Consider the following 72,089-nt stretch of genomic DNA (forward strand, 5'->3'; position numbering starts at 1 on the left):
GAAGAAGCTGCAATGACGACGGCTACTTGATAATGATGGCGTCATATGGCGTTACAACGTTAGCATGACGAGAATCGAACGACAAAGCTGAAATGCCGATGATGGAATCAAGATGACGGGATCACGAAGACGGTACGGCAACGAATGCATGGCGACGCAATGACGACAATGTCGCCACAACGTTGTGATAATCATGACGATTATGATGGAACGACGAAGAAGGAACACGACGTCAATTGAACAAGGGCGGACGCAAACGGTGGGCTTTGCCGCTGTTATGCGCAGAGGGCAACACTATCTGGCGGTGCTCCATAGAACAAGGGAGAAGAGCTTCGCGTCGCCGTGCCCAAACTTTCCTGTCCCATTGGTAAAACCACACGCGAATACAAGCACCTTCTGTCTTGTTGCCAATGTCTCCGCTAAAATGATTCCAAAGTAATTTAGTTCTCTCCCATCTCGCTCGTAGCGGACACTGCAAAGCTGCGTAATGAGCTAAAAATTTTTGGATGTCGCTTAAGCTTTGCCTTTAAGAGTGGAACGCGATAGCATTCCGCGATAGCACAACCACCCCCACCCCGCGGAGGGCCTTCGTGCTGCGGGTGGTTCGGGATGGTGTTCTTGCCACCGCTGAGGCCGAACCCCACTGCCGGCGCCGGATTTCCTGCGACACAGGGCTTTTAACGCTATGGCGTTAAAAAGCTAGGCTAGGGCTTTAAAACTTCTTTGAAATAATTATCTTCCTTACCGTACCGATTCGCACAGCTTTCCAATCCTTTAAATTATCGCCACTTAGGCGGAAAATTAATATAGAAAAATTATACTGATTGCGGATGAGGACTGACGAACCAACAACTTAGGTCTGATAACTGTACGTTCTACCAAATTTTTAACAGCTTGGCTACTGTTAGCAGGATTACCTTGTTTGTGTAGCTCGTACGGCAAAAGGACGGCCACTCAAATGACCACTCAGAAGTTGGCTCCGTAGCGACGACTTCTAAGAAGAAAAAAATCGATTTGTTCCTCAGCTCCGTCGTGTGCTGTATTCGGCATGGCAGAAAAAAAAACATTTTGTGAAATAATGGGAGATAGAGGGCTATCCTTCTCGTTGTGCTCCTACTCCTTGTAGAAGAAAGGACAATGGAAGGGATGAAAATTCGGTTTGGTTTGGTGCCTATGGGTGCAGCTCATTGCACTACGGGGGATCGGCCATGAATCGGGCGGCGGTAGGTAAAAAGGGAAGAATCAGTTATTGGATTTTTTTGAAATAGGATTGCCATAATAAATTAATATCAATCGTTAATATTAATTGTTAGGTGAGTTCGTGCAAATTACTGTCATTTTTCTCGTCATAGTCTGCTGGCACGCGTGCATCCAGCAACTAAAAATTGTCATAGTAATACAGCGAAAGCTCAAACCAGTTGAAATTTTTTTATCAGTGGTTCGTTCAATTATGTAGAGTGGCCATGCTTTAACTCATCTTACACTTTCTTACAGTTGCTTCTTTTCTATGCCAGTCTCCGTCTACTGAGTAAGAAGAAGCTGCACGCACGAAGAAGAAGCAGAAGAACAATCCTCGGTGATGGCGAAGCCCCCTGCAGCTCTTCCCGGGTCAGTTTCCCGATCAACCAAGAGTATCAAACCTGCCGCCAAAAGTGATGTGCCCAAGTCATCGCAGCCAGAATCGGAAGGGCGGAGCCACATGCCGGGCAGTGCCGGTTCCGTCATCACGTCGTCCCGTCTGACTGCGACACGGCTTGCGGACGACACCGGCAACCCGACGCCATCAGAGACCCCGGTGGAGAGCAAGTCCGCGTTTGGGCACGGCCGATTCCAGAAGACTATGCTCCTCTGCGCGCAGGTGAGGCTGGAAGAACGTATTCGAATCTTCCAGAGTAAGTAGGTGTAGGTAGCGGGCACTTGCATTCGCTCCGAAAAAAGCACACGTATATACAAAAACTATTTCCCTTGACCTACCGCATTCAACTGCTAGTCAGGGTATTTGAAATTGAGTCCACTGTTGGGAACGGTTTTCGGCATACGCTGCCCATGTAAGCACAGATGTGTGCTTTCTATGGTGTTTCATATGATCGGCACTCAGCAGGATGCCATGTCTAACCATAAAGGTTTGCTAGCAATGTGCAAATAGTAATTTTCTAGACTGACCTGAATACAAATAAATTATTGCCAGAAGTGCAGCAAATAAAGATATACAGGGTATGCCCGAAAAGTAATGTCAGTGGGTAGATTAAAATAACATTATTGATCATATCGGTACAACACCATAAAAGGTTTCAAAATAGGCTCCTCCTGTGGCGCTACATTGCTTCTAGCGAGATTTTCAAGCATCGAAGGAGTCACGGTAGTCCTCCTTAAGAATGTCATTTAGAGCCTTGGTGCAAGCTTCTATGAATTTGTCATTTGTCCGGAAATGAAGTCCTTTCGTGGAAATTTTCAAGCGTTGAAACAAAACGGAAGCTATGAGAGACACGTCAGGACTGTAGGGTGGCTGTGGAACGGTTGGCACCATTTATTGGACCAGGGCCGGTATTTTGTAGCGATGCATTTAATGTCATAATGCCTTTTCGCGCTTATCGCGCTCTATCAGTGGTCAGAGCGATGGTCCGCTCGCGTTATGAACGTTGATATCGTGAGCGGACCGTCGCTCTGACCACTGACAAAGTGCGATAAGCGCGAACAGGCATTATTACTTTAAAGGCATCGCTACAAAATAGCGGCCCGGGAAGTGGGTCAGGAGGAAGGCGGGGGGGGGGGGGGGGGTGCTGGCTCTAAACGCTAGTGGGTCGAGCGCTCTCGCTCAGCAACGGTTCTCGTGCTTGGAAGCTGTGACTGCCCTGCCCGTCGACGATGCGCTCCTCCGAGCTCTGCCAAATAAACACCCTCAGAATTGGTGGAGGTGCGGGGTAGCGCAACGTCGATGGGCAGGGCAGTCACAGTCACAATTGTCACCAAAGGCCGTCTTTATCACAGGAAAAGATTACACTGCTGTCTTGCCGAGTTTCACACCAAACTCGATGACAATCCTTTATTCCTACGAGCGCTGCATTACGGCTTGCACCGGAAATGAAAACAAAGTTCATGGAGAAGCCTGTCCTTACGTCCAGATGATCGTGGACGACTGAGCGACCGCGCATGGTGTAAGCTAACTACCCTCTCCACCAATTCCAACCGGTCCTAGCGCGCTGTCACGTATAGTCGCTCTACAATATAGTCACTGACATTAATTTTCGGACAGACCCTGTAAATGTGCTTGTTAATAAATAGATATGCTTACCTACTTAACCTTACGAGACGTTTCCTACTAATGGGTCACAGTAAAATGGGCAGACAAAGCACATGTCACATTCACTGTCACAAGTGTTCTTTGTTTTCAGATACTTTCTTAACAAAACGTATTTTCTTTACAATGGAGCATAAAAGTAACTGGAACGCCCAATGCATTTCTACGCAAACTTTCGGAATCGATATACCTTGCGATCTTTACGGTTGCAAGTTTGACATGGGCCATAAGGTAATTAGTTTAAAAATTGTCCCAGTTTCACCAGAAAGGCGAAGCATCAATTGCGTTAGCAAATTAGTAGAGAGCTATACGGAGTAAGGATAGTAGTTTTAACAGCTGCATAAACTTGGATATGTAGCAGAACTGTTGTGGACGCCGTCGGCATTTTTCCCACGTTCGCACCGAACGCACGCGGCTTTGGTGACTGTTGCCGGTGCCTCTGGCGGTGGCTCGGATGTTTTTGACGACATCAGAACGGGACGCTCGCCGAGCAGCGTCGGAAGTCTGTACCACCTACTCGCTTCCGCAACGTTTTTATTTTACATAAAAGCGTTACGCATTTGGTGCTGCAGCTAAACTTCGCGTCCCCTCCTTCCCACCGGTCCCGCCAGGGCCTTTTGCGCGACAAAAGAAGTCGCGTTTCTTCTCCGCCATGTGTTCCCTCCCCGTGAGAGCGCACGTCCCTCGTGCGCTTTCACTCGCACATAGAGCATACGGTGCATGGCGACGATTTCATCGCCATTGGACTTTATACGGAACCTCACGGCGACGCCGACGGCAGAAGTCCGCTTGGAGTGTCCATATAATTGCTATCGCCATAAAGCCTAATTAGTGAAATAATAAAACATATTTTCAATTTTTTGTGCAAGTAATGTCTGCCTTGAGTTGACCAGCTCATGAACTAGAATTTTGCCACCCGCCACAGGCAACCTTTAAAAAGCTTGAGTGTTTGCTGAAACACCCTTCGAATGCACCAATTGCCGCGCACAATACATCGGACCAACCGGAACTCCTTTTAGGCTACGCTTTAATCACCACAAATCAAATGTGAAATCTATACCGCTGCTTTCCCCCTTCGAAACATGTGAACGCGCCAAGCCACTCGTTTGAAAAATGTAAGGCCACCATTTTAACATTAGGATTCTCCACAAGCTATACGCCAGAGAAGCTTTAGAGTAATTTCTAATAAAAGTTGTCGCAGTTTCACCCGAAAGGCGAAGCATCAATTGCGATAGCAAATTAGTAGAGAGCTATACGGAGTAAGGCTAGTAGTTTTATCAGCTGCATAAACATTGGACATGCAGCAGCACCAGGAACGCGCAGAACTGTTGTCGACGCCGTCGGTGTTTTGCCCGCGTTCGCACCGAAGGCGCGCGGCGTTGATGACTGTTGCCGGTGCCTCTGGGGGCGGCTCGGAGGTTTTCGACGAGATCAGAATGGGACACTCGTCGAGCAGCGTCGGAAAAGTTATCCACCTTGTCGCCGCGGAAGGTTTTTATGTAAATACGCATTTGGTGCCGCAGCTAAACGTCGCCTCTCCTCCCTCCCGTCCCCCCCCCCCCCCCCAGGCCTTTCGCGCGATGGAAGAAGTCGCGTTCGCTCTTTATATATGCTGATTTTAAAGGGGGAAAGAGACGCTTAATTCTGCAGCTCTTCAGGGAGCACAGCGCAGAACGCTCGTTTGGTCTCCGACATGCGTTCGCTCCCCGTGAAAGCGCGTGTCCCTCGCGCCCTTTCACTCGCACATACAGCGTCCGCAGCGCGGCGATGATTTCATCGCCGTTGACATCATACGGAACCTCACGGCGACGGCGACGACGACGGCAGAAATACGCTTTGGAGTGTCCATATAATTGCTATCACAATAAAAAAATTCAACACACCTTCCTATAGGGAGTTATTCAGAGCATAGGTTGACTGACGTGCACACCGAACTCGCAAGAAACATTTTTGCAAATTTGTCTGCATGTTAGGCGAACTAATCAATATTTTTTCGAACATTTTTAGGTTTAATTGCGGTTATAGATAGTATATTATGTATACCACGTTTACAATGTGATATTTTTGTTTTCAACATGATTTATTCGATTCTTCTCGGCGTTGTGTTACGTTGTTGTTTAATACTTCACCCTGTTATTTATTTATTTACTTATTTATTTATAATATTTATTTTGTAAAGATACATACATAGACTTTGTATAAAAAGCAGTTTGCCCACAATCACAAAACTCATCTGTCCAACCCACTTGTGCAAAGAATGGAATGGAAAGCATTTGGCGGAACTAGGAGGCGAGCGATGGTCACAGTATGGGTGTGATGTAATGAAGCGGGGGTGTATGACCATCAGCGTGGCCTCTCAAAAGTTTCTGTAACTCCAAACAAAGAAAAACAGAAATGTCCGTCAGGCATGCGCGGCCCTCCCCATGCCCAATGCTAATATGTACCCCCTATCCGCAGCATTCCACAACGTGCCTTTCCATCATATCTCTCGCACCTCTTTCTCTATGTGGGTGTGACTGAGTGCACTCGTGCTTGTGTTCATGCACCGCCAACTTTTTTTTAAAGTATGAATAAGGGGACACATTTGGCCTTTGTGTAGGGAGTTGTAGGAAACTGGTAGTAGCTCCCTATATGTTTTCTGTCCACTTTCTCTTGAAATTTGCGTTGGGGAATGCGTTGGGGAATAGGCATGTTTGTAAGGCGCTGAAATTCTTTGTCACCTAAACAATTTCTGAAATGAAACGCGTTTCCTAAAGAGGTGGTCGCCTTCGATCGCTATTTTCATTGCAGTAGCTGCAGTAGCAGACTGCAGTAGCTGCAATTGAAGTGTATTGTTTGTGAGGTGCGCCTCCGAAATGTGACTTTTACCTGCTTGGTGCATGAAAACCACGCGTACCTTTCGCAACATTAGGGACTTTGCGGCGTGTCTGTGTCTAACCTTCCTTCACCCAGTGACCCATTCTCTCAACTAACTTGTGCTGCTAGGTATGTGCTGGCTGGTGTCGGGCATGGTAGGACAATTCGGGTCACTGCGTAGGTGCCACTGAGTATGTCACTAAACTGGTAAATTCGGTAATCCATACGTGAAATTGGTGTGTGCCCATTTCTGGCCAATTCGCTAGAATTGATTTGGAAAGTTACACAAGGAGTATGTCGCTGAATTATGGTGAAGTGATAGCACGGCATCCACAATAGACAACACTGTGTCCAGTGCGGCCGCTTGATGATAAACTATTGCATCGAAGTTGCAGCTAGGATATTAGAAATGCTATGGAGTTTCAAATAGGGAGCCGTGATTGCAATAATATATACTCTGTCGTGTTATTTGCCATTGCGGGGCGCAGCGAGATTCTCACATCGCGCGTTAGCGGCGGCGATACGGTGTGTTACTACATGCTATAATGCTTATCTAACTAATGAGATGGGTGCTAATGGGACTTATAATAACCTGTTCTGGCCATCGCAGTCTTTCTGTTAGCTCAGGAGCACTACCAAGAAGTATTGCTAAGGATTCATGTATTCTTACTCGGCGGTATGTAGTAGGCAGATTTCTGTCGCTCCTATGTGACGCATCTTCAATAAAAAAAAAAGCTGCGTATCCAACGGTACAATTTGAACATGAGTTCCCCAGCGCATTAGCCTATTGCTCTATCCATTAGCAAACGGACATATCCGTGGCGCAAGTCCATACCAACCAATACACTTTCTTTCGCTTGTTCAAGCCAGTTACCGGAGACGGTCAGCGCGTGTGTCACGTTTCACAGCAACAATTTGCCTAAACAGTGACAATGCGATGGCGCGAGAGTTTCTCCATCCTTCTTGTGTGGCCTTTAATACTGTATGTGGCACCGTATCGCCTTAGAAGTTAGCCCCGTTTATCCAATTCTCAATCTCCGAAATCGGTTCACGTCGTAACGGATCAGCTTGTAATACTTAAAAATAGCATTTCTAAATAAAAGAACGGTTTCTCCGGATCCGACATGCCGTCAGTGGTGTTGACCACGGATTGAGGCGTGACATGCGTTAATTAGTCGCTTATTATCAAAATTTAATAACTTTTGAACTTTTAGTGTCAGCGGGCTCATCACCAGTGTGAAATGGAAGCCAGCTTTCCTATGCAAGCCATATCAACTTTTGGAACCAGTTGAACGGTGGCACGCCGAAATTAGGCTATCAGACGGCGCCAAAGCGAAGCTCTAAGGCAGCCGCTGTCGCATTACCGCGCCCCTCGATACGACATATATTGAAGTCGCCCAGCAACGTGCAGCCAGCGTGCTGCGACAGCGAGGAGTAGGGAGCCGCAGTTTACTGGTTGCCCGCTGCCCGGTGCTTGGTGACGTAAGCAGAGCGTCAGCTCGAAGGGCGTGGCTCCAGTCCTCTGCGACTTCCCAGTTTTGGTTTCGCGCTGTGTGATAGCCGAAATTAGTTGGCACAGATTAAGCGGATGACCATACCCCCCCCCTTCCCCCCCCCCTCCCCCCCCCCCCCCCCAAAAAAAAATAAGCATGCCTAACAACGCTGAGGCTCATAACATTGCAATATTCTCATGCTTCAAGCTTACCACGTGTGCTGCGATTCTCATTTCTTTCTCTGCAACGCAGCTGGCAACCATGCTCGCCTACTCCTACAGCTTCACACTATTCATCGATTTCGAGCCTGCAGAGCACTGGTGCGCGCCTCCGGAGCAGTTCGCCAACGTATCTGAGGAGCAGTGGAAGAACGCCGCCATACCACGTGACACAAAAGGCGGCTTCAAACAGTGCCAGCGTTACGACCCACTTGTTGCGCCTGTTTCCCAACTAGCGACAACGCCGTTTCACTCTGGAAACCACAGTGGGGGACCACCTCGAAGCCAGCGCGCAGCCCCCCGTGGCGGCAGACAGAACCAACGCCAGCGAGGTGCCTTGCGAGAGTTTCGTCTACGCACTTGGCACACCGGGAAGGAACGCTGTGGCCCGCTGGGACATCGTCTGCAACAAGTCGGGCTACAGGGATCTGGTGAAAGCAGCCTACACGGGAGGTGCGCTTCCTTTTATTTACATTCGCTCAGATCTAGTAACATTTTCGGGCCATGTTGAATGGCACACGATGCGTTTTCTAGGGTGAAGGCGACGCAAACTACAACAATTCAGAGGAAGGCGATGCGATTGGCAAGGAAATAATTATAATGCGATGTGCAACTGCGCGTTTACCATTCAGGAAATGGCAGGGAGTGTGCGTCAGGGAGACGAAAAAAATTATGGGGCGTGTGTTTACAAATACACACAGTGGTTTATAAGAGGCTACATGACTGGAGCTTTCGGTATAAACGTCAACGTACAAAAAAAAAAAGCACGGGACACTGGTGTTCTTGCCTTTCGTTCTACTGTTGCCTGTTGTGATGCCGCCTATATTCAGACTCACCAAAACAGCGTACATAAGTGGCGCCTGGCCTGGCACTTGGGTCACAAGGTTTTGAACCGCAAGATATTGGGTTTGATTTGAAGCTAGTAATGATCGAAAAATTAAATTGCCTGAAACGCACGAGACCGAAAGGAAACATGCACAGCACGAGCGCGAACTTACAAATAAAATTACAAGAAAGATAGTCCGCCCCCTCAGCATACCGTTGCGCATGCGCGAGAAACCGTGATTACTGTATTTTTGTTTTCACCGTAGATGCAGACAAAACACGAGCCTACAATAACAATAATAATGACAATGACCGGGGTAAAGTAAACATAGAAAGAACCGCGAACGTACAGAAGGATCGCTTTTGGGCGATTAACCCCTTGCTTCGCCCAAGACCATAAAAGCCTATCTGAAAAAGGCTATAAGTTAACGATCGTGTTGCCGAGGTCTTCTTTTCATCCCTTATGTTTCGTATTAGTTGAGCATTTTAATGATGTAAGAACTAGCCTGTGCATGTCACCTTTCTAAACATAATATTTTATATGCTGTGGAAGTTGTTATCCGTTTGAGTCAGTTTCATTATATGTATCAAAAAGCTTATAATAATTTTTATTAAACGCGCTTTATTAGACTAGTTCTTCTTTCTGGGATTTTATGTGCCCCAGTCACTTCTGATTATGAGGCACGCCGTAATGGAGGGCTCCGGATAAATTTCGACCACCTGGGCTTCGACCACACAGGCGTTTTTGCATTTCGCCGCCATCAAATTTATTGGACAAGTTAACTGCAGTGGCACACTATGGCTCTAGAGAGGAAGCTTCTCTCAACACTCAATTTTGAGAATAGGCTGCTGTACACAAGTTGCGGTCGTCTAAACCTACAGTACACATCCTGAATGTAGGGCTCTCGTTCTCATGTTTAAACTGCTCCTTGTTAACCTTTTCAAGCTCATACCGTAATGCAATTTTTGATCAAATTACTTACTTCACTAAATATTGATACGTTGCATTAAATCTACCCTGGGGTATTCACTAACGATAAAAATACGTCCAGCGAAGTGTGCGCTCAAGAATCAAGTCCATCCGTTGTTTGTTGTCTTCACTTTGGCGCCATAGCACAGATACCACCGTGTTGCGAATCCGAGGTAGCCAAAATGAAAAGGACAGCATAAATTGCTCTCGTGACTACTAACGCTCCTGTCGTAAGACAGAATTTTTTTTTGTTGCGACAGACAAATCTAGCTTTACGACAGAAGCCGTGATGCCGCGGCAGAAGCATTTCTTGTAGAGGCCTTTGAAATCGCCATTTTATGACCCGACGAAAACAGTTAGTGATATCGAAACGGAAGGTTTCTGTCGCGTCAATAAAGAATACTGCCGTTGCGTCAAAAGGTTTCTGCCGTGACGTTTCTGTCGGGACGCCGAGCAGACAAGGTGCAGTGGGTACTTTAACAATGAAGCGTGAATATACGCGTATGTCTACATCGAGTATGTGTGTAAGTATCGGCACTTCGACGAGAAATTGATACTCTCTCTAAATAAACACTCATGCACACATGTTCGCGTTGCGAGATTGTCTGGGGCACACAAATGACAGGCGTGGTCATGGTTGAAAATATCAAGATACATGTATGAAAATTGGTATAACCACCCGTGGAATGTCCGCGGTCACCATTGTCGGATGTCTAGGATTTCTTACTGAAATAGATATTTTAAATAAAATCAACTTTCCACCGCTTCACAGACTACATTTCGATGATAACAGCATGCTTACTGTTCCAAAGAGGCGTCAGTGCGTGTTTCGAAGTGAAAGCTCAGCTAGGTTAACGACTTGCGAAATGTAAAGACTAGCGTCGAAACAATTTTCTCGTTTTGACAGTAAGAAACTAGGTAGGGTGTACCATATTCAAAGTGGCGCAGCATTATGACACGTTGTTCTTGTTTGTCAGGTTCCAAGGTAAATTGAACGACTGGTGGGGTTTCTTATTTAGTTTTGCAGTTTACCTCTTACACTTTTTTTCTGTTCACAATCTAATAATTTTATATTGCGCCTGAAAGGGCTCTCTGTCTTGTTTTATTTTCAGTTTCACCAGAAAATTTTGGCATTTATATTGGCACATGCCGTCACATATGAGCCATCTGCTGTGGCACGTACACGCTTGGGGGTTGGAAGAAGAAGAGAACGTTCTTCTTTTTGGTCTGGTTCCAGTAAAGACGTGGACGTCTGGCTGGCTCTGTTGTTTCGCCCGCCACACTACTGGTGGAAGTGCTGGGTAAAATGCACCTTCGCTCCCAAGTTTCCGCCGTCACTGGTAGCACCTCACAGACAGCCACAGCTCCCACAGCAAAATGCAGCCGCCGCCTGCAAGGACTGCCACCCGAATTAGTTCCCTTGTCGTCGAGACTAGAAACAACAATGTCAACGACCACTACAAACCAGGCGAGCCAAACCCACGATGCCCAGTATTCTCTCCCGCATGTTTTTCACGCGCCACAGACACCCAGACCGTTCCACGGAGACACTTTTGAAGATGTTGAAGACTGGCTGGACCACTTCGATCGGGTTGCCAGCATCAACGAGTGGGATGATGTTCGCAAGCTGCGGAGAGTTTACTTCGCGCTAGAAGACTCTGCGAAGACATGGTATGAGAACCATGAGGGTTCCTTTGCGACATGGCACGAGTTTAGCCGACAGCTCCGCGTTGCGTACCGCAACGCCGAAAGAAAGGAGAGAGCTGAACAAGCCATCTCTTCTAGAACCAGCGGCCCAACGAGAGAGTCTCGATGTTTGTCGAGGACATGCTTCGTCTTTTCAGACGCGCAGACCCTGCAATGCCCGAGGAAAAGAAGGCGTGACATTTAATGCGTGGAGTCAAGGAACAGCTTTTCGCCGGACTCGTACGCAATCCACCAACAACTGTGGCCGAGTTCGTGAGTGAGGCAACCACGATGGAGCGTACTCTCCAGCAGCTGGTCGTCACAGTACGAACGCCACGACATCACGGCTACTGCGTGCTCTCTTGGGTTCGACAGCGAGAAGCAGGCCCTCGCAGACTTCATACGAAGCGTTGTGCGTGACGAACCTGCGGAAACTCCAAGCAGTGGCACCAGTGGGACCCCAACCACCCATGACAGCACTTTCGGACGTCATCCGGAGTGAAATCAGACAGGCGATGCAACCACTCGCACCACCAAGACCTGAGGTCCCTGTGCTAACATATGCAGCGGCATTGAGGGCTCCTGCGCCACCATCTACAAATCTCATCATGCGTACAGTGGACCAGGCTACACATCTGTTCCCAGACACCTCTTCGCATCCGCTATCCGGCTCAAGGTATCCGAGCGTACCTACGTATCGACCACCTGATCACTCAAGACAGAGCGCTACTATAACGCAAGTGTATGGCGCTCGTCGGATAACCGTCCGCTATGCTACCACTGTGGCGAAGCGGGTCACGTGTACCGCGACTGCCAGTACCGCCAGCTAGGTCTCCGCGGCTTCCATCCCGGCGCGCGGTGCCCACGTTACGGTGAGCGTCCCCGCGAAATCGAAGCGTATCTGACGGGCCAGCGAATTCCATCGACTGTTCAGCGCCGCCAATCGCGATCACCATCCCTTCGCCGGTCCGTGTCACCTAGCTTGCCCTCGTCGTCTTACGCTCCCCCAAGGAACCGCTCACCGAGTCCCGACAGGGGAAACTAGGAACCGCGACTTCTGGGGGTGAAGTCGCTTTCCAACGAACATTCCAATAACCTCCCTCGACGCAAGGACCCGACGACGATTGTTCCGGTTTCTCTTTATTTTCCGACAATACTAAGATTATTTCTGCCGACATCGCCGTAGTTGTTGATAATCATGCTGTCACTGCCCTCGTCGACACCGGAGCCGATTATTCAGTTATGAGCGGCGCACTGGCATCTAAATTGAGGAAAGTCACCACGCCATGGCAAGGGCCCCAGTTACGCACGGCAGGTGGCCATCTGGTGATGCCAACTGGAATGTGCACGGCACGTATTCGAATCCGTGCGTCGACGTTCACGGGGTCTTTCCTCGTATTACCTGTGTGCTCCCGCCCAATAATCCTTGGAATGAACTTTCTTTGTGAATACAGCGCAATCATTGACTTACATGAGTTGCTGGTGTCGTTCGAGGACCCCTTTCCTTCTGAAGCTGACATCATCACCCAAGTACCGAAGACCGCGCTACGTGTGTCCGATGAATCCGTGACTCTGCCCCCTCGCAGCAGCCTCTTTGTTGGTGTCGAATGTGAGCAGGACGTTCCCCACGCTGTAATTGCGGAGGCAAATTTGTCTTGCCAGAGGAGTTATTCCAGCCTCGAAACAGGCAGGCTCACCTGCTGGTCACGAACTTCAGTGAGGAATATCGTCATCTTGCAAGACGCACCGCGATTGCATACTTTTCGGAAATTGCCGACGTCAACGGTCCACCAGTATTAGCTGCTCTTTCGACGTGTGACTATTCTGCCAAGGCGTTTGCGAGCAGTCTCGATGTGAACCAGAGCCTACCACCAGAACGAGAAAGGCTTCTGGACGTACTCGATTCTTTTCGAGATTGTTTCGCTACAACGACGAAGGTTAACCAGACGCCGCTTGCCCAGCATCGTATCATTACCGAACCTACCGAAAGGCCCGTTCGACAACATGCCTATATGGTATCGCAAAAGGAACAAGACGCTATACTTCAAGTTCAGCAGATGCTTAAAGATGACGTCATCCAGCCATCGACCAGTCCCTGGGCTTCGCCAGTTGTGTTAGTAAAGAAGAAAAATGGTACCTTGCGCTTTTGCGTGGATTATCGAAAATTACATAAGATCACGAAGAAAGACGTTTACCCCCTGCCCCGAATAGATGACTCCTTGGATCGTATGCGCAACGCTCGCTACTTTTCTTCCATGGATTTACGCAGTGGCTACTGGGAAATATCCGTTGACGCGCGTGATCGTGAAAAGACCGCTTTTATTACTCCTGACGGCCTCTACGAGTTCAAGGTGCTTCCTTTTGGGCTATGCTCAGCGTCAGCTACTTTTCAAAGAATGGTGGACACGCTTCTCTCTGGGCTGAAATGGCAATCGTGTCTCGTTTACCTCGACGACGTGGTGGTCTTTTCGGACACGTTTGCACAGCACGTCCAGCGCCTTCAGACAGTTCTTCAGGCAATTCGAACAGCTGGACTTTCTCTAAAACCCGAAAAATGTCATTTTGGATACGAAGAATTGAAGCTTTTAGGTCACGTTGTGAGCCATGCCGGCATCCGCCCAGACCCATAGAAAACGAGCGCCGTCACCGCATTTCCCGTGCCAGCAAATAAGCACGATCTACTATGATCTCTGGGGCTCTGTGCGTACTACCGACGCTTTGTCAAAAATGTCTCTAAAATCGCTCAACCCCTCAACCAACTTACGAAGGAAGGCATCCCGTTTGGTTGGGGTCAGGATCAGTGCCTCGCGTTCGATACCCTCCGAAACCTTCTTCAGGCCCCACCTTTACTCGGTCATTTGACGAGACCGCTGACCCGGAGTTGCACACAGACGCCAGCAACGTCGGCCTTGGAGCTGTCTTGGTTCAGTGGCAAAATGACATAGAGCGTGTGATTGCCTATGCGAGCCGAACGTTATCCGCTGCCGAGAAAAACTACTCTGACACGGAAAAAGAATGCTTAGCCGTTGTGTGGGCCATAACAAAGTTTCGGCCATACTTGTACGGTCGCCCATTCACAGTAGTCAGCGACAACTATTCGCTTTGCTGGCTCGTGAATCTCAAAGATCCCTCAGGTCACCTGGCGCGATGGAAACTTCGACTGCAAGAATTTGACGTCACCATCGTTCACAAGTCAGGACGCAAACACACCGACGCTCACTGTCTCTCACGTGCACCAGTCGGAAGTGCCCCCGTTGACCTTGAAGAGGACGACAGTTTTCTTTTGCCGTATCAGGAACAGACATGGCTCAACAACAGCGCGACGACTTGGAGCTCGGTCCTCTCATTGACTACCTGGACGGGCGCACGTCAAATCTTCCTCGAAGTTTCCCACGCGCGCTAGCCTCCTCTTGTTTCCGGGATGGCGTCCTTTCCGGGAAGGCCGACCTCGCTTCGTGACGATATTTTACGTGCCTGTCCCGACGAACCATCGTCCGGACACCTGGGGCGCGATCTTGTACGCGTTCCATAATGGAACGGAGGTGGTCCGTTCCATCGAGCCGCACACGATTGGTCAATTTGATCGTCACGGTTCAAATTGACCAATCGTGTGTGCCTCACGGTTCAAATTGACCAATCGTGTGCGGCTCGATGGAACGAACCGCCTCCGTTCCATCTTGGAACGCGTACAAGATTGCGCCCCTAGGGTACGCACGCACGTGGGAACGAATTCGCCGCTCTTACTACTGGCCACGTCTCGCAAAGACTGTGAAGCAGTACGTTCGCACATGTCGCGACTTCCAACGACGTAAGACTCCACCTGTGCGGCCAGCAGCACTGCTACAACCAGTAGCAATACCGCATAGGCCATTTCATCAGATTGGTATGGACTTGCTGGGATCATTACCCACGTCTTCGTCCGGAAATCGGTGGATTGTGGTTTCTACCGATTACCTAACACGGTACTGCGAAACAAAGGCACTCCCAAAAGCTACCGCAGCAGACATCGCCTATTTTTTCGTGCACAGCATTGTCCTCCGTCACGGAGTGCCAGCAGTCGTCATTACCGATCGTGGGACGGCTTTCACCGCCGAGACGTTACAGGAAGTCTTGAGGCTAAGTGGCACTGCACATCGCAAAACGACGGCTTATCACCCCCAAACAAATGGACTGACTGAACGCCTGAACAAGACAATCGCGGATATGCTGTCAATTTATGTGGCCATTGACCACAAGAACTGGGACGATATCCTTCCTTACGTCACTTTTGCGTACAATACCGCAATTCAAGAAAGTACAGGCTTCACACCTTTTCGCTTAGTGCACGGTCAAGAGGTCACCACGATGCTCGACGCCATGCTCCTTCCCGACAACTTGGGAATGTTTCACACGGATGCGGCCATGTTCGCCCAGCGCACCGAGGAGGCCCGTCAACTCGCGCGATGCCGTATTCAGTGTCGCCAAACCGCAGACGCACGGCGCTACAACCTTCGCCACCGACAGGTTGCCTACTATTCTGGCGATGAAGTCTGGGTGTGGACCCCCATCCGACAGAGGGGCCGGTCAGAAAAGTTGCTGCGTCGCTACTTCGGTCCCTACAAGATTGTACGGCGACGCAGTGACGTTACCTACGAGGTTCTCCCAGAAGGCACCCCAAGAAACGCCCGTCGGCTTCCTCAAACTGAAGTGGTTCATGTTTTAAGACTAAAACCATATTTTTCGCGCCGTGACTCGACCGTCGAGTGACTATACTACATTGACGACTTACGCCGTTCTTTTTTTTTGTTCGCTTTCGTTGTGTTCTGTTTTTTTTTTTACTTTTGTTCCTTCTTTCACAGCAGCAGATTGTTCTTTCGCGTTAGGACACATTTCTTTCGTTTATTTTGTCACACTAATTTTTATATATATATTTTTACCCTCATTTACAGCATCGAGGCGATGCTTCTTTAGGAGAGGGGGTAATGGCACATGCTGTCACATATGAGCCATCTGCTGTGGCACGTACACGCTTGGGGGTTGGAAGAAGAAGAGAACGTTCTTCTTTTTGGTCTGGCTCCAGTAAAGACGTGGACTTCTGGCTGGCTCTGTTGTTTCGTTCGCGACAATATTGCAATGGGAATGTATTGATCAACTAAACGACGTAAGAGTCGCAGTTCTATGAGCCGTTAAAAATTGAAGTAAACTTAGCCCACCAATTCAATTGGCAAGCACGGTGACTATCGCGCGCACAGCCAGCATGAGCTTATCTTGGTCGATGATCGCGGACGCTCGCTGTAGTAACGCGGGTGTGAGCAGGAGCGGCAGTAGCGGCGAGCAAACTCTTTATGCTGCCTCGAACTTGAACTTGTCTCCAAACTTTATATTACGCGGCCTTCAACTCTTGGCGCGCGATAACGCAGCATACTCGAAGCTACAAGCCATCTCAGCTCATCCTAACTATGCACCCGCAACAGGTTACCACAAGTACCGCGCAATGCCACACTCAGGCGTGCCTGACGTAACAACGGCAGGGGTAAAAAAGGGACGCGGGTTACCCTCCCCCCCCCTCCCTTTGCGCGAACAACACGGGACGAGCGAGGGAAACGGTGGCCATCAAACCACCACCGTTGTAGGCTCACCCTGTCATGATTTCCCGCACACCTACATCATCAGGACCGCGGCGGGCGATAGGATCTTCTCGCGGGTGTAATTTATACGGAACGTCATGGCTACGGCGAATAAGACGGCGGACATTCACCTGGAGTGTCTCCCTGTACTATAAGAAAAATATTTCCGACATAAAGGAAGTCAGCCTACACACTACAGGTTGTAAAGCTCGGAGTACAGGACCTCATACGACGGCACAAAAATAAGACAAAAAAGCTTCTTTTCTGCTTTCGAAAGGTTTATGCTGCCTAAGGTAAATTGTACGGGTCCGATTGATGGGGATTCAGCCCGATTATCTGTATAAGTCCAATAAGTATGGCCAAAGACACGAATGGGGATGTGAAGGAAGCTATATCTTAGGTCAAGTTCGCCACTTGACTCACGACGCGATACGGATCACCGTAATGGGGCATACGCTTTTCGCGGGCCTTTACGATATGTGAATGGCGCTAGAGAAGGGCGAGCGGCCCACGATTGAAGGGAGAGTATCGACTGGGGCGGTAACTGATTGTTTATTGAGTATCCAGGTATGCAGATAACTATCACGGGGGATTCGGCTTGGTGTATCGGTGCTGGTAAAGCCGTCACGAACAGAAGAGGAGGTCGAATGCTTACGAGTTGGGAGGAACGACGCCACGGGTAGAAGCAGACTGCTGGAATGCAGGAGATAGAAGTGTGGATTACTCTTGAGTCCAGTGGTGTGAATCTTTGAAGCAGAAGTGGCAAAGATATTATAGCTCTAATCACGATCTTCTTCAAAAACACGTTAAGAGCTTGTTGGCTCACCTATAACTCAGGCGGCCGCTGAGTTGATCTCGCTGACTGTTCTGCCATTGCAGCCAGCGTCTTGGCCATACCATGCGTGGGCATAGTGTCGGACATCTTTGGTCGCCGTCTGGTTCTCCTTACGGCCTTGGCAGTGGTGATAGGCTCGGGCGTGGCTACTTGCCTAGCAAGCTCCCTGGTGGCCTACGGAATTTTACGCTGTTTGTCATCGGCTGCCTGCAGCGCCATAGAAGTGACATCGTTCATTCTGCTCTTCGAGAGCACGCAGCCTGGACCGCGAGGCCCGTACTGCGCATTGGCCATCTGTTGGCCGACGCTTCTGGCGCCCATATACGTCGCCGGCCTAGCCATTGTAATTAAGGTACGCATTTTTGCGGGTATTTATCACACTCTTTCTGACGCTTTCTTGCTTATTTGAACAATCTTTAGCGTTTCCATATAGTAGTTCTCCGGTTTGACAGCTTAACCGGGCCATGTCGCATGCAGGTATTTTCAATCAGAGCACTACAATACAGGTTGCAAGAACCGAACCGCCGTTGGTTAAAATAGCTACACTCACCCCTAATACTTTTTCTGCGGTACATCAGCTGTTTTCACTTCAGAAGGAGGCGCAGGATGTCTACGAGCAAACGTGTCGGCTTCGTTCGAAAAAGTTATCATCAGAACATTATCGCTTTAAAGTGACATAGGCAAACCTTCATTCATGTGTGTTGTGACATAGCTGACAATGTGTTCAAATGCAAGAAACCGCGTCTCCGAAATTTTTGTGCTTCCTAACCAGGCAAAGTGTAAATAATGCACAACGTCTCCGAAACTATACTAAACACATTGTCATAGTCAGCCCACTAGAGAAAAGTGACAAAAAAATGTCGTACAGCAAAATTACGTAGCCCAACATGATCTAAGGCAATGTTGGTATCACATGACCGTTTTTGGGCACATGCCAATACATACGCTAAACTTTCATCCTACAGAGACAGACGAATATCATGAAGGAAAAGTATATACCCAGCACATTGTCGCGAGAGAATATGGAAACGCCAACGAGCGAAACGTTCTATTATAATATTAATACGCACCCACATTCCTTTCATCTTACATGCAACATGTTTATTATACTTTCTCAAAGCTGTTAATTGGTATTACGTTGTGAAAGCTTATGTATGAAAGTGCAACCTCGTGGGACAGCGTCTATTCACGAATCTTCAAGGCCAATGAATAGAAGGTGGCCACACTGAATGCATCTAATCACTTCTCAGGGGCTCATAACGCCTTTTTCTACATATATTGTTAGTAAGCCTACTTCAGAGTACATTTAAGAGCTTGATTTTAGTAAGCAGCGACAATGGTGCTTGACGTATTATCCAGCTCACTGGATCAAAGTTTCGAGAAGCAGAATCTCTTATTTACTGAATTGATGTGCTGATGCTTCCACACCAAGGCATGCCAGAAAACTTCTGCATTGGACGAAACGTTGTGTCGAGTGCAGTACAATACTGGCGCCAATTTCGCTTATACGTTTCTCTTCATTCTCGTATTTTATAACTTGTAGAAATTCTACAAGTTGCCGCCAGACTGAAGGGAACAGCATTAGTTGACGACTGACTACGACAATAGAGAGCTTGATTCGAGTCATTCTGGGTGCCGTTAAACCTGTGTAACATGTCTATTGGTCTAAATATCTGTATATGTGGAGGTGCAAGGCAACGAACTCCGCTTCTTTCAGAAATATGTGCGGAGACTTAATGAACGTTTTGACGTCGTAAAGACTTCCCACTGCCCCTGCGATACGAAATGATGCATTTGTGTAAAAGTGCTTTAGGAGCTGGAGCCGCTAACAATTCAGTAAAAGCTTTGTTTGCATTTTGCTTGCTGCCAATAATATTATGCTAAATACTCAGTAACTTCTGTCCTAGCAAACGACATGACCGCTGTTGTCTCGCTTCTACTTTTGTTAACTTGTGTTGACATTGTGGGCGCACACTCGGGATGAAGTGGTAACATCTGCAGGAGTACTCGAAGTTAACAACAGACGATGGTGCTGCCGAGCGGAGCAATTTTGTGTGTGTTAGATAAAGGCTTGTTCTTTAGAGAATGGTGATGTACTCGTCGAGCGCCTACTGCAGTTGCAGAGAATGAGGTCACCCGCCATTGGGGCGTTGTGGTATTGGCGTTATTCTACTAAAGCCTGAGGCCGCGGTATACATCCCGGCCGCGGTGGCTGCATTTCAATGGAGGTGAAATACAAGAACGCCCGTCTGCCACGTATTGGGTGCGCGCTAAAGAGTCTGAGGTGGTTGAAATTAACCCGGAGCACCTCACTACGGCGTCCCTCATAATCATATCGTGATTTGAGATGCAACCGGGTGCATGACTAAAGTTTATTTACATTCTATTTCTATCTCTCAGTGCACACATCGGTGATTTCCACGGTGTCAGTGATAAGAAAAGTTGCGGACTATCGGTCGAAGTCGGGGAAGTGAGACTTATTTAGCGTGATATCTCGGCTATTAGAAAGCATTCTTGCGCAATACGCCACTTGTGTAAGCTATTCGAACCTTCCGCAGGAACAAGCTTCTTGGGAACCGTGCCTTTTTTTATCCCTTTCTTTGGGAACGCTTCATGCGTATTATTTTATATCGAAACGGCTCTCCAGTGAGAAATTCATAACATTAGTGGTCCCGCTCCATTTTTGTCCGGCTGGTGAAGTTAGAATGCGACTTCCTTGAAATGAATATTTTGTGTTAATACTACTGCGGGTGCTTCGTCTTTCTTTAGTCTTATTGTTGCTTTGTCACTTCAGAAGGCACAATGATCATGGTGAATGCCATAAAGTCTCCAATCAAATTTATTACAGTAGACTTGGTCACTGTGACCACTGAGCTACCAGGGGAATGATGGTTAGTACATAGATTTGTCTGATATGAGTGTTTGTTGCGACGGGCGCTCTCGTGCCTTTGACTACTACAATTTATCGGCTCTTATTAACCCGAAGTTCGCATAACCACTGCAAATTTCGTCATTTGTAACGCAATATTTTGTTGAATAGGATCAGTTTGCAGGTTCACAAAGCCGTTAGAAGCCACAAGGAGGAAGTTTAGGCACATTTATCTACTAACCAATATTCTGGATAAAACGCCAGGTTTGCATCTTTCGTAGACGCTAGTGGACATACACATTCTTATGATTTTTGCTAGAGAACTCTATGGCCTTTGCCAAGATGTTTCCTGGGTAGGCACGCGCATTTGGCGTCTAGGCGCTTCCTATACCAGTTAAGCTTTATTCGAACCTCGCAGGGCTGGGTCATCTTCAACTTGTTGATACTGCTGCCGTCGGCATTCCTTCTGGTCACGGCGTGTCTGGTCGAGGAATCGCCCCATTGGCTGCTCGTCAGCCTGCGCTTTGAAGACGCCGAGCGCGTGGCTCTGTACGCGGCGCGATTCAACGACGAGGACACGGACCGGGTGCGCATGCGCATCGACGCCATCCGCCACGCAGCCATGCTGAAACGCCCTCCTGGTCGAGCCGCTTCCTTTCTGGAGGCTACCAAGCGCTCGCTTGCAGCTACTTTTATGTTCGGCGGTTTGGCTCGCCGAAGTTTTGTGCTAAGCGTCGCCTGGTGAGTCTTCTGTATCGTCCAACTTGGGGTAACGTTACTGAAAAGAACAAACATCCAAATAGGATGCACGCCGCTATCGACCCACTAAGTGCGAATCAAGCAATGCGATTCATATTTAGAGGCTCCTTTATCATCACATTGTATTACAATTGGAGTACTGAATAATAGCATTAAGAGGGAGAGGCAACTGGAGGCAACATGCGCTAAGCACGCACACACATACACACACACACACACACACACACACACACACACACACATATATATATATATATATATATATATATAGATGCATACATTGACACGCACACTTGCTTGTCGTCTTTCTGGGGTCCGCTTTGCACCCGCTAACAACATACAGCTATCGCTCAGCGCATTACAAGCATGCATACATCGGCACTCTATCGAGTGTTATCGTTCATGCTATATGTTAAATTAAATTATGGGGTTTTACGTGCCAAAACCACGATCTGATTATGAGACACGCCGTAGTGGGAGACTCCGGAAATTTGGACCACCTGGGGTTCTTTAATGCGCACCTAAATCTAAGTACACGGCTGTTTTCGCATTTCGCATTCTATCTGTTGGCTACGTTGCTGCCGAACTATGTGTAATCATATTCTATGCGCGACGCGATAGGATTATATTTTAAGCAAAGTACACGAGCACCAGCCATTACGCTGGAACCTTCTGTATGTAAAGTATAAATATCCATCGTGCTCGGCACGCAGATCAGATTTCGACTGTCGATGGATGTCCTCGACACAATCGTTTGCTAAAGTGTAACATGTTTTAGTGCGCACAGGTTTACTCAATAAAGACATAGTTTTTAGACTCACTCATGGTCAAAATTTTCACAACCACGCCAACGTGAAAATATGTGTGATTGCCTCGCTACCAGGCGCGGCATTGTACTGCAGCGTGGCACTTCCTAGGTAATAAATCCGACAAGGTTGACCTCCTCGTGGTGTAATTTTTCACAGTCACGCCAACGTGATGATATGCGTCATTGCGTCGCTACCAGACGGGGCTTTGGACAGCAGCGTGGCACTTCTGAGGTAACAAGTCCGAAAAGCTTGACGTAACATTTAAAATATTCGAAAACGTAGTAGACTGAGCCTGAAAAAACTGTCAGCCCTTCCACTGGGGTGGAGATGGAAGACCAGCGAAACTGTACCATGGTGGAAATTATGTATCTCCAATTATGACTATTAAGATGTGATGGTGTATTTGGTTATTTGAACTAATAAAGAATGAATATATATATATATATATATATATATATATGATCCGGTGGTTTTCATTTATTTAGTGACCACGAGGACCATGGACTAATGGTCGCTACGGTACAGCGCCATTAGGTGCACGGCAAAGGTTGACAAGCTCTTCATGAACACGTCAACAACGCCGCGCGCGTTCGGTGCGAACGCTTGCAAAACAATTCTGCGCGTTCTTTCTGTGACCGCACAAAACCACTGTCAAAACGCTGGCGTGAGCAAGCGCGCCAGCAGCAGCGGGCGACGGTTCATGCTGTTTATCGCTTCAATGGAAACTTAGCGGCGCAAGCACAGCGCATACACAGGTAGGAGCCGTGTTGCAGATCGCTTTCAAGATACGGTGCGCGCGACTGCCTGGCGCCGCGCAAAGTACAAGTAGCTCGCAAAGCAGAAGCCGCAACCCCTCCCTCCCGTGCTGCCTTCCCGCTAATATCCTTTCGCATGGGAGATCGAGTCGCCAGTTCCCCTTGCAACCGATCGCTAGATACGCATTTTGTGCCGCAGCTACACGCCGCCTCCCCTCCCGCCCTCCGGTCCCCTCATGACCTTTAGCGTGACGGAAGAAGTCGCGTTTGCTCTCCGCCGTGCGTTCGCTCGCCGTGAAGGCGCGGGTCCCTCGCGCGCTTTCCCTCGCACATACAGCATACGACCAATGAGAGCTTATTTCCACATCCGGATGCGACCATCGAAGACTAAGCCCTCAAAAGTTTCGCTGTTAAAAAAAAATTCTTGGCCTCATCAAGCCGACCTCATCAGATATTCTCCAAGTCAACTGCAACTTACGCATCCTGAGCACATCATATGTCAGCTTGAAATTAGGGCATATTGGCTTCATCAATGAAAAGGGAATAGAGGCATAGGTGAGCTCATTTTCAGAAACATTGAGGTACGCGTGACTACGTTAGATTTTTCTTCAATGGATCTTTTTCTACGTTTAACATTTGGTACCTGTGCTTTGCCAGTGGTGTAATATAGGGCCGACGAACAACAACTCCTTTATAAGTCACTGCTTGCAAGCAAGTATAATGGGCTATTTAGGCCAGCTTGTTACGCTATAGTATGTGCAAACAAATCAAGCGAGCAGCCTCAAAGGCTGATTGATTTAGGATGACAAAGTATTTGTGGAGAACTCTATTTTTTGATATCATAGCAATGGGTGGAATACAAGAGAAATTGTAGGCAAGTTTCATTTTTTGAAGTTAGCGCCGAAGCTGCAGAGTACCACGTGAGCGTGCCGTGAGGAATTTACAGTGTATTTACGTATTTAGGCTGTTTCTCAGAAAAGTTCGAGTCTTCCTAAGTTATTTACTTTGTTATAGACTTTACCCAATAAAGCCTGTATTTAAAGATTAGAATTTTGCTAGGCCCACCCAGTTTACTTCTGAATTCATGACATCAGGGAGCGGCTGGTGTGGGAACATCTAGGTAGCGCGCTATCAGCCTGTCCTTCTTTAGTCTTTTCTGGCTTGCCAAAAGTGCCTTCGCCATAACAGCTTATTTTTAGGTAACGTAGAGGGGTAATATACTAACACACCTTCCTTCTTCCCACACAAGGAGCCTTCCTTGTTCCTTGTTTTTGAACACAGTCGTCTTCCTTGTTGCGCCGTTCTGAGGCCATGCATCCGTACCAACTCGCCCAATTGTCAGTGCTACTCACAGCCAAAAAAAAGTCGCACTTTCGCCGGAAAAGCAGATTATAGCAGATTTATCGGCCGTATAAACTCGCAAACATTGGATTACTAACTAAATTACCAAGCATGATGTCACGCGCCACACAGGCAAATATAAACACATCTCACTCGACGAGCACGGACACTCGCTGCGAGTACGCTGGCGTGAGGAAGCACGGCAGCACCAGTGAGCGAATTGAATTTCGTGATGATCCTCGCTTCAACGTGAACAACGCAGCAAGAACACAGCACACACAAAGCTATCAGACATCGGTGCATCTAGACTCTGTCTCCATCGCAAAGCGATTTCACAATAGGGCCCAAGCGGCCACGCTCAACCATGTCATACGAAGCCGCCGCCAAAGCACTTTGCTCCCTTGCGCGAGTGAGATCGAGCCACCATGATCGGCTCACCTTCACACGCTTTCTCTCGCACACACGGCCATGATGTTATCGTATTTTGACTTTATGCGGAACATCACGGCGACGGCGACGACGGCGGAAATGCGTCTGGGGTGTCCATATCATTGCTATCGCAATAATAAGCACTCGCTTTAGTGTCGGTGTAGAGCTTGTTATAAAACGTTGAAATAGTTTACGATTTCCTTCTAGATGTTTACAGGTGTTTCAGGTGCTTACTCAGGACAACTATATATTTTTCAAGTGTCGCTCGTCGCAGGTTCACATTGTACCTTATCTACTATGGCGGAGTGGCAACCGATGAGAAGTCTGTGAGCCACACCTACGAGCTTGCCAAATGGGTCGTGGTGGCCGGAAATGCGCCGGCAATGGCGGTCGCCTACTTCCTGGTGAAGTACCACGACCGCCTGGCCACTACAGTCATGGTGATGTCCACGGTGGCTATAGCCCTAGCGGTCCAGGCTGCACTGGTGGCATTTGACCTGTCGCTGCCACCAGCTGTACTCATCATGTGGATGAAGCTGCTGCTGAACATCACCTACGTCGTGCTATGCGTGCACACGGTCGAGATGTTCCCGACAGAAGTGCGGAAAGTTCATTGTACTTTGCTTTTGATAAGTCTCTAATAGTGTTTGAATCGTGACTCAGCGTTTATTTTAAATGATTAAGCACTTCTTCCGTGGCCTACTCCTTTTCATATCATCATCATCAGCCTATATTTATGTCCACTGCAGGACGAAGGCCTCTCCCTGCGATCTCCAATTATCACGGTCTTGCGCTAGCCGATTCCAACTTGCGCCTGCAAATTTCCTAAGTTCATCACCCCACCTAGCTTTCTGCTATCCTCGACTGCGCTTTCCTTTTCTTGCTATACATTCTGCAACTCTAATGGTTCACCGGTTATCCATCCTGCGCATTACATGGCCTGCCGAACGGCTTCCCCGTTTGCTGTTCGATCCACACTGCTCTCTTCCTGTCTCCTAACGCTAGGCCTAATATTTTAAGTCCCATCGCACTTTCTGCAGTTCTTGACTTGTTGTCAAGATTCTTTCTTAACCTCCAAGTTTCTGCCCCCTATGTCAGCACAGGTAGAATGCAATGATTGTAAACATTTCTTTTCAACGACAGTGGTAAGCTCCCAGTAAGGATTTCGCAATGCCTGCCGTATGCACTCCAACTCAATTTTATCCTTCTGTAAATTTCCTTTTCATCATCAGGGTCCCCTGTGAGTAATTGACCTAGATAAACGTACTCCTTTACAGACTCTAGAGGCTGACTGGCGATCCTGAATTCTCAACTTTTGCCAGGCTATTGAACATAATCTTTGTCTTCTGCATAATAATCTTCAACCGCACTTTTGCACTTTCTCGGTTAAGGTCCTCACTCATTTGTCGTTTTTTGTCCCCGTTCTTGCTGAATAGGACAACGCCATCTGCAAACCGGAGGTTGCTGAGATATTCGCCGTTGATCGTCACTTCTAAGCTTTCCCAGTCTAAGAGTTTGAATATATTGTTACGGGGAAAGAGGTTTAAAATATATTTCCAGGGATATTTTCAATGCGGCCACTGCCATACAAAACATACAAGATTGCTAAACCAATCCGCGCGACATCAGAGAGCGTCGTCATCTTCCGTACTTTCCTCAGCTTCGTCTCGAGCAGCGCTTGGTAACAATATGTATCTTTATTGAAATGTAATTATTAGCGTGTGCTGAATTACCTTGAAGAGAAGGTACATATGTATTGCCGTAACACGAAATGAAATTTGTCCTAACACAAGCACTTCATGACTAACTTCGATTAGTGCAATTACAAACACTGGTGCCAAAAGTGTTATCCTCGGTGAACACCAGACGTATCCTGGCTACTAACTCCGGATGCTCTGTCCATAGAGGAAGTTTGGCCAGTTATTTTGAAGGCTTAGTCCGTAGTAAAGCTCACCCATTTCATGCGCGGTAATACATTGATCCCATTGGTTTATATATATATATATATATATATATATATATATATATATAGCTCAACAAATAGACACGTAGGAAAATCATATAACCGGACATTACGGACGTTTCGGCCGGGGTCCGCCCTACATCAAGATGAAGGTCTTGCTGAAGGCCAGACCCCGCCCGAAACGTTAGTAAAGTCCTGTTATATGTTATTCCTACATACTCCTATGTATTGAACTATTTCTGTGCCGGCTCCTGTGATTTCGTTGCTTCACGCACGCGCGCACGCACGCACGCACGCACGCACACACACACACACACACACACACACACACGCACACACACACGCACACACACACACACATGTATATATATATATATATATATATATATATATATATATATATATCATCAGTCTGTATTTGTGTCCATTGCAGACGAAGGCCTCTCCCTGCAATATTCTGTTATGACATATAATACAATGAAAGAACTATTCATGATATTGAGTCCAATTAATCAATTTTAGCCGTTATTTGTTATCGGTGTTTTTGCCGTCTAGCTCACTCACTGTTTTGCATTACCTGTTGAAATAGACTGCATGCCAGTGGTCACCTTTGTGTCAATTGTATCCGTAAATTACTCGAAGATGTCAACCAGGATAAAGCATGCGCGACTGATGACGTTCCTGCCGCTATCATAAGGAATTGTGCGGACGCGTTATGCTTTTATTTCACGCGGTTGTTCCAGAAGTCCCTCAGTGAAATCGACATGCCTGATGATTGGAAGCTAGCTTATAGTCGTGCCCATACATAACAGCGGTGTGCGTAACTCCGTTCAGAACTACAGACCCGTTTCCCGAGCTAGTATCACCTGCAAAGTTATGGAGCATGAACTATATGATATATTTCCGTTATGACCCATTTAACCAAGCATACGCTCCTAAGCCCCAGCCAACATAGTTTCAGGAGTGGTTTATCTTGCAATACACAGCTGGCCGAGTTTATTCACGATTTAGCCTCGGCAAGTGATAAGCAACAAGTTGTGGACTATACTTTCTTGGATTTCCGTAAAGCATTTCATGTAATCACACACAGTCTACTTACACAGTCCTACACAGCCTCCTAAAGCTTCTAACTCGGATGGTAAAATAATAGATTAAATTGCCGAATATTTGTCATTGCGGAAACATGCTGTTGTTCTGAACGGTATATCTTCACAATATTCACCAGTTACGTCGGGAGCTCCCCAAGTGAGCGCTCAGTGTTGGGAGTACTATTGTTTTTGTTGTATTTTAATGATATATTTCAATTGCTGTACCGCATTCATTTAGGATGTTTGCTGATGATTTGTTGTTTAAAGAGTTGTAGATGTCATTTCTGATTCGCAAATCCTGCAAGCTGATTTAAATACTATAATAGACTGGTGTGTGCATTGGCATGTGTAATTATATGTAAATAAGTCTGTTCACGTCACCTTCACAAGAAACTGTGGTAATCATCTGTATAGGTATAGAATTCACGACTTTACTGTAAAATTAAGCAAAAAATTTATATATCCAGGCATATTTTTATTTCTGACTTATGATCGAAGAAGCATGTTAAGTATCTTGGAAATAAGGCAGCGTCAATATTGGGATTCTTGCGGTGCAATTTTAGTCATTTACGGAGTAACCTAAAAACAGCTGTATTTCAGTCATGTACGCACAATACATGAATATGGATGTATTTGTTGCGACAAACGTACATCTGAGCTAATAAATAAATTAGAGAAAAAACAAAATTAGGGCAGGTAATTTGTTCTTGGTAACTATTGCCGGCTAGAGCTAAAGGATCGTAAAAGGCATGTCAGATTAGAATTTTCCGTGATATTTATTATTCTAAAACAGGAATAAACCAGAAACAATATATCCAGGCATCCCACTGTACATCTAAGCGATGGACCGCTGCTTGAAGATCAGGGAATTTTCTAGTAGGGGTGACGACTTGCCTTATTACTTTTTGATAGAACTGTTCGAGATTGGAACAGTTTGCCATCGAGCATTGTACGAGTATATATGACATCAAATGATAATTTTTAAGATGTAAATGATGTAAATAATTTGTTCATGTACCTAGTTGTGTTTGTAACCTTCCTGTTGTAATGCCCTACGGTTACTAATTTTAAGAAGAGGTAATAAATAGTAAATATGATAATTGTATCGATAATAAATGAATACATAAGCTCCAGACTAATTTTCTTGTGTTATGCTAGCTTGGAATCTGAAAAAATTAACATTGTATAATAATTTCCTGACTATCGGCATCCTGTTCAACCGCTGTAAATATGGCAAACATTCACTGACGAATGCATCAAAAAATTGCTTGCTTCATTAAATTATTACAATGAATCCAGGAAAAATACATCTAATATATAAAATTTCAACGTGTGACAGGAAGCGACAACCCGGGCTTTGGTAATTTCTCATTACTCTAGAGGAAAAATGTCGTGGAAGTACTTTTAGGTGTAGACCATTTAGTATGTATGAGTATAGTGCTATAGATTTGGTCTCCGTCAATATTCCAGGTCCGTAGTGCCGGCTTCTCTGGCGCCTACATGTGGGGTCGGCTGGGCGCCACTTCTGCCAGCGCCATTAAGGACATTGAGAACCAGCTGATCGGAAGCGTGAAGGCGCTGCCGCTTGCGCTGTCTGCGCTGGCTTTGGCTCTGGCTTCTTTATTCCTGGTGAAGCTTGGTGATGAAACGCCCCCTGAGGCGTCAATGATGGCGATGATGTGGCATGACGAGTCACAAAGACCACCAAAACGCTGACGCCACCATGCGCCCGTGGGCGCTCGTGAATGACATTTCTGGCGCACGCGTGCCTATCGAGCACTGTTCACTGTGTGCCTGTGTTTAGTGTATCTGTTTACCGTATGCTCGCTATGATTGCACCGTCATAGAGAGATCACAAATCGATCCCAGAATGTAAAGATTATTACAATAAGCATTTATTGGTGCGTTTACCTCACGATGGCGTCACTTTTTATCTGTCCATGTTACTCAAAGGGAAAAATCGTCAATTCATACAGGTTTCTCAGAAAGAACGCTTCCCAGTTGAGGGAAAATAGCCTCCTTTCTGAGAAACCCGTATGGGCTTCCTTTGCTGCATTTGGGAGGATTACAATTTTTCCCTTTCATGATACTTCCTTCACCTTGCGGGATTCCGCAGAACTGATCGATCACTTTCTATGCGACTGGTGATCCTCGTCCTTCATTGGCATTTAGTGAATCTTTCATGCCCTGGCAGATAAGTTACTGCACCATCAAAAGTAACTTGAACAATAATAATAAAATAACTTGAAAAAATAATAATGAACATGTCACTGATTAAGTGTCGTAATTTATACTGCCCGAAAGGACTGGTTTGCAATTTGGATTATCGTTGTTATTCATTGTTATAGAGCGTTTCACAATACGGAAGCCTTCCTGCTCGTTGAAATTGTTAGTAAGGCATAAGAGTATCGCACGGAATAGGCGAACGAACCTCTTATGTTTATAAACCATAACACCAACTGATTATAGAAGGTGATAATGTGGTTACAATCACCGAGATAAAAAGCCCGAAAAGTAAGAGTACTGCGGAAATCAGTTGCGCTTGGAGTTCTGTACCGTTGAAGAATCAGCAGCCGCCGCCAAGTTATAGGTCTGTGTGTGTTTTGTCAAGAATATAACCTTGTTGCAAGCGCTTTAGATATCCCTTTTTATACGAAGATACCCGAATATATAAAGTTCGGAGCTGCCAACTTTTAAAGCCTGCATCCACAAAACCAGCAAAGTGAGAAGGAAAATCTACACGCGCTGAAAACCTGCAAAACAGTTAAGCACAAGTACAGAAAGATCCAATGTTCTTGGGCCTTTCTGAACGCGAGGGTGCGCGAGGGTGCGCGAGGGTGCGCGAGGGTATAGGTATTAGTTTTCCACTTGCGCGTCCGAGGCGCATCGCCACAGACGGTCTCCGCCAGTGAATACTGCCGCCAAGCATAGCGGCGATAGGTTGGCTGGAGTATTCAGATGGATTGAAGGACACACAGATGAAGCTTGGAGAGAATTTGTATGTACAGCTTTTTAGGGGATATTACACATAGAAATAACAAGGTGGAGTTTGATCTCTGTCTATATATCTACCTATATATATCTCTATATAGTTATCTATTTACCTATTTTTTCTATCTATCCATATATCTATCGATCTTCCTAGCATCTTACACCAACACAGTGACCCAAGTTGTCTGCCAGCTTGGGCATAGAAATGTAGCTCGTGATCGTGATGGCTTCGTGTTCGTCCCATCGTCGTTATTGCAGCTTCTACCTCCCACTCTATTCATGCTGTAAACGTCTCGCTATCGCCGCCACGCCGCCTTCATTGTTCCATTGACGTCCTTCGTTCTTCGTCATTTCATCGTCACCTTGCTGTCGTCAATAAATCATGATTATGCCACCGTTATTATGTCATAGTCGTCACTACCTGGTCGTAATTTCGCTGTCATGATGACGTCGTCATTATTTCAGAATCGTTATTGCGATAGCAATTATATGGACACTCAAAGCGGATTTCTGCCGTCGCCGTCGCCATCACCGTGAGGTTCTGTATGACGTCCACGGCGATTAAATTGTCGCCGCTCGCCGTATGCTTATGCGCGAGTGAAATCGCAACAAGGGACGCTCACTTTCACGGGGAGCGAACGCATGGCGGAGATAAAACGCGTGTTCTGCGCCGTGCTCCCTGGAGAGAGAGAATAAACTTTATTACAATATCGAGGAGACCAGTTGTGCCTCGAAGGTGGAGCCCTTAGTCCGGGACCCCATAGGTAGCAGCCACCGCCACGGCACGGTCGACCAGCCATTGCTGGCCAGTCACCGTCGCGTCGGTCAGCCGCTCCTCCCAGGAGGTGAAGGTGGGGGTTGGAACGGGAGGGACGTGGGGAATGTCTTGGCAAAGCCAGACCATATGCGGTAGGGTGGGGCGGTCACCGCAGTGCGGGCATTGAGCTGGACCACGGGAGGGGTAGAGGTAGGAATAGAAAAGGATCGTCGGGAAAGTATTCGTCTGTAGTTGTCGCCAACGGACAGCCTGTCGGCGAGTAAGGGAAGGATGAGGTGAGGGGTAGTGTTGCCGAGTTAGGCGTATCTCAGCAAGTTGGGATGCGTACGAGATAGGTTGCGGTCGGATAATGGCAGAGCGATACCCAGCGCCTCGGTATGAGAGTTCTCGGGCCAGCGCATAAGCGCGCTCATTACCGGGGATTGCTGCGTGCCCAGGCACCCAGACCAACCGAGAAGTATGCGATGTGGATGATAGGAAGGACTCTAGTATGGACGTGGTAGTAGGATGTAAAGTGTTGAAAAGAAAACGCCGACAAGCTGCCTGGTAGTCTGTGAGATTATGATTGGGGGGTAAAAGGAGGGAGAGAAATAGGTGGAAAGGATTGCCCTAGCAGTCGCGCGTTCTTCCAGGAGGGAGGCGTCGGTTAATGTACGTTCCGAGGCTGCAAATTCGGTCATGAGATCAGAGTCTACTACTACCATGACTACCGTGATATTCGCGCCGCAAGTAACGCGACCGATGATCCCGGCGGGCAGTATGGCGAGTAGGGTGCATATGGCGGGTAATAGGAGATACCGTGAGCTTGGCACGCGCTGCTGGGGAAAGGCCCGTCCGTGCTCCCTGGAGGGCTTCAGAATTAAGCGTCTCTTTCCTCCTTTACAATCACTAAATATAGAGAGCAAACGCGACTACTTCCGTAGCGCGAAAGGCCGTGTGAGAAGGAAAGGAGGGAGGGAGGGACGGGAGGCGACGTTTAGCTGTGGCACGAAATGCGTAAGTATATAAAAAAATTGGCGGCGGCTTACCTCAGCTAAGCCTGGATATCAAAAGCGAAAGCTTGGTTTAGCTTAGTTAATTCTTGGTTTCACCTGGTTAGCCTTTGATTTAGCTGCAATTATCATACTTAGCTATAAGCTCCTCGATATAAGCCAGGTATAAATTATAAGCCGACAAGTCCAAGCGTTCTGCGAGCCGAACGGGTAGCTCCCTCTCAGTCTCCGACGCTAGCTACGCGCGCTTGGGATTCCGGACCCTCTCCAGTGAAGCAGTTCGCCGGGCGAAAGACGCGTGTCAGACGCCGCTTGCGGCGTGGTCAGACGCAGGTAAGATGCCGCGGGGTGGTCAGACCACAGAGAAAGAAACGCTGCCAGCTGCGGCGGTTGCTAGGCAACGGCTCAGCTCGCAGTGCGGCCACGGGCGACAGCGAAACGGCGAGAATGCGGTCAATGTCATGGTCAATGTCATGCGAGAAGGTGGTAAAGACTTCCGACGCTGCTCGACGGGTGTCCCGTTGTCGTCGAAAACCTCCGAACCGCCCCCAGAGGCACCGGAAACGTTCACCAACGCCGCGCGCGTTTGGTACGAACGCGAGCAAAACGCCGACGGCGTCGACTACAGTTCTGCGCGTTGCTAGTGCTGCTGCATGTCCAAGTTTATACCGCTCATAAAACTACTATCCTTACTCCTTATAGCTCTCTACTAACCTGCTGTCGCAATTGATGTTTCGCCTTACGGGTGGAACTGCGACATTTTCTTCTGTCATGCCATCGTGGTCGGCGGTTATATCGACTTCGTCGCTTCATCGACTTCAATGTCTCTTCATCCCTGGTCGTCACTGCATCGCAGTCCTACCGTCGTCACCATGGCCATGGTTGACCCTGGGGAGTGAGTTTCATAGCGAAATGGGCCGATCGCCGCGACAGTGAATATGCATATAACTAAAGCTAATTGCATATAACTAAAGCAATGAAAATTCCTGAGTGATCACTACACATTCTGAAGCAATGTGTTTTCAGCGTTACGGCTTCTAGCTCAATTATTCAATGTAACTCGCTATATAATGTCAACAGTCATCGTTAGGTGGGTTGCCGCGAAATGTTTTAAACGATACTGTATTTCCCATTAACACCGGCAATGTTTCTACGGGAGCTGCCCCGCTTTTTATTTTAGTATTTCAAAACCTCATTCATTAACCGATGGGACATTTTAACCCTTGAAACAGCCAGGACAAACTATATCGTCCACTACACTTTTTGCAACCGTGTCAGTGACCAGGCTGTCTCCTCCGCTCGCTCTTGCACTTCAAAGAAACGCCACGAATGAGAAAGGCACTACACAGCTCACGTTACGGCATGGCTGTGGTAAGACGGCGCTAGTCGCGAGGATGACCATGGCGCTGAAATTTATGTACATGTGAAGCGTGAATGGCCTATTTTTTGTATTCGTTATGAAAGAAGGAATTTCAAAATGCCGTCGTTTATCAGTACACTGCCATGAGCATATCGCAGATAGATTTTTTTTTGCACCGTACACGATTGATCAACCTTCGGTAAGACATTGCTGTTAACAAAAATTCCGGTACATCTGTTTCTCTGGGGTAGTTTGGCGGCGTTATTGCGTTATTATTGCGATTGAGCAGTATATCTTATGATGAGTTACGACATTGTTGAAGGTATGTTTATATGATTATTATTATGAAAAGCCGCACATAAGCAGTGACACATAGCAAGTGACCCAATTTGGCGTTAAAGAGGTACCTTTTAACTATGAAAGCAATTTAGCATCGTTTAAGGACTACATTAAGGCTCCTCAAGTACACTTATCTTGACTCCACGCGCTCGAGTTAGCATGCGGGTGACTGCTCACGCCAGACCATGTGAGCAAGGGCTTTAGGATATGTCTTTTGCCAGGGCAAGCCCGAAAAAGGTGACCTACATCCGCGCCTTGTGCCAGGGTCGTACAGTTGGGGTGGTTTCATAAAGTCCTTGCATTTGCAGGTAACACCTGCGGTCATTCCTTCCCCTGCCGGGACCATATTCAAATACAGTTCCTCTCCCTTTCTGAAGATGCTGGGTAGGAGCGGGCACACCGGGGATAAGAGCACGTGTGTCGCGTTCGGAAAAATTGTCTTGCGCCCGCATAAGCTTAGAATTGCGTATGCGAGCTTCGCATTCGATTTGATCTTAAAGGCAAGGTAATTGATGCAGATATTCAAATCCACCAAATATACAATCAAGAGTCAGAGCTGCACTGGTTGTTTGGTTCTATCATGTAAAAAAAAAAAGAGGAAGGGACAGAGACGAGAAAACAAGGATAGCGATGAAGCGCAACTGAAGGTTACTTTCTGAAACAATAGAAATAAATGGAGGACGCTTAATTTTCGCCTTTAAAAGTGGAATACGATAGCATTCAAAGATACCTGACTGCTTCCTACGCTTCTCGGCAACTGCAGCTCATGTGACCGTGAGTGAGTGAGTGAAATAACTTTTATTACAGGTCCGGCGAGGACGCGAACTCGTCGCGCACCCGGCTAGTCCCACGTCGGGACCGGCAGGTCTAGCCCACCGGCCCGGTCGCGGGCACGCCGGACAGCCAGGATTTGCTTGTCTAGAGCGGGGCTACGCAGATGCGAGTCCCACTCATCCTTGCTGAACTTGGGGTATCTCGACCCGCACTCCCAGAGCATGTGTGCTAGAGTGGAGGTCTGCCCGCAGGATGGGCAGGCGTCGTCGCGATGTACGTCAGGGTAAACTTCGTGCAGAACGGCCAGACACGGCTATGTGCCGGGCTTTAGAAGTCTAAGCGAAACAACTTGCGCCCTATTCAATTTGAGGTGAGGAGGTGGAAACACCCTTCTGGACATGTAGAAAAATTTTGTTACCTCGTTGTGAGTAGCGGGAGCATCCCTGTGGCCGTAGGGGGGAGGGGTGTCCGCTCTCCTTACAGAGGAAGCGCGGTCGGAGAGGTCGCACGCAGCCTCGTGAGCAGACTCATTGAGGTTCGGGGGAGCACTCTCGATCGACCCTACGTGAGCGCGAAAGCAGTGAATCGAATGATGCGTGAGAGCATCCGGATTGGAGACGCTAAGAAGACGAGCAGCTTGCTCGGCGTTGCGACCCTTCTGAAAAGCCCTCACTGCCGTTTTGGAATCGCTGTAGATCTCAGACCCACGACCGTCTAGCAGGGCGAGGGCGATGGCGGCTTGCTTGGCGAGTTCGGGGTCTGAAGTGCGAATTGAAGCGCTATTGCAAAGCTTGCCGCTGGAGTCGACCACGACGACGGCAAAGTACTTTCCATAGCTGTACTCTGCGACGTCGACGAAGCGTGCTCTGATGCCTTATTGATAGATCTGTTTCAGAATTGCTACTGCTCTCGCCTTGCGTCTGCCCTCGTTGTGGACGAGATGAACGTTTCGAGGCACGGGGGCCACTTCGAACTTATCTCGAATGCACCTAGGGATCGGGGTACTGACCCTCGAAGATACCACAGGAGGGTAACCCAGCTCTTCGAGGATGCGTTTACCTGCCGCTGTGGTGGTCAGGCGAGCGAGTTGCGCGCATTCTTGGGCTTCGGCAATCTCCTCGGCGGTGTTGTGTACCCCCAGCTTGAGGAGATCTTCGGTATGGGTCCTAATGGGTAGCCCGAGAGCCCTTTTGACTACTTTGCGGATGAGAGCATTGAGCTTGTCTCGCTCCGCTCTCAGCCAGTTGTGCATAGAAATCGTGTACGTGAAGTGGCATAATACGAAGGCGTTGATAAGGGTGAGGAGATTGGCTTCCTTCATGCCTCTGTGTCTGTTTGCGATTCTGCGAACGAGGCGGAAGGCGTTGTCCGTCTTTGCGATGATCTTGCGGAGAGCCGTTCTATTCCCATCGTTGAATTCGACAAACATGCCCAGGACCCGAATGACGTCGACCCTGGGTATCACCCCTCCATCACAAGTGTGAAGACAGATGCTGCTTTCGGAGACTGGCTTCCAATCGTTGGGTCTTCTTCCCTTCTCTTTTCTGTAAAGCAGAAGCTCCGACTTGGCGGGGGAGCACCGAAGTCCGGTGGGGCGGAGATACTCCTCGATCACGTCGATCGCCTCCTGCATGGCTTCTTCGACTCTGCCCTCGCATCCCCCGGCGCACCAGATGGTAATGTCGTCGGCGTAGATGGTGCGCTTGACGTCCTCAACGCATGCCAACCTCTCGGAAAGACCAATCATAATGTTGTTAAATAGTGTGGGTCACATCTGCATCATGTGACCGTAATGTTTACCGGGAAACGATGGTGGCGAAAGCTATGCACGAAGGCGAACTTTCTCATAGAAACGCAGCCTCCTGCGTGGACTGGTCCCGGAAGTGGCGCACAGCTGCGCAAAAAAAATTACATAATTTTTCATGTTTCTGTTATTATTTCACACTTTTAATACTTAGGTCTGAGAAGATTTACCATAAAAGGCATGCGCTATCGACGTTTTTTTCATGACATTCGTTTGTAGGCGGTCATTCTCAAAACACTTTGTCAAGAATATAAGACAAGGTTTGAGTAACTTTAGCGATGGAATGGTGTGCAATATAACCCGCATATACCGCATGCCATATAGTAAAGCGTGGCATATACACATACGTAAAAATATACGCACACTTTCTCTAACAGAGGAGAAAATTTTAATTAAGCACTATACAACTTCACTTGCGAGGCCTACATAAAGCGACATCCTTAGCCCTTTTCAATATTTCTCCTCACGCACGCGTATCATCTTAATTTTTTACAGCGAAAAAGCACCTGTAGCGCGTTCCTTTCAAATAACGGCCTCGATAATGCTTACCGCCTTTTACCTATGTAAATGTCAGGTTTCTTTGCTCAAAATCGTGGTAACTTCATGCGAAGTGGACAATTACAAAAATTCATCACAAAGGGCTCTTCTGAATGCAGTTGACATCAAACAACGCATATTCTGCGAGATTCGCGAGATTCTATATCCTTCCTTGATAAAAAGAAGGTTAGCACAGCACAGTTACGCAGCTGTGCCTTCAGCACTCTTGCTAATCAAAAGCGTTAGAGATGATAGAATAAAATCACAAAATTATGTGCCTACATTTTTCTACACCATTTTAAAGTAAGAAATAAACAAAGAAACATAAAAGTTGTTTTCCTAAAATGCAAATTCTAAATTTGTGTTCAATTTGTGATGTGCATTTTTTTAAACTACACACAAGATTAGAGTGAAACGTTCAAAGCGTCTTGTGCATTGCATTGCCAATAATAGAAACCTATAATATTAAATAAATATTTTCGCAATGGTGACAAAAAATGAAATTGTGTCTTTCTCCTTTGAAAGTAACGACAAGTGATAAGTATTTTTTATTAAGAAACTTTTGTACAAAAAATTTTCATTTGTTTTAGGACTAAAAGATGTGGAATATTTCTGCCCATTTAAACGGTCATCCTATAAATAGTTTCTGAGAAAACGTACATTGAAATGTAACTCTATCTATATAATGACAGATAATTACTCAAAATACTATAGGCACTCTGCGCTAAACCTTTGCAGAGCAGACAGCAGCGCCAGAACGCACAGCCTAACGAGTGAGGTCAGAAAAACTGGAGGGGCGCTGCATACATTCGCGGTGACACTTTCAGTCGCTTATCACAGGGCAAAAGTGTCCGAGTTGTGACAACGTCGAAGGTGCGCATGCGCAGGGCGTAACACTCAGACGAGTGACGAAATGACCGCGATTGTTTGGAATGGTCTATCAATTTCAACATGCCCCTAGCGGCCGGTGTCAGCGACGCTGGGGTGAAAAATGAAAACTTCGTAGCGCCCTCTGAACACTGCAGAGTGCCCATAGGTCCCACGGCCAAAAACAATCTGCTGAATGTTAGGCTAAAGAGCATCCCTATTCAGCACACAAACATCAAATTAGCATGTGTGCTAGTTGTGACCTAGTTAAAACTAGGTGACGCAGTTGAGCTACTACCCTCCTTAAACAATTTTGCTTAGTTATGGTTTTAACGGAAGTGTCCGTAGATGATACAGCTATTGTTTCAGGTAGCATTTTACATTCTCACTTAATATTTGTTAGCTGTACAAGTTGCCCGCTCAGAAAGTGAACTATCTTCATCATCAGCAGCAGCATCAGCAGCAGCCTGTATTTATGTCCACTGCAGGCCGAAGAGCTTACCCTGCGATCTCCAGTTACCCCTGTCTTGCGCTAGCTGATTCCAATTTACACCTGCAATTTTTCTAACTTCATCAGACCACCTAGGTTTCGGCAGTCCTAGACTGCGCTTCCCTTCTATTGGAATCCATTCTGCAGCTCTAATTCTCCACTATTTATCCGTCCTACGCATTACATGGCCTGCCCAGCTCCATTTCTTTCTCTTGATGTCAATTATAATAGCGGCTATCACCATTTGCTCTTTGATCCACACCGCTCTCGTCCTGTTTGCTAACGTTATGCCGAACACTATTCGTTCCATTGCTTTGCGTGCTGTCCTTAACTTGCTGTCGAGCTTCTTTGTGAAAGGGACACTAAAGGGAAAAATGATTTCTTCGGTATCAGTAGGTCACCCTTCCTCAACACGGAAAACACCACTTTTACCGTGAGAAGGCGCTTGTTAAGCTAGAAAGAAACGAAAAACACAAAGGCGAGTGGCGACGCCACCTTGAACTTCCCGCACCAGCTCATTGTGACATCATGGATTTTGACAGCGTCTACTAGGACTCAGTTAATTCTTTAGCGCTAAAGATTGACTACATTGTGTTCTAAAGGAGCTCAAGACTCAATATGGCAAGTTTCGCGAACATTTACGGAGCCAACGTGGCTAAAATACGAAAAATTACTTTAGAAGTCGTCACGTCACACTGAAGTGCTGCCGTTGGGGTTTCCGCGCGAAATTAAAAAATAACTTTGAGCTTCATTTTCTCGTGTAATAATTGGCCTGTTGCAATGTAATTAACGGCAGCAGAGTTTTCAAAGAATACTTTATCAGTCTAAGTTGATTTATTGTTTTGCTTTAGTCCCCCTTTAACTTCCAAGTTTCTGACCCATACCTTACCCCGGTAGAATGCAATTATTCTATACTTTCATTTTCAACAAAAGTTGTAAGCTCTCAGTCAAGATTTGGCAATGCCTGCCGAATGCTTTCCAACCCATTTCTATTCTGTAAGTTTCCTTCTCATGATCAGGGTCTCCTGTGAGTAACTGACCTAGATAAACGTATTCCTCTACATACTCTAGAGGCTGACTGGCGATCTTGAATTATTGTTGCCTTGTCAGACTATTGAACATTATTTTCGTCTTCTGCGTATTAGTCTTCAAGCCCACTCTTACACTTTCTCGGTTAAGGTCCTCAATCATTTGGTATAATTCGTCGCCATTGTTGCTGACCAGGACAATGTCATCCGCATACCGGAGGTTGCTGAGATATTCGCCGTCGATCCTCACTCCTAAGCCTTCCCAGTCTACAAGCTTGAATACTTCTTCTAAGCATGCAGTGAATAGCATTGCAGAGATTGTCTCTCCTTGCCTTGAGAGGTAACTTTCTGCTTTTCTTGTGGAGAACCAAGGTAGCTGTGGAATTTTGGTAGATATTAGCCAAAATTTTCACGTATTCCTCCTGGACTCCTGGACTACCCAATGCCCCTATGACTGCTGGTATCTCAACTGAATCAAATGCCTTTTCATAATCTATGAAAGCCATATAGAGAGGTTGATTATACTCCGCACATTTCTCGATAATCTGATTGATGACATGGATGTCATCCATTGTAGAATATCCCTTCCTGCAGCCTGCCTGTACTCTTGGTTGACTGAAGTCAAGTGTTGCTCTGATTCTATTGGAAATTATCTTCATGGATGTTTTATACAATATTGACAGCAAGCTAGTGGGTCTATAATTATTCAATTCTTTACCGTTTCCCTTCTTATTGATTAATATAATGTTGGCGTTTTTCCAGCTCTCTAGGTACACTTGTAGTCGTGGGGCATGGTGTATAAAGGGTCGCAAGGTTTTCAACCATATCTCCTCCTCCTTCCATTAAATAGAATCTTATTCCATCTTATCCAGGATCTTTTCCTCTGGCCATGTCTTGCAAAGACCTAAGTTAATCGCTCTAGACGCAGTCTCTGTATCCTGTTCGTCACCAATTCGAATGAACGTTGCTTGGCTGTTCTGGGTACTGCATAGGCAGTATGGAATTCTTCCGCTGCTTTTACTATTTCATCGAAATTGCTGATGGTATTACTGTGCTTATCTTTCAGTGCATACATTTTGCCTGTCCTATGCCATGTTTTCTTCTCACTGATTACATGTTGCCGGCCATATTTTACTGCTTCCTCAAACTTTTCCACGCTATAATTTCGGATATCCCTTACTTTTTCTTGTTGATCAGTTTGAGAGTTTCATGCCTTGTCGCTTCTTTATTTGGTCCTTTGTTACATGGGAGAGCTTACCCACTGGTTGCCTTTGTGCCTTGCCTCTCACTTCAATTGCTGCTTCTTAGATCAGCCTAGTTACGGTTTAATTGATAACCTCTAGTTGCCTTCATCTTCCTGTTCTAAAGCTGCATATTTTTTGCGAGCACCAGCCTGCATTGGTCTGCTTTTACCCTTACTGCTTCTACGTTGGCGGTTACATACTCTACTGACGTGGGCTTATACCCCCGAGGTGAGACGGCGATTCTTGCTTATGCGGTTGTCGCGCCGAACTGGGGGAGACCGATCGTAGCAGCGTCCATGCGCATGACTTCAAGCTGCACGGCGGAATCCACGGCCATAGCTCTAGCCATCCGAGACGCTGAGGCCAAGAGCTAGTCGGCTTACCCACTGAACACAAGACGTTTTGTAGCCGTCTTGGACCAGCCAAAATCAACTAGAACGTCTACAACTATTCAAGACGGCTACAAGACGTCTTTATATGTACGTCTTGAAGACGTCCTACGAAGGATGGCTTGAAGGCGTCTTGTTAAGCTGTTTTAAGCTATCATCTTGCTAAGACGGCTAGAAAACGTTCTGTAAAAACGTCTGGAAGATATCTGTGCGGATCCTTATCCAGATATATGTATAAAATATGCGTTTCAGTTTTTTCCGCTGCTTTATACGGTTGTTAGATATCTAGCACCCATGAATACTGGTCACACAGCCTGTACTTAAAAACGTGTACATGCACTGCCTATCCTTTGGTCTGTCATTTTACCATCCTGTAAGATGTACATTTCCATTAGCTGCACATGTGTCGTTGCACAGTACGTCCAGTCGTAGCGTCTATACGTATTTCACGAACAAAAAAAAACATGAAGCAAACGTAAAAAAAATGTGCTACATTGAAGGCAGCATACATGCAAGACCTAAGGCCTTTAACCACGTTAATTGAGAAAACAGAAAGAGTGAAAAATAAATCCATGGGTTGTACGTGCCTAAACTATGAAGCAGACCGTAGGTGGAGACTCTGGATTAATTCTGACCACCTGGGATCTTTAAGATACACATCAATCTAAGTACACGATCGTTGTTGTATTTCGATCCTATCGTACCCGCGATCTCGAGCTCAGCAGCGCGATGCTATAGCCACTTAGCTAACGTGGCGGGTAACAGAAAAACGTGTGCCTGCGCTGAGCAGCTGCGCAAATTTAGTGTGAGTGTTAGTTTCAGATAGATGAATAGGTGAGTTCGATGATATATTTTTGTGGCAGAAGATCGCTCGGGTTTTTTACCTGTGCGGTTTTCTGCAGGCTGTCACAAATGGCGTTTTTCGCACGATGCTAGTTCAACATCCACGCCAGCGCGTTATTTGACAGTTTTTCGCTCCTACCGAAATCTGCACATTGAGCTGCATCACAATTCCGCTGTCAGCTGTTCAATCATGTAGTAAAAAACTATAGTATCGCAAGTTCCTCAATTCCTTAAAACGCGTTTCACCGTCGTGTACTCCGAAGTTGTGAGACTGAATTGTTCATTTCATCGCTCTTTCAAATTAAATACCTATATACGCTCAAAACCTACAGCTAAAATTGGCGCTATAAATAAGGATGTGTACTTTGGTGGGAGAGCAGCATATATGGCATTTCATCTAGACGTGTTCGTTTTGCCCAATTATTTGCAACCACAGCACGGCGATTTTAGCAGTGCACCACATATTATAGTAAGCGTTCCAGAAATTTTAATACTGCAAAGTTTATTTGCGACCTCTTTGAAATGTTTTGAATGACCCTACTTTGTATATTTACTTGGAATATTTGTCACATACATAGAAGCGCTAAGTTAACCAATTGGTAACTACACCAAGACCGATATTGCAGTTACCAGGACCGAGCACGGTTGGTCCGCAGCTCATGATCAGTGCAGCCATATACAGCCGATGCATATCGGGAGTATTATGCAAGCGTCTACCAAGATCGGAGCGCGTAAAGCGGGCAAATTTGCTTTAGAAATAAGTTTGCAGTCCACGTGTGCTTATATCACAACGTTTACAAGGGCGTTGCAAAAAAAAAAAAGCACATTCGATAATTGGCGGTATCTTTCAGAGCCGCGTATACTGCATCTATTTTGTCTGCTTTGGACGTGTTATTAGGTGCACATTACAAAATTGCGATATCGTTTAGTATTGCTATGTCGCAGAGTTGTAAACATGATAATTTCCAATTTTCGAGACTCTTTCGAAAGACAGCGCCGACATTAAATCAACATCTGCTTCCAGCCCATACTTGATTTTACATTGTATTTTAAATGCAAGAAACGTCATCGAAATCGGTGTAGCGATTGCCGAGAATGTCGATTTCACCATTCCTAAGTATCCGGAGCTAACGCTGCAAGCATTGCGCATTTCAGTGCGGGCGCGTCCGGAGTTTCCTTTCTCCGTGCAAACGAAAGGCTAACGGCGCCGCGACTGGCAGACATGGAAGGAGGATGAGATTGGAATTTTCTGCCTCCCCCCATGCTCGGCGGCCCTGGCTGCATAGCGCCTCTTCCTCTTCACAACCACTCTCTCTAGACGCCTCCAACTATCACGTGACAAAAGCCATGAGCGAGGGCGTTGGTTTGGTCGCGGGAGCTCAACCTCCCTTTGCCGTTCTCTCTCGCGACGTGCCCTTTCAATCTTTTCCGTTTCACATCTTTCACGGCGGGAAGCGGCGCCGGTTGTTCGGGCAAGTCGGTTCGCGCGTTTGTTTCCGACTTCGAAAACTGGCCGAGCGTGCTCTCCATTTTGTGTCTTCGATGCGTTAACCAAGGACCCTTGCTGACCCTCGGAGTACGCGGCGTCGCTTCTTTGACTCGGAAAGCGGATTCTGCCTCGTCGATACGGACAAAAAAAAAAAAAGTGAGTACCGCACGAAAGTGCCTTATTTCTGAGAATTGTTACCCCCAAATGCGCTTTGTATGGGCATGTCACGTTCGCGCCACGCGCTCGAAAAGTATACTGTGAGCTTGCCGCCGTCTTAAACGTTGATACATGTTTGTCACAGATAAAATAATGCTTGCTTTTTCCACATTGTGAATAACTATTTCATGACGCGTTTTCGTGTTTTTTCTCGATGATCCTGACAACGTGCGAGATATAGCGCTGCACTGACAAATTTAATTCCTAATTATATTGCAGTCATCCATGGTCCGTGGAATGCGTTCGGGACAGTTAGTGTCCCTGTGGGGGTGAAGTGCTAAAACACCCGTGTACTTAGATTTAGGTACACGCTAAGGAATCCCAGGTGGTCCAAATTATTCCGGAATCCCTCACTTTGGCGTGCCTCATAATGTAGATCGTGGTTCTGGCGCGTATAAACCTCATAATTTTTTAACGTTAAGGAGAGTCAATTACTCATGGCAGGCTTATCACAGCTGCTGCTGTACGCATGCCGAAACTTTAGGGCTTCAACTAGTGTCGCTCGTTTGGCGATACAGAACTACGCTGCTTGCTCTTCCAGTGGACCACCATTCCTGCATTAATATTGTTGGCGATCACGAACGCGATGAGGCAAACTTGCGTAGCCGACATAATTTGTTTGGCATGTTTATTGTTATTCAATTCCTGGCTGGCGCGGTAGCGCCATTAAAAAATATTCCTTGCCTCGAATCTTGATCCCCACTGTTCTCGCGTAAAATCGCGCGCTTGCTGTTGCGTGTTACTGCGCTTGCTTGCAAGGTGTTATGTTTTAACTCGTATTGTACTGGTTGCGTGTGACTCACTTGTTTTAGTCTTTTCATTTGCGTTTAGTGACGGTGATGTAACTGTGTACTGCGCATTTGGTCGAGCTACTCTCACCCACGCTTCGAATCTATTGATTGCTGGTAGGCATTTCTAAAATATTGCGATCTTTGTGGGTGCTTGCTCATGGATGCAGACTCGGGAACACGCCGCTTTGCGCATAATTTTCTTTCGCGCTATCAATTTAACCCATAAATTGTGCATGGCTTAAATTAAGTCGCATCGGCGTTCCTACCGCAAGTCATAATCTGAATATGCTAAATCTCGCAGGCTGAAAACGAAACGTTAGGTGAACTCGTAACTAAAATTCATGAAAATCTGGGGCTTTACATGCCGGAAGCGTGATATGATCATGAAGCACGCCTTAGTAGGGGACTTCAGATGAGTTTTTACCACCTGTGGCTCTCTAGCGTGCAGCCAATGCACAGCACACGGACATTTTTGCATTTCGCCCCCATTCTAATGCGGCCGCCGCAGGCGGGATTTGCGCACCTTCAGCACGCCCCATATTTTGTTTCCTTGTTTGTTTCTCTGGTTAAAGAAATATCGCCAGGCCATCTACGCGTTTCCACGCTGTTGTGTTCTTTCGGGGGTTTTACGAGCCAAAACCACTTCTGATTATGAGGCACGCTGTAGTGGAGGGCTCCGGATTAATTTTGACCACCTCAGGTTCTTTAACGTGCAATACAACGCAAGCACACGGGCGTTTTTGCATTTCGCCTCCATCAAAATGATCTCGTGCTCGCTCGGCAGCGCAAAACGGCTTAGCCGACTAAGCCACCGCGGCGGGTCACGCTGTTGTGAATTGTTGCTTTGTTTCTTGTTTAACCGTTATTTTATCAGAGCTTCATGGGATCGCTGGTAGCGATGTCCTCCAACGCACTTCTCTGAAAGGGAAGGGAAATTGAAATTTTAGTGTTGTTACGAACGTTTAGCAAAGCAGCTATACATCGCTTTATACCGTTGCCGCGACGTTCTCAGGCACAAGTCTGGTTGGCGCGTGCTCGCTAAGCTGCGCCAGTTGTACGCGTGGCGTGCTTTTTAGGCAATGCAAGCAAACCAACCGGTAGCTGCTGGATACGGTAGCGGCAATAGTAGAGCGGCATATGGTAAATGCTTGTTCATTTAATGTTCCAGTGGGAACCCGTGAGGTACCTGAATAATTAAATAAATTGAGGTATGTGTACCTACTCGCGCGTAGCGTCAAGCGTTGAGCAAAATCAGACACTTGCAGCGTTCTATCAGCAAGCTGAAGCGCTGGTAAACAGGACGATGCATGAGAGAGTGGTTTCCTGTGATCCACTTAACGATAGGCCTTTGTTATCGCAAGACTAATTATTTGAAACGCTGAAAAGGTCATTTCTTATTCCTCTTGTGCCATAGACATGCGAAAATATAGTCTACAAGTCAGGCCGCATTGTTGTTCCAGAGCGGATTATGTGACCATATACGTGGTGTCTTTTTTTAGCTGCACCAATTTTTTAAAAATTGCCTGTGGCAGATAGCACAATTACAAACCTTGATCAAAATTACTCGATAAGGCGGCCATTACGTTACGAGAAACCAATATGCTTTCCGAATAATTTACTTAATTGCGCTAATAAACGAACTACTTTGCAGCACATATTTTTAATCTACGAATTGTAGCTAGTGGGTATGCAATGCATATCGACTTGGACCGAGATTTGAGGACTACGCTAGTTTCGATATAATAATTTTGAATGTGTCCACCGAAATGCATTGGCGTTCCAGTTAGTGTGTGCTTCAATGTATGAAACAGTGTTTTCTTAAAAATTAAGTTAGAAAACTGTGCATTTTTACTGCAAGTTTGATACCGCATATCTCGAAACCGCTGCCATCCTCAGAATTTGTTCCAAGTCGATATGCCTGGCATAATCACTAGCTACAATTAAAATATGTGCAGTGAGGTAATTAATAAAAAGTTAATTAGTGTAAGTGTCAATTGTTCAATTAAACGTTTAGATTTTTCGTAGAAGTAATAGGCCACCTCATCGAGTAATTTAGAACAATTTGGACAGCACAATTGTGCTGTCTGCCACATGTTCTTACAATTTAGTTCAGCTAAAATAAAAAGGACCATGTAGAATGAGAACATACCGTATGTTCTCATTCTACAAGGTTTTTTTTTTTGACTGAACCAAATTAAAAAAAAAAAAACATTGCATGTGGCAGATAGCACTTGGGCAAGCGCAATGGTCCAGTCATATCACATGCTTCAAACCATTACGTTATTAAGCTGCTTTCTGTGTTACATAGAGAGAAAGTAGCATTCTTTAATGAGATGCTGGAGATCTTAGCCTGGCTATTCGCCTGACATGCTATTCCAGGTGCTTAATAACGTAATGGTTTGAAGTAGTGATATGACTAGCCCATGGCGCTTGTCATGTAATTGTCATTTTAATTGAGTATGATGTTACCGGTAAGCTGAACCAACCGCTGAGTAGGTTGAGCTTACCACTGAGGCGAGGATGACAGAAGAAGGTGAATACGTCATTGCGGCCTCAGTAATGATAGAACAAGATGTTGGCCTTCAGAATAACACACGGATGTAATGTCCTATCGTTTGCGCCTTTAAATAAATAAATTGTGTGACCTGTATGTGCGGCATATGTATTTTTGTGTCCTCATTAACTGATAGTTTGGACCTAATTTTTTTATGCTGCTTCACTGACAAATCTATCTGTCCTAATTTAAACCACAAGAATGATTAATACGTAGAATTTTGCCGTCTTCAGTGTTTCTGCTCACATTGACTTCCATACTTTGCAACAGCTAGAATAATAAATTCAAATTCAGTGCTGCATCTGGCTTATGCTTTCTCTTGGTTCATGTTACAAGAAGAAAAAAAAAACAGGACGCCGATCAAAAAGTGGTAATAAGAATTGGACGCACGCAAGCCTTGTTCACAACACGAACTGCTCGAAACGACGGCATTCTGCGCATGCAGGCGGGATATTGCCATCGTTGCGATACAGCGTTTTTTCTGTAGTTTTTTGTAGTCTGGATAGCAAGGGATTCCAGAAACTCCCTTCAAATCCAGTTTCCTTAGCAATGATAGAAGCCTTGTCTCGTCGGTGGCATATTCAGCCTGCCACGTGCTCCGCAAGTGCAATGGAAAGCAACATTGTTTCTTCACTTCTGATTCATTTCTAATTGATATCTTTGACATAGGTTTCATGCTTCAAGCGCTTTCAGAATGACTGCTTTCGCTGATGTAAAGATAGTCGCGATTCGCGCCGGCTGTTCTGTATACAATGCTTGGAACATACCTTCTGCATCTTCACATCTCCCTGTTCATGCTGCAACTAGTGGGCCTAAACGTGGGACATTGACTTCATAGGGTTTCAGAACAATTGCGATGGCCTTGCTCACTCAAGGGACATAGGCGAGGGTCGTGCGAGCTCGAGGGCGCGTGTGACCGGCAATGTGGCAGGCCTCAACGATTTTTCGTCGAACGAATGAACATTTCCGGTTATGCTCACTCGGACGTAATCTGTGCAAGTCATTGTCAGAAATCTGGTCGCCAGGATTAAAGCAAAAATTTTACAGCGATCCCGGCAAATTTGCTCTAAATCAGGACGCTCATGGCAGTGGCGTATCAGGTGGGGGTTGGTGACCGGGCTTCCGCCCTCCCCCCCTCTCTCTCCAAATCTCGTCTCTTTTTTTCTTCTTTTTTCTTTTTTTTCTTTTCTTTCTTTCTTTTTTTTTTACGGCCTGCGCCCTGCTCCGTTTTGTGCCTGGCACGTCGCCTATTAACAAAGGCGCGTATCCTTCGAACGTGCGGCTGTTATGGGCATTCGCGTCTCAACGCATCTCCGACGCCTGGGAACTTAAAAGAACGAAGCACCGCAGTCAGGACGATCGCGGTGCTTTAGCTCCCCCACCCCCACCCCCGAAAGAAATATCCTGGCTACGCGCCTGGCTCAAATTACGTCGCGAACATTCTGAGTGCGGTTACCCCGGAAGTGTTTCATTCGTTGCGTAGAACATCGTTCAAGTTGACCAGTGACCTCGCTTGGCCGCGCGTCCTGGAGTCGACGCTGCCATTCAATATGTCCCCAAAAGGAGGCCTTGTCACGTGTTCTGAAAACCTATGACGCGCGCCGCATATATGTTCCTGCCTGCACGTTGCATCATGAACTGGTGCGGACATGGTGTAGAATTATTTTTCGGCGCAAACTGCTACTACGTTTAAATCAACAAAAGATGCAATTTCGAAAAAGGGCTTGCAGCATGTGTATGATTTGAAAACGAAAAATGTCGCTTGCGACGTAGTTGCGGAGGACATGGCAGCCTCCAACAATGGCACTGGCCTTCTTGGACAAGGCTGTCGTTATTGCCAAGAATTCGGATTTCACGGTAATATCTCGAGGGCTTGCTACCAAGGCTACAGATAAGGCCGAATCGCAATGATGGCATTATTGCATCTGCATACGGAAGATACCTAGGTCGGATTTCTAACAGTTACTGTTTGCAAACAAGGCTGCGGTATAAATGAGTGGGAACTCTTCAGTCATATGCAATAAAATCTTTTTATAGCGAAGTTGAAGGGGGAGCCAAAATTACGTCATTATGTTCATTACTGCCGTTCACTGCAATATATGCGCAATGTCGCGCACAAATTTCAACTTGTATAGAAGCAGACGGTTTTTCGAGCAGCAGAACCACTACATGGCCACGTGCTCGCTGAACTTCTAATAAAACAGCAAAAGAAACTTTGGCGTCCTTAACACACCACTTCTTAGCATCTGACACGATTGCCTTTACGATAGCTGCTTTCTGTTTCAATGTCATGATCTTTCGTTACCGCTTTTAGTTAGGTCGTCTCTAGCATCGCGAAACCGGCGAAACGGCGACGCGGTTGAATAGGTTGCACGCTGCGACACCAACTATGTTCGTCGTGTGCGAGCAGCACGTGGTAGACACAGGGAGGCGTGGCCTCTGAAATTGCACCGGCGCAATCTCCGAGGCCACGCCTATAGCTGCACTAACTATATAGCCTGCGTGGTGCCGCAGTAAGAGGAATTGCGATGGCGATCTAGAGTCTGCTTACGCGCAACTACGCGTAGTGGTGAAAAGTACCAGTGTTCGACGGTGGATTCAACGCAAATACGTAAACGTTTTAAACATCGGCAACGAATGTGTGTTCTACCCTGCGGAGAGCAGAAGCGAGCCTGCAAGGGTCGGGCATTTCTTTTTTCGGAAAAAACTGAAGTTTGGTGTATCTATTGGCAGGATAAGTTTACTTCGTTGAAACGAGGTTATAAAAACATGGATATCTTCGGAGATTTCAGCGGGAATGTCATTTTGTTGTATACAATAATTTGTTATACCCCGTTTCGTTATAACGAAGTTTCACTGTAACATATCTAACATCTTTTGTCTTACCTTCTAATTGCAGGTGCGAAATCTGAGGTCAAGCATCATTGGAACACGCTGAATTTTCTGCGGGTGCATCAGCCTGTGGAAATGTCTAAGCTAGTTCCCTGAATCGTGAAGTGTCCAATTTGTTATAACAGCCAGCCACAATGCAAAACTCTAGGAGGTGCATTAGAAACATTTTGCTTATGTAGTGGCGTGTTATTGATTTATTAAAAATTCTTTGAAACCTTTGACCACTTTAGCGCTTCATTTGTGTGAACAATCATGCTTTATGTTAAGCATACGTGGCTTTGACACGTGTTCATCACTTTTGTGGCTTTGCCAATATTTCAGTGTTGCTATGGTGGGTTGTAAGAAAGGGGCCATAGGGATTGGTGCTATCGGTAAAGCCAACCTTTTTTCAATATTGCGAGGAATACGAACATCCTCATTGATTTCTCTATGTAGCAGATAACAGGGAGACACTCAATTCCTTTATAATTAATGCTATAATGGAAGGGTGTTTTGTGTATCTAAATTCTTGTGCGTGCCAAACATCCATGCAAGGAAAAATTCTGTAATAGTGTTGCAGGAGGCTTTTATATTATTCCATCTGCAAATCTAGATCAGTGTTGACAAGGTAAGTAAAATGATATTGGGTCTTCCTGGACGTAATGCGCAGTGTATGCTGTTTCTAGCCAGATCACTGAAGCTAGGCAACATTTCGTTGGATAGTTGACATCTGAAGGAGACAGACCAGCTGGATTGCAATATGACCTAATTTCAGCTTCTGGAAACTACTTAAAATGTCATTTGTGCTAGTGCTTCCCCTAGGTGACAATAGATCAGGTGTTGAACTAAAGTTTAGAGAGGTCAAGTCCGTTGTACTTCATATATTATATATACATTCATAGCATGGTTATTGCTTATTTGTTTCTTCACTTTTTTCCTCAAAGTGAAGATTGCGTAACTTTATGGAATACATTGTGTTGAAATAACCTACGTCGTGTTCAAATTTCACATCCTCTCCACTTTAGATCTAAGTATATTTCCACTGTCACTATCTTTTGTAAATACTATAAATACTGTAAAACAATATTTAGGGCTTAAGTAACTAAATACGAGCGACTAGAAAATGACATGCCTTAGTCGACCAGTAGATGTTTAAAGCATTTAAAAACGTTTTTAAGACATCCTCAAAACGTCCAGCAGAACGTTTTGTAGCCGTTTTCAAAACGTTCCCAAGATGTCTTGCAGGATGTCTTCTAGCCGTCTTCGAGACGTCTACAAGACGTCTTGTAAGACGTCTGATATCCCAAATTTGGCGGTGCATTAGACGGTCTTAGAGACGGCTACAAGACGTTTTAAGACGTCCGACAAAATCTTGGTAAGATGTCTTGAAGAAGTATTTAAAATCTTGCCAAAACGTCTTCAAGACGTCTTGTAAACGTTTAAAAGGGATTTCAAGACGTCTTACTTATCTTGTCAAGACGTCTTGAAGACGGCTTCTAGACCAATGTGTGTTCAGTGGGTTATATGCTCACAGACTCGCAAGACGCCTGCCGGGTCTTCCTTCGGGGAGTTCTACCTCCCGGGGTCTTTCGCATACTAGGACCAAGCCTCCAAATGGACCACGGGATAACCTGGTGTCCCGCACACAACGGAGTGGAAGGCAACGATCCTGCGGATCGTCTGGCTCGAGGTATGACAGGCCGAGCCGCGTAACATACCGCTCGAACGGACGCCTCTCCGACACCCGGCAGCACACCGAGAGACATACTTGAGGTACAAAGACTAGGAAGACGAACCAAAGCTCCACCTCACCTCAAGCTCAACAGGCGACAAGCGACAGACTGGCGCCGAATACAGGCAAACAGCTAGCCACAGTCACATAGACTCCACAAAATGTTTCCCAACAAACACAGCGACAGATGTCCATGCTGCAACTGCACAGCGACACTAGAACACATCACTTACCAATGCCCGCAGCGTCCGGCAGACGCCGTCCTGCGGCTACTTAACGACTCACTTAGCCCTGGAAGAAGGGCTCCACCCACAGTAATCAAGCACGATCTTTATTTCAATAAAGTTGTTTCTCTCTCTCTGTGTTTCTTCTTGACTAATCTTTCTCTCTTCAAATTAAGAGAAATCCTAGACCTCACCGACCTATGGTCACTGCAATTTACCCAACCTAAAACTACTACATCCTGCACTCTGCTGGGATCGGCAGAGAGTATGAAATCTATTTCATTCCTTGTTTCTCCATTAGGGCTTTTCCAGGTCAACTTCCTGTTGCTGCGCTTCCTGAAGAAGGTATTCATTATTCGGAGCCTATTTCTTTCCGCGAATTCTACCAGCACCTATCCTATATGGTTCCTACAATTGATGCTGTAGTTGCCAATTGCTTGCTCACCAGCCTGCTTTTCCTCCACTTTGGCATTGAAGTAGCCCATGGCTGCAATCTACTCAGTTTCCACTTCTCTCATCGCTTGTTCAACATCTTGTTAAAACTGTTCTATTTATTCATCGTCGTGACTAGAAATTGGGGCGTAGGCTTGTACTACCATCAATCTTACCAATGCCAACTTCCTATTCAGCGACGACGACTGCTACGCTCTCATTAATGCTGTAGAATTCATCAATGTTGCCTGCTGTGTCCTTATGGAATAGAAATCCTACTCCGAATTCTCTCCCATCTGGAATACCCCTGTAGCAGAGGGCGTGGCCGTTAGTAAGCACTGCATAAACCTCACCAGTTCTCACCTCACTAAGGAAAATAATATCCAAGGCAACACCTGATAATTCTTCAAATAGCCCTGCTAAGATAGCTTCAGTCGAGAGCGTTCGCGTGTTGAACGTTTCCAGGTTCAGTTTCCTGTGGCGGCCTCTCCGGACACAGAGATTCTTAGCACCCTCTGCTTTGTCGCAGGTCTGACCGCCGCCTTTGTCAGGTGCTCCGCAGCCGCTGGGGACTGAGGGCCATGGGTAAATTACAGAAGTCATGAGGGAGGTAGTGGCCGAATACTGCATCAGGAAGGCCAATTCCTGTTCTAGTGAAGGAGTGACTTTGCTGATGCTTAGTGGGCCTTCCTAATTTGGTTGCGCCTTGACTAGTATAGCCACACTATACTCGCGGCACAACTTTCTGTGGCAATGAAGAGGAAGCTACGGGCACGTGGATGCTGCACATGTGTTACCGCGCCAAGTAGTCCGGTAGCGTTTGACCGTGCTTTTGGTTGCTCGGAACAGACGCTGAATCGACGCAGCATCCTCGTGCGACGATTGTGCGTTTGGTTTGCTCAGGCACGGAAGGGTAAAACCCGCAAGATAAGCAAACCTTTACACTCAGTGGTGTGTTGGGTCTTATTTAACTGTTGTAATGAGGTGTTAATATTTTCTCTTCTCCAGCCTAACCTAACGTGTATTTAAACCCGGGACTCTTTTCAGAAGCGCTCTCACTTGTGGGCGCTTGGCCTCCGTAGCTTTCCCTTCATTGCCACAGAAAGTTGTCCGCGAGTATAGCTCTCGGCAACTTTTTCTTTTGCCGGTGTCAGGCGCCACTCCATGCCTAAAAATGTAGTGGACTGGAGGAGGCACTTACGTCCTTCAGATTAAAACCCTGGTGTTCTACTTCTGCTTGACGTCACCACTTTTCAATTTCACTTCACAGAAAGTGAACTATATCGTCTAGCGAAATCTAATTCATATAGGTGGCACAATGATGAATAGGGGGCTTACCACGTCCAGCTTGACGTTCGCATTTTTGGAAATGCGGCGCGTAATTGAGTTTTAGTTTTCTTTAATAATTTAACCACATGATACATGAGAAATGGGCATTTGTGAGTGGGTATGACGGATAAAATGTTGCCTAAAGGCAGCTTGACGAGCCCCATTACCTTTGATATAAAACAGCAGCAAACACAGCCAGCAGAAAACAACGGCACATAAAAATACATATGTGGTCTTTCACAAGAAAGAATGAATAAAACATAATCATCACCATCATCGCCTATGTTTATGTCCACTGCGAGATGATGGTTCGAATCCTCCTCAAGTCCATTACATTTTCAGGCTTGGAGAGGCGCCTGACACCAGCCAAAAAAATTACCGAGAGCCAGTGGTGCTATAGTAGTTAAGGTGCAACCAAATTAGGCAGGCGCACTAATTAAGCTTCAACGAAGGCACTCGCTCACTAGAACAGGAATTGCCCTCCGAGGTTCAGTATTCGGCCACTATCTTCATTACATTAAAACATTTACATAACGATAAAACTTCCCTTTCATAGCCCTCCTCCAGCTTTCAGAATTCTGCAGCACTGATTTGCCATATTAAGTGTCCCTCTGCTTCGAGTTTATCAATTCACTTTCGCGCTGTGATCTACGAACGTCCTGGTTAGTTAAGGCAGAAGCACGACCGCCCCGCAAAGGCGTTGGGTCTGGGTATAAATATTTGATCCCTGACCAAAATTAACAGTGAAGCTGTCTTAGTCGACACTTCGCCGTCTGTCCAGAGTCACGCAGGTCACGTGACCAGGAGAGGATGAGAGCCGCGCCGGGATAAGGCAGGTCACGTGACCAGAAGAGAAGAGGCGCGCTAGGGAAGGAGGTGACCAATGACCATTGTTCGTCTCCGCACAGCAGGGCGGAGACGACCAATGAGAGGCCACGCTCGGGGCGAGGAGGAGAGGCGATACGAGAAGGTGTTTCTGTGCGGCGCGTCGTTTCGGATAATGCGTAGAGCTGCTCCCGACGCCGTGCGCGTTTCCCTGCGTTCGCGCCGAACGCGCGTGGTGTCCGTGGCTGCAGCCGATGCCTCTGGCGGCGGCTCAGCAGGTTTCGACCAGAGAACTGAACACTCGTCGAGTAGCGTCGCAAATTGCTGCCTCTTCTCGCCTCGCGATGTTTCAATAGAAGTTCGTTTTGTAGATCTGTGTTTGCTTGTGTTCACGCTATTGCATCACGTGCAACACATGCACACGTAACACTCGTACCACTCGTGTAACTAACACATCTTCGCTGTTCGACCATGTTCACAGAGAGGAAGGGGCGGTGACATTTCCTTTAACAGCAAAGCTTGCTTTTTTCAGAAAGCCATCTGAGTTTATTTGTAGCTTAAGGCTACATTCGGGTTGATTAGAACTCTGCCTTTCATGAACCCTCCTCCTCCTCGGGGGATTCCATAGGACTTATTTACCAAGACTCGATTTGAGAGTTGCATTTGTAAGCGGCCGTGGGCTTAATGCTACTTGCACTGCCCCAACAGCTGTGGTTCCACGCCAGGTGAAAAAGCAGCTCTAAAGTTTGCACGAGACATTGTATTTCCGAGAAAAACCACAACAGGGGAATCCAACCCTGCCATTTTTTGCAGCATAAGCTGTTCTGGGCTCATTCCAATAGCGGTTTCGGGTCGCGATAATGCCACCGCCGGCGGCAGGCGTTGGTCTGAGGTGCAAATAGTGAAATCGCGATATGGCTGGTGCATATGGCGGGCCCCCAACTTCCGCTATGCTCCCTGCCAGAGCGTTTTACTTTTCACTGGTAGATCTGGATTGGGTCACTCTATGCCGGATTAGGTTGCACTCTCGTGGATTCAACACCCCGCTCTAGATCGACCAGTGGAATTCACCATAAGTGACGCTTCTAGAGAGCACAATTTGATTCACTGGAAGTTACTCGGAGAGCGGGGAATATGTATATCTATGACCGGAGAGCTAGACGCCGAAACGAAGTCGGTTTCTGTATGGATAAAGATGACGGTCAATAAACTATTGATCTTGATGATTCTCAACATTTCCAGAATGATTACAAAAAAAAGTTTATTTACAATACCTGGAATAAAACAAGGCACGTTTTCTTTAAAACTTTAATCTGCTTTATTACAATATAAGCAATTGACATGTCTAAAACTTCAAAAATCAAAATTGCAATCTAACCATCTGTGTGATTTGATGGGTACTAAAAATAGGCGTTTCAATCGTGTTTTTTTTCATAGATGTTTGGGGAGGCCAGCAACATTTAGGATTACAAAACCGTGCCCTTATAATTAGTGCCGACTCTGCATTGAATATTTATTTGGCTTTGGTGTAAGAAAATGGCTTTGCACGAACACATATAACCGGGTCGAGAGGGATATGATAGCGGCATGATAGAGGAAAATGTTTCTTTCTCTCTTCCTCTCGATCAAATGCAGAAAGCATCACGAGAACATATGCAGCCTAAAAAGCGCAGTTGCCGTAGGAGGACATAGAGAGAAACTGGACAATACACCCGTAGAAAAAAAAAGTTGGAGGACGCTTAAGCTTCGCATTTAAATGTGGTACGTGATAGCATTCAAAGATCCCTGGCTGCTTATCAGGCTTTTTTCTCGTATATTCATATTACAATCCGATGCTATCACGCCTATAGGTTGTGCTTTAGTCGTACTTGACGATTTTTCTGACGGATTTTACTTTAAGAAAGAAATTCAAGTTTTTTTCGCTAACACCTGGCGCCATGCGGACGGCCTGTGTTGTCGGGGTGGTTGGAGATGATGTGGTTCAGCATGATTATTTCCGCCAGACGCCGATGCTTAAAGCCGAAGCCGACACCGACGGCGGATTTCCAGCGACACGGGGCCCTTAACACTATCGCGTTAAAATATATGGTCGTAGTAGCGGTTCAAGCAAATATTTAAGCTGAGAGAGATCGTTGATTGTAAGATATGCATGAGAAAAATAAGGCCTGCCTTGGAATATTTTGGAACTACATTACCTTTTCACGAAGGAGGTCTAGAACATTACAGCAGCATATCCTTGTCGAACATTCAGTACGCAATCCTAATCCTCTAATCATTAGGCGACATTCGAAAGCATGCCTCTCTCGTGCCGAAGTCGCGCTTAATTTTTTGGCGCATGCGTCAAGAGCCAGTTTCTCCCATTCTTTCTGCGTGGCAAATAGCATTTTGAGACGCTGTGTTATACTGTCGGGCTTATATAAGGATCGGCTCACATCTATTTTTTTTTTTTTTTTAGGACGGACACTCTTCTAGTATGGCGGGCCCACCTATCATGATATCGCATAAAAATGACGAGCATGGTAGTTGCAATCTGCTGGCACCATTTCACATTTGTAAGTCCGTCAGGGTTCGAATGAACATTGCTAAATTATCGTTGATGGCATGTTTTTAGGCGTTGTAGGAAACGCTCACAATAATATTCAACTTCCCTTAGATATCAAATAGTGGCAGCGATTTCGAATGAGAAATGAATGAGGACCGAAAGTATTGAGCTATGTGCACAGAATGTTTGAAAGCGTTTTTTAGTACAAGTTCTCTTCCGCCGCATAGACAGTTTTCCCGGTATTCGTATTGCCGCCGTACAACGCCAAGAGAGGGACAGGCAGACGTTCTTCAAGAACAGCAAGACAACCTAGATGTAAATGCAGAGCCTTGGAGTTCCTGGCACATACCCACTCTGGGGGATTGGCCAAGAACCGGGTAGTTTGAAATAACAATGAGAAAGTAGATGTATGAAATAATGCAAACATCCTGTTCAAGCAAAACAGAACAGAGACACGTCTTCTTCGTCGTCAGCCAAAATCCCACTGACCCACTAGACGCAGTCCATTAATGCTCCCATCGTCGTTGTCGTCTGCCTAGAGCACACGCGTCATTTGTCCCTCCCTAGAAGAGCATCGTCCCGATTCCTATACCAGAAATGCCACTTGCGGAAGTGAGGGTCTCTCGCATAGTCATTCGCTCACATACGGCTTCATGCGTACAGCATGCACAAGTTCGGGACGGTGCGGGCGGCGCCTCGTACAGTTGGGGCTATCTGGGAGGACCTCGTAGGTGACATCACTGAGTCGCCGCAATACTCGATATGGGCCGAAGTATCGCTTTAACAGCTTTTCGGAGAGGCCTCGTTTTCGTATGGGTGTCCAAACCCACACTCCGTCGCCGTCTTCATAGCTTACGGTTCTACGGTGGGCATCATAGCGGCCTCCGTCTTAGTCTTGCTGCTGGCAGATCCGCACGCGCGCGAGCTGCCGAGACTCTTCGGCGCGTTGCGTAAACAAATCGGCGTCCGTTTCAGTGTTGTCAAATTCGTGTGGAAGCATTGCATCCAACATCGTTCGTACATCCCGGCCATGAACAAGGCTGAACGGAGTCATTCGCGTCGTCTCGTGTTTCGCCGTGCTGTACGCAAACGTGATATAAGGGAGGATGTCATCCCAATTTTTATGTTCGACATCCACGTACATCGAAAGCATGTCTTCAATTGTTTTGTTGAGTGAGTTTCCATTGTTTTGTTAAGGCACTCTGTCAGTCCGTTGGTTTGAGGATAGTAGGCGGTCGACTTCCGATGAGCTGTTCCACTTAGCAGCAAGACGTGATCTAAAAGTGCAGCCGTGAATGCGGTTCCTCTGTCGGTAATTACGGCGCTTGGGGCTCCGTGTCGCAACACAACATTTTCAATGAAAAAGCACGCCACCTCGGCTGCTGTGCCTTTCTGGATGGCCTTCGTTTCAGCGTAACGTATTAGATAGTCGGTTGCGACGAGAACAAAGCGATTCCCTGCAGTGGAAGTAGGAAATGGGCCCAAGATATCCATTCCCATTTGATCAAATGGTGTTCGATGAACCTGGACAGGTCGTAGGAGGCCGGCTGGTTTCGTCGGAGGTGACTTACGCCTCAGGCAGTCAAGACAAGTGCGAACGTGATGTTTAACGGCCGTGGTAAGTCTCGGCCAGTAGTAGCTTTGCCGCACTCTGCCCAATGTTCGCGTGTAGCCTAAGTGACCAGAAGTCACCTCGTTGTGACAGGCTTGAAGTACTTCCGAACGAAGAGCTGCAGGAATGACGAGCAGGTAGGGGGACCCGGTAGAAGAAAAGTTTGTTTTGTAAAGGACTTTGGCCCGTAAACAAAATGACGACAGTCCTCTTGTGAAAACACTAGGTGCTTTCGCAGACCTTCCCTCTAAGTAGTTAATGAGTGCAAGCAACTCAGGGTCGTCCCGTTGTTGTTGAGCGATGGCGGCTGTGTCCAGAACACAAAGAAATGCTGTATCTTCTTCGAGTGGAGAAGCCAACTCTATCGGCGATCGAGACAGGCAGTCAGCATCCGTACGTCGGTTCCCCGACTTGTACATGACCATCATGTCAAACTCTTGCAGCCTTAGGCTCCAACGTGCCAATCGTACAGACGGATCTTTAAGGTTCGTCAACCAACACAGTGAATGCTGGTCGCTGAGAACTTTGAAAGGGCGGCCGTACAAATATGGGCGAAATTTCATAACCGCCCATACTACGGCGAGGCATTCTTTCTCAGTTGTGGAATAATTAGCCTCTGTGCGTGAGAGTGTTCGGCTTGCGTAGTCAATCACTCTTTCAGTGTGGTCCTGCCGCTGCACAAGAACAGCTCCCAAGCCAACATTGCAGGCATCCGTGTGGAGCAATGTAGGAGCGGTCTCATCAAAGTAGGCAAGCACTGGAGATGTATGGAGACCTTGCCGCAAGACGTTAAATGCACCTTGCTCGTCATCACCCCATACAAAAGGAGCGTCGTCTCTCGTGAGGCGAGTTACCGGCGACGCAATGCTAGCAAAGTCTGCAATAAACCGCCGGTAATAGGCGCAGAGGCCGATGAAACCGCCGGAGAGCCTTTTTGTCGGATGGTACGGGAAACTGTGCGACAGCGGTAATTTTTGCAGAATCCGGGCGGACAGCAGCGTGGCTCGCAAAGCCAAAGTGGCACTTCTCAGGCGGATCTGATGGACTACAGAACTGCATCAAGCCAATCTGATTTCCCAATGTTAGGTGAGAAGATACACAAAAACTATAATCTACGATAACATTCCAGTAAGTTCCAAACTATACAGGCGCGTCTTACGCTGAGCGATAACTTTATGCAGTTAGCGGGTGAACTGCAGTGCCCGAGAAAAGGAATAAAGCACGCGTGTCAATATTGTTCATTTTAGAAATCACAAGAGCGTGTCGGGAATCAGAAACCCCGACGGCAACGTGTCTCTAATCCAACCATGCCAAAATCGGACAAAAGCTACGGAGAGGTCAGGTGCTCTTGTCAAGTTAGGTGCTCTTGTCAAGCTGTCCATTCCGGTCGTCATCTTCTGTCGCGAACAAAGGGACAGAATGATGCGTTGCTCATCGTGAGTCACTGTGGTGAACATGCATGCCTGCTCATACAGGGAGAGTGTGGGCAAAGGGCTCAGTATGAGCGAACGAGAATCGGCCGTAAGACCATTGAGTGACAGAATATGTGAAGGCCTCATAATGTATTGTAAAGAGGGCATTTATTGAGAGGCCGTTCAGAAGATGGGACGGAAAACCTTATCAGATCGATTGAGACCGACAAACGATGAGCTAGAGTTAAGTGAAACCATTGTTGAAGTTCCAACGCCTTGAAAATGTATGCAGTGCATTTGTAATGTTTTTCAGTTGGTGCAGTTTGTAGTCTTCCAGGCACCGTTATCTTCAACGTCTCATGTAGAAATTTCATAAAGAGAACCTATGTGTTCCTGCGGGACCATATTCAGTGTATTATCTAGTTAAATGATAACGCTTATTGCTTAATTCGGATCTTCGCAATAATTACTGAATCTCTAAGGTTTGCTCTCTTTTCGTGCGTTATACGTCGAATGTAGTAGCTTTCCCAGGTGTCCTAGGTCAACTAAACAAAGCAAGTTGTTCATATTAAGGGAAATAAGGGGAAGTTGTAAGTAATCAATAGGCAAACTTGAAAGCCTGGATGTTAGTTAAGGCCTCTACAGTAATTATCACTTGAGGTGCTTTAGAGCGCAAATGTAGGTTTTCCGAAAGGAGCGGAATCGAGTCAGGAGTTCATTAAGAGCTATCACTAGCACGTAGAATATATTCCTTGAAATGGCCGCAACAATACCGCATTTCACATTGCGAAGGTTAGTATGAGTAGAATATTTATAGCAGTCGAAAACCCGAATTTATCAAGTGGTTGCACACATTAAAACGGGCGTTATAGGCCACGTTTGCAGGTTCCTGGAAATGTAATGCAGAAGCGTGAACGTTTCCCGGCTTAAATAAAAGGTTAGCAAAATGTAGTCGCACCCCCTCCCCCTGTTTTCTTGCGTAATAGAAGGTGTGTAGTAAGCACGGTGTAAGAATAAGGAGAGGTGCTGACACTCTCCCCCAACGCGCGCGGAAGCGCCGCTCGCTCGCGTCCAGATTATGTTCGGCTTGGTTGCAGCTGGTTCGGCGCCGTCGTAGAGGGCGCTGCGGTATGCGGTCCCAGCCTCGGCGGCAAGGCGCGTGCTGCCGCTGCTTCGTCTTCCTGCTTGCATGTGCGGTTGCGCTGTTTTGAAGCACGATTTTTGTTCGCGTTCGTTTCATGAGCTTGTGCTTGGGTATTGTCGCCACGGGCCCTCGACGAAGGTGGCAGCGGCCTTCTGAGGGGCGTTTGAAATGGCTAGAAAGTGCTTCGTTCCGAACTGCAATTCTGGATACCTGACTTGTGCGGAGCGTGTGCCTTTATTCAAAGCGCGGTCCGACAGCGGTCGTCTAGAGCAGTGGCGCCGTGCAAATCTGAGGGCAGACCGAACTCTAACGCGCCTACCGACCATGTCTGCACAGCCATTTTTCAGAGGATACGATATCGATGGCATATTGTCACGACGTCGAAAGCTCGAGGGACAAACGAAACGCATTTGTCGGCAGAGGCAGTAACAAGAACGGACGGTTTTAAAATAGCGCGCGCTAGTCACTGCTGCTTCTTCTTCTTGCTATGTTTTTCATAAGTGCCGATGTGTCTTATGCCGTCGTCATCGCTGCGCTAGACACGTGGCAATATTACGCGGAGCGCTCGATAGAAGGATTCCCACCTTATTTCCAAACTGTCCAAAGAACCTCACACGGTCAAATAAACCTCGAAAGCCGCTGCGGAAGAGAGAACCTCCTGTGTGCCGCAGTAGTTTGTGCAAACTTTGCTGCATGTACAAGATATATACTGGGTGGTTAACTTTCATGTACCAAGATTGGAAAATATGTAAATGTCACGTATCTGGACAGAATCGAGGTAATGTTGTCTGCCGTCGCTTGGAGATACTCAGATTATTTTTTTCATTCCGCTTAATTACATAATTATTTTCATAATTGATTAATCAACTCTTTTAATGCTATAATTGGATAAAAAGTATGAACAAGAGAATTGTACAGCAGCGTGGAAAACTCCCAGTATAACTTTCTGTTGCTCAATACGTGATACATAAAAGTGTTTTCCGAGTGTGAACGAAACCCGCGAATACAGCAATATTGCCGCGCGACTGGCCGTTCGAGACACTTTGCGTGTATTCGTGAGCTTCTTTCATGCTCGGAAAAACACTTCTACGTAGCGCGTATTGAGCAATACAAAGCTGTATCGGGAGTCTTTGATGTTGCTCTACAATTTTCTCATTGACACTTTTAATCTAATTATAATAATTGAGAAGTTGATCAATAAATACGACTAATTATGTAATGTAAATGACGAAATGTAAAAAATAACCGAGTATCTCCAAGGGACGGCAACAACATTACTATGGTTCTGTCCAGCTACGTGACATTTGCACATTTTGAAATATTTGTGCACCCTGTAAAATAGTGATGTTTTCTGTGCAGATGTGTGCCGGATTTTCAAATTTGTTCCGTCCTGGCTATTGGATTTTTTTTTGCAATGCGCGTGCGGTGTATATTACACGCTTGCATGTTTTTATACATTTTTACATTGTGGGAGTGTATGAGACCGCAAGCTTCTGGGATGGTTATCACCTATTAAAATTATCGAGCTGCTTCATGCACAAGTTTCTTCGTATTGTGTCTATGCAAAAAAAAAGGTCTATAGGATTATTGTGTGGTGGGTGTAGGTGTATTTGTGGACAGGCTGTAGCATGCATTGTCAAACATGCTTACATTGGCACATTCTCATATGCAATTTAAGAAAAAAGAAAGTTACCTCTTCCTTTTTAGATCCTGCAAGTCACTCAGTCCTCAATGGACGAAAGCCCAATGAATAATATACATGGTCTATGTTAAGTGGAATTAGAATAAAAAAGGCATTTGCTCAGATTTTCATCAGTAAACTGTGGTAGTGATGCTCTAATTCAAGATAGACGCCTGCCTTCGTCCCGCCTAATAAATTCCCATTTGAAAGCGTTTTTACATAGCTGATGTGCATTCTCATCTTAAGTTCTAGCCATGAACAGCCACTTTGCTCTAGCGCATTGCATATCGGAAGCTTGCGCCGTTTCATTTCTTAATTTATATCGCGGCCACATTGAATTCGCGCAACGATGATTGAACGGTTTTCTGAGTGTGAATGGAAGCAGCGATAAGCATGAAATACATTTTCTGGTGCAGTCACTATTTTCTTCTGATCGAGGGGTAGCACGTGGGCTAACACATTCATTTTTTTATGCTTGGATGAACGGCTAGACCGGACGAAACAAATTGCGCGCGCGAGGGTAACTTCAGTGGGCTTTGAGTGCTGCCCGATTGATCCCTGTTCACGTCATCCACGCCCTGCACAAGGAACCTTCATGTTAGCGAAGCCTGGTACACTTATCACTTTAATGTGAAATAACGATTTTTTTCGCGCTTTGAGATTCACTCACTCCACTACGAACGAAAATTTAGCGGAGGCAGAGGAATGCCAAGCCGCCGGCGCCGCTAAGCTGGGACCGCTGGCCACGGCGCCCTCTATCTGCTCGCAGCAGAGCTACTCGGTGCGCCCGCGCGCGGCCAAACATAATCTGGACGCTCGCTAGCGCGCAGTGTCAACACCTAAATATTCTTCCACCGTGGTAGTAAGTAAGTAAAGTAACTAAATCACCTCGATGAAGTAAGCAAGGCAACCTTATTATGTTTCAGGAGAATATTGGGCAAGTTAAGGTTGGGTTAGGTCATTGGACACAAGTGAGCGTTTGTGGCTGAACTAGAGATGATGAGCGCGAGCGCTTCGGATTTTCATGAGTGCTTTTTACGACAGGAGCTGAAATAAGCTTCCTGCCCTGGGAACACTTTAAAGGCCATCGATATTTAACACAGTAAAATTGGGGTAAAAAATATCGCTATGAAAATATCGATACAGTGTGGTGCTTGCCAAACATTTGTTTAACAAGGGCTAAAATCTGTTACACTGTTTTTGTTCTGTATGTGTTCCCATGTACCGACAGAGCTTGACGTGAGAATTTCTTCAAAGTGAAAATAGGGGACACGGGAATGGCAATATATAGGGGGAATTTTATAGTTCGTGCGGAACTAGGCGCACCGTGAATAATGACTGAATCAGCATGTTTCCTTATTTAAGCGTATTCGAAGTTTTGTAGTTGGCTTTGCCGAATCGCATTGAACTAAACAATATGCTTTGTTTATATATATGTAATTAAATAAATAAATAAATAAATATATATATATATATATATAGAGAGAGAGAGAGAGAGTACAGGCTATGGACGATGTGCAGGCGCATTTCAAGTTGTCAATGTGCATTTATTTTTTGGAGGTCCTAACAGGCTCCGAAGTGGTGTATTGCGTGAGGGGGTTACAGAAGGTTAAGCAATGCAATGGAGCAAAAATCTTGTTATACTTAAATACACCAAAATTCACCCATTACTACTATTGTAGTAAATTATGGATCAACGCCTTCCAGGCCGTCCCAAGTGTGTTCTTTACAAACTGCGTAGAATTTAGTTTGCTTAACTACGGGAATCGTAAGTGACACAAAATATATTTTATTGAAAATTGGGAGACCACTGGGGCAGACGTTCCTGCGTTGTTATATGCGCGTGTTTAACTTAATATTTGCAAAAGATTCCTTGTCCAAGTGAAAATCGATATATGCAGCCAATAATTCTAGCGAGCTTATCATGTGCAGGCAACTTATTAAATTGAAAAAAATGATTATTTTACAAGGAAACGGTTGTGGACTGAGGTGGGCGGGGCCCTTTGTTCACGGCTCCACTAGCTTCAGCCACCCGCCGTGCTTGGCTTAGTCGTTCACCTTGGGCCTCCTTTTCCTCACTGCGAGCCAGGTGTCCATGTGATTCTTTGTTCCTGGTGTAGTGTTGTACCCAAGAGACGGGCGACTGACGCAGGAACGTGGCTGCTGGTGAAATAAAGGCATGCTATTTGAGAGCTACGAAATTTGCAGGCGCAAGTTGCAATAAGCTAGCGCAAGACAAGGGTAATTGGAGATCGCAGGGAGAAGCTTTCGTCCTGCAGTGGACATAGATATTGGCTGATGATGATGATGACGACGATGATAATGACGATGATGATTTGAGAGTCCGTGAGGATATAAGACCTCTGCCTCGTGGCTTATTTGGTTTTGATAATGACCGCTAGGGATTCCGCCGTGTTTGACGAGCTGGGCTTGGCTGAGGAGCTGGTGAATATAGCTGGCCTGCGGGCCGAGCCATTGACGGCCAGCGAAAAGCCATGTGTGCCACAGCGGGCTGCGTCCATGTAAATTGTGTATGGGTCCGTTCCGTACTGTTTTGTGAGTTGTGCGGCTCTGGCGTCGCGACGCGCTCGGTTGTATAAAGGATTCATGTTTTTGGTATTAACGCGGTTTGCATTTTGGGTTCGAATATTGGCAAAAATGGGTAGGAGTTCATCGTCACTGTATTGCGGCCGCATGGGGTACCCTTAGCCACGTAGGCCTCCTCTCGACCCATGGGCGTGACGCCGAGTCTTTCTCGTTATGTCATGAGGTCCGTGGCCGTGAGCTCCTCAAAGCTGTTCTGGGCTAGAAGGCGATCCGTGGTTGTTCCTGTAGGTAGTTCTAGGGTAGCTTTGTAGGCGGTATGATGGAGCGTGTCGGCTTGTTTGACATTGACCTTACTAAGTTCTAGGTGAGTGAGACTGTACGTGACTCGGCTGATTATAAAGGCGTGGATTAGGCGGAGCGTATATATATGCCTCTCCAAATTGTTTGGGATAGTTGCTTACTGTATGTACCCTGCGTGCAATTTGCTTCAGTGTCGTGCGAAGAGCTGTAAGTGTGTGGTCCTCGTACCTGTTGCCCTGTAGCCAGTGACCAAGTATGCATGCTTTGGCTACCTCGCGAATGCGGTGGTCACCAACTACCAGGTCCGAAGGTTGTTTACCAGGGTGACCTTTGCGATACACGCGTACAAATCCCGATTTTTTCCGGGAAGCAGTTTATACCACAGCCCACTGCAAAGAGATGTACTATCTGTTCTGCTTCCTGACGAGTGTGTTCCTTGTGTCCGAGAGAGCCTCTGTTCGCCCATAGTGTGATGTAATCGGCGTACAGGGCATAGCCCAGATCTGGTATGGCCTCGAGCTGTCGGGCGAGGCGATCGATAACTATGTTAAATGCAGTGGAGATAATATGGCTCCTTGAGGCGTTCCTCTGTTAGGCATAGTGAAATTTAGTTATATGCCCACTCCCCACAGTTGGCATTGTAGAGTTCCTGCAAGATAAGCACATGACCCATTATATCGAATGCGTTCTTCAAATCGAGAGCAGCCAGGATATGTTCCGCACCCGGGGGAACGTTGCGTAGGACCTCTCCCCGCAGGCGCAGGAAAGTGCGCTGCGTTGAGAGATTCGGGTAGGAGCCATAGCCATCTGAAAAGATGAGGGCAAATATCAGTGTGCGTTCCCAAGGAGTTGAAGTCCTACAGGAACGCATGCTCGGTGACACTAAAACAGCGGTAATCACCTTTTACGGCGGACTCGTAGCACGCTGCGTCCTCAACCGGGGCGGCGAACGCGCTTGCTATCTCTACAAAAGCACCCCCCAAGTGTGCAAAATCTGTTGCCACATCGGCCACAGATCTGACGTGTGCCCCCAACCAGACACTCCAGTGTGCCGAAAATGTGGCATACGGACATTCCCCCAGTCACGATTGCTGGCCAAAGTGTGCAACCTGCGGGGAAGGTCATATTAATAACTGAAAAAATTATATAGCCGGGTACCATCCCGCCTAAAAGCAGTATGGAAGAATGCGGAGTAACAGTGCTTTCCAATTCTCTCTAGATTGCACAATTTCAGCATTGTTATTCCCAATATGTTCCCATTGTTTCCATTGTTATTACCAGAATAGTCGCCTGCAGTGTAGTAGTGGCACTAGTGGCAGTAGTGTAGTAATTTCTTGCGTTTGTAAAAGCTGCACTCTTTTACCGACAGGCATCCCTTGCCTCATATTATTAACTTTCTGTCTCATCTCATGTCGATCCACTCCGTTAAGACAAGACAAGGCAGTTTATAGTTATTATCAACAAGGTATATGATATAGATATGTAGATGTACGTAAAAAAGAAAAAAATATATCGACGAAGGTCGCATACAAGATGAATCGCCGAGCAAACGGGTGCTCTACCCACTATTTAGCACAGTATCTGGCTGTAATTGTGATGATTTAACACGCCCCATTGTTCTTGGGGCGTGTTCAGTCGTCATGCCATCGCCATTGCTGTCGCCTTGCTGCTGTATTCACGCTCAAACACGCCTCGCCCACATGCTTGCTCGTTTTGCACAAACACGTTGGTACATTAGGCAACGCTTTTAACAACCCGAAATAATATTTGATACAAAGCTATTTCTCAACGTTAGGCATAAAATTGATTTCGTTAACTTTTGGGGTCTGCGTAACTCCATGACCATGTGCTGAGAGTGCATGGCAACCGCATCGGTGGCTTGGTGGCTACAGTGCGGCGCTGCTAAACAAAAATATTGTCGCAGTTTCACCCGAAAGGCGAAGCATCAATTGCGATAGCAAATTAGTAGAGAGCTAAATAAGTCATAAGGCATCGCTACAACTTCGCGGCCCTGGGGCGCGGTTTTGTAGCGATGCTCTCCCGTCCCCCCACAGCCTTTCGCGCGACGGAAAAATCGCGTTTGCTCTCTATATATGGAAACGAGGAAAGCGACGCTTAATTCTGCAGCTCTTCAGGGAGCACGGCGCAGAACGCACGTTTGCTCTCCGACGTGCGTTCGCTCCCCGTGAAAGCGCGCGTCCCTCGCGCCCTTTCACTCACACATACAGCTTCCGGAGCGCCGCGACGATTTCATCGCACTTGACGTCATATGGATCCTCACGGCGACGGCGACGCCGACGGCTGAAATCCGCTTTGGATTGTCCATATAAGTGCTATCCCAATAAAAAAGTTGTCGCAGTTTCACCTGAAAGGCGAAGCATCAATTGCGATAGCAAATTTGTAGAGAGCTAAACGGAGTAATGATAGTAGCTTTATCAGCTGTATAAACTTGGACATGCAGCAGCACCGGCAACACGCAGAACTGTTGTCGACGCCGTCGGCGTTTTGCCCACGTTAGCTCAAAATGCGTGCGGCGTTGGTGACTGTTGCCGGAGCCTCTGATATAAATAGGTACTTGGTGCCGCAGCAAAACGTCCCCTCCCTTCCCTCCCCCTCCCCCCCCCCCCACGGCCTTTCGTGCGTCAGAAGAAGACGCGTTTGATCTACATATATGGTGATTGTAAAGGAGGAAAGAGACGCCTACTTCTGCAGCCCTTAAGGGAGCACGGCACAGAACGCGCGTTTGTTCTCCGCCGTGCGTTCACTCCCCGTGAAAGCGCGCGTCCCTCGCGCCCTTTCACTCGCACATACAGCGTTCGGCGGCGCGCGGCGACGATTTCATCTCCATTGCCGTCATACGGAACCTCACGGCGACGGCGACGGCAACGGCGACGGCGACGCCGACGGCAGAAATCTGCTTTGGAGTGTCCATATAATTGGTATCGCAATAAAAGAAATTACACCATCTTCCCGTAGGGGAACCCTGAGTAGTATGCGAAGCAGCCATGGGGTCGACTCAAGGTAGTTTTATAAGCTGTATAAACTTGGTCATGCACCAGCATCAGCAACGCGCAGAACTGTTGTCGACGCCGTCGGCGTTTTGCCCGCGTTCGCACCGAACGCGCGCGGCGTTGGTGACTGTTTCCGCTGCCTCTGGGGCGCCTACCGTCGCGTCTCTAACCTAAGTTGCTTCGCATTATCGCGCGCGGAGCCGCAGGTGTTGCCATTTGTTGCGCAATCCGGAGAGGAGAGGAGCGTCGGAGAGGAGGAATGCCGAGAGGAGAGGAGATGAGACAAGGAGAGGAGAGGAGGAGGAGGAGGGAACAGAGATGAGACAAGGAGAAGAGAGGAGGGGGAGGAGGAAGCGCATGCGCAGTAGTGGTGTGGACGCCGCACTGCGGAGGGAGGGAGGGAGGGAGTGACATAGCCCCGACCATAAGCTGCTTCGCATCTAAAAGGTAGAGGGTTCGAATACAATCACGGCGACCACGCTTCAAAGTGGGCGAAAGGCGAAACGATGCACTGGGTGTACTGCAACTAAACCGAAGTGCTCAAAATTATTCTGGAGTCCGCCGCTAAGGCGTACCTCATAATGATATGAGGTTTAGGCGTAGTTCAGTGCTTCTCTTTATCATGACAGCAGGAGTGGCGATGTGGTCGGAGACATGTCGCGAAGCCCGCGTTGTCTGCTACTAAAAACGTTGTTATTATCTTAAAAGGCATATGTCAGAAATAAAAATATTATTACATCAGTTTCACAATTCCACAGCACTTGAATGCTCGTATATCATTTATTCGACAACTGCAGAAATCTCCAGGGTCCTTTTGAGGGTTGTTTAACGTGGCATACGAAGCGATGCTGGGGCATTCGGCTCCGTAAGGGAACAGTGGTGATATCTGTGCAAGCATTTGATAACGAGCATAAATAAATTTGATAAATAGCAGCAACAATCATACCGAAATATCAGGCTTGATGTGTGTACCGTGCACCATGGTTCCTTTCCTACAAAACAAATATAAGAGTGAATTCATATATATTTCCTGGCAATAAGGACATTATCTTAAAAGGAATACATCTGAAATAAAAATATTCTGACATCAGTTTCACAATTCCACCGTATTTGAATGCCCCTACAACATTTATTCGAATACTGCGGAAATCTCCAGATTGCTTTTGAGGGTTGTTTAACGTGGCATACGAAGCGATGCCAGGTAGATTCGGCTCCATAAGGGCGTGGTTGTGGTAGCTTCCTCTTTCTCTCCAGCACCGACCGAGACATTCATACAGGTCCTGACACGAGCTGAACACGTCATCGCGAGGCACAGCCTGGCAGCCTACGTAGCTTAGCTACCCTTCTTACCCCTCACCCCTTCGAATAATAGAGTTGTCACGCACTAACTCCATGTGCCCTATCGGACTTCTACAGTATGCGTAATACGTCATGGTCCACTTTGCGCAAACACGTTGGTACATCAGGCAGCGCTTTTCAGAAGCCCAAAGAATATTAACGCGATAGCGTTAAGGGGCCCGTGTCGCAGCAAATCCGGCGTCGGCGTTAAGCATCCGCGTCTAGCGGGAATAATTATGCCGAACCACATCATCCTGAACCACCCTAAATCCACAGGCCCTCCGCGTGGCACAAGGCGTTAGTGAACAAAAACTGTATTTCTCAAAGTAAAAACCGTCAAAAAATTGTAAACTACAACTTAACCACAACCTATAAGTGCGATAGTGTCGGATTGTAATTTGAATATAGGAAAAAAAAGTCTGACAAGCAGCCAGGGATTTTTTAATGCTGTTGCGTTCCACTCTTAAAGGCGAAGCTTAAGCGTCCAGCAATTCTGATGGTGTTCGCTGTACTTTGGTTCTAGGCAACATTGAGGACAATGTTGAAAACCAAGCTACGATGGCTAGATGGGTAGGTGTGCTGACCGGCGTAGTTGGGATAGTGGCAGGGATTATTGAACTGTATATTGGACGCAAAAGCAACATTACCGGTGGATGACATGATCAACTAAAATATGTGAGTGGTAAAAATTTGTGCGAAGCCCTGCTGCCTTAAGAAATCCCTTGAAACTCAAGAGCCTTGGAGGCATGTGCTTTACAAAAAACCGTCGCAACTGCACTCGTTAGCGAGACGGTGCGCAACGAAATTCTCCTGATAATAACATGTAACACAACATCACTCTACAAACATTGAAAAACAGATCAACACCAAAAAACGTAACCGGATGGAGAGTTATATAATAGCTGTATGTTAGAGGAAAATCTTTCGTTCTCTCTTTCTGTCGATTAAATACAGAAAGAATCACGAGAGCACATGCCGGCAAAAAAAAAAAAGCGCACTTGCCGCAGGATGACAGACAGAAAATGGGAAATATCTTGGGAGAAATGGTTTATGCTTCCAATTCTGGGTTCAAGCAATGATTAACTGTAAAAGTGTTGGTTGTCACATATGCGTGAGAAAAATAAGGCCGCACCTAGAATTTCTTCGAACATCATTAATTTATTAGGTAGGTACAACATATGCTAGTCGAACATCCCGCACAGAATCCCATTGCTCCAACCATTAGGCCACACAATCACAAGCGTGCCTCTCTCGTGGCGAAGTCGCGCTTTGAAAAGTTTGGTGGCTGTGTCACTAGAGAGTTTCTCACAACTTTGTCTCATGACAAATTGCGTTCTCAGACGCTGTGTTATGCTGTCGACCTTAGGGATCGGCCCACATGTTTTTTACGACGGATACCTACAAAGTGTGGAAGGCCCAGCTATGATAAAATCGTATAAAAATGGCGAGCATGCTAAAGGTGACTGCATGCACTTTTTCAAATGTCTTGGTCGATTACGGTCTAAATGAGCATTGCTTAACTACCCTTTACTCCATGTTTGGAGGCGTTGTAGGAAACTCTCACAATAACTTACAACCTCTGTGAGAGAAGAAATGTTTGTAGCAATTTTGTATCAGAAATGAATGGGGGTGACACTATTGAGTTTTGTGCACAGAATGTTTGAATGGGGTAGCTGTAACCTCTAAAATTTCCTCAATGCCTCTATATTTATTCTATGCCAGGCTATTCCCTCTATCATTCTTTCTTTCTTCGTGGTTTTAATAACCGTGCCGTCCAGTCTAACTGGAACATGTTTGAAGCCC

At 46.6% G+C, this 72,089-nt stretch overlaps 1 protein-coding gene and 1 long non-coding RNA gene across 2 annotated transcripts; both read left to right on the top strand.

The window, feature by feature from the left end:
- Nucleotides 1-1,579: 1,579 nt before the first annotated feature.
- On the top strand, nucleotides 1,580-29,516 carry LOC119463534 (solute carrier family 22 member 8). The gene is made up of 6 exons (XM_049655261.1): nucleotides 1,580-1,858; nucleotides 7,900-8,197; nucleotides 17,832-18,139; nucleotides 21,075-21,397; nucleotides 25,024-25,348; nucleotides 29,271-29,516. The coding sequence occupies exons 1-6, from the start codon at nucleotides 1,580-1,582 to the stop codon at nucleotides 29,514-29,516; spliced, it is 1,779 nt and encodes a 592-aa protein (XP_049511218.1).
- Nucleotides 29,517-43,076: 13,560 nt separating this feature from the next.
- LOC125940452 (uncharacterized) lies at nucleotides 43,077-50,399 on the top strand. The gene is made up of 2 exons (XR_007463672.1): nucleotides 43,077-43,881; nucleotides 50,186-50,399. It is a non-coding gene; the product is annotated as an uncharacterized LOC125940452 (long non-coding RNA).
- Nucleotides 50,400-72,089: the final 21,690 nt, after the last annotated feature.

The sequence above is a fragment of the Dermacentor silvarum genome, chromosome 9 (genome assembly GCF_013339745.2).
Source record: "Dermacentor silvarum isolate Dsil-2018 chromosome 9, BIME_Dsil_1.4, whole genome shotgun sequence".
Taxonomy (NCBI): Eukaryota; Metazoa; Arthropoda; class Arachnida; order Ixodida; family Ixodidae; genus Dermacentor; species Dermacentor silvarum.

What these genes read in the sequence shown, in the direction of transcription:
- LOC119463534 (XM_049655261.1), top strand. Translation starts at nt 1,580, where the DNA reads ATGGCGAAGCCCCCTGCAGCTCTTCCCGGGTCAGTTTCCCGATCAACC. An exon ending in ACAGAACCAACGCCAGCGAG is followed by an intron (nt 8,198 to 17,831) that starts GTGCCTTGCGAG and finishes CTGCCATTGCAG; the next exon opens with CCAGCGTCTTGGCCATACCA. An exon ending in TCGAGATGTTCCCGACAGAA is followed by an intron (nt 25,349 to 29,270) that starts GTGCGGAAAGTT and finishes TCAATATTCCAG; the next exon opens with GTCCGTAGTGCCGGCTTCTC.